The following is a 57,500-nucleotide window of genomic DNA, read 5'->3' on the forward strand; positions in this document are numbered from 1 at the left end:
CCCCCCCCCAAAAAAAAAAAAAAAAATAATAATACTAATAATAATAAAAAAAAAAATACAACGGGACCCTCTGCAATGCTAACTTTAAAAATAGCAAGTCATTCATAATACAATTTCAGGGTATGAAACTATAACTTATTACCCACATCTTGCAGAAAACCCCGATATCTCTTCAGTGGTCAAATTAAGAGAAATAACAATCTTTATAGAGCATGTCAGGAGTCTTTTCCCTCCAAGTTTTGTCCATTGTGTTCACACATTAATATAATAATAATTATAACAGAAAGTTCTTATATAGTGCATTTCAGACTTGAAAAGATTTTCAATGCGCTTTACAAATTATACCATAATACAATACATATATTGCAGTTCAAAGAGAAGTCAAGAGCTAAACTTGGAAGAAACAGACTCATGACATGCTTTACAAAAATCCACATTTCTCTGTGACTACTTAACCAAATTGAATAGTTTTCTGCAAAATAGAGGTACACTGTTAGATGTTCTATTTATAGACCCTGAAATAGCATTCAGACAGTTTAACGACATTGAAAGTTATCAATGCTGAAATCCGGTCGTATTTTGGAGGGGGGGCGATACATACTGGACAGTCAACCTTGCCAAAGAAAAATCTATTTAGACGGGACTGAAGAAATAGCTTCTCTTAGAGAAAATACATGTATGACTTATGAGATATTAAAATCAATAGAATATAAAGAGACAAGGACTTAAAAAGACCTTCAGCGTAGGCTATTATTTGACTTAGGCAAGGTTGACTGTAATTGAATTCCCCGATGAGACAGGCTGGTGCTTTCAGCTCATAAATAGCTGACCACTCTCAATATAATGCCCACAATATAGGGCATAATCTCTCTGATATGCAACAATGAAGTATCCCCCCATGCAGGCCGGCCCCCATGTTGCTGTAGTTCCCTCCCTCCCTGTTTATTTCACTCTCTACCCATCCATCTCTCTTTCTCCTTGCATGCATTGCTCTACCAACAAGAATACACTGTAAAATATTCACTAATGTGACTGTCGTATAGGAGCAGCTTGCCTTTAATCTAGTACATCTAAAATGTCACAATATAGAAGCAAAATAGTGTAAGTACAAGCATAATATACAGACTTCTTCAATATTTTCTCTAATAGACACACACAAACAGTATTTTATTGTAACAGCAAATTGTATATTGCAGTCAGCATACAATGTACTAATTAATAGTCATATATCAAGCAACATATCTGAAACAAAAAAGAAGGTAAGATTAGTGATCATTTCATCTGGTTTTTTTTTTTCTTCCAAGGCAAGGAAAAATAATTCATACAGAAAACAAAACAGAATACAATATGTGCCAAATAATACTGGAAATTACTGTTTAATTCCGAAGAATTTCCATAATCTGAATGATCATACACAGGTATCACTGCCATGGCATCTATTGGTTGTAATTATGTTACATTGCCATTGGTAGGATGAATGTCAATTCCATATTATATGGAGGCTTTTGATGCCCTACTTTGAACATTGCAAGTTTATCTACGATGTACATCATGGCTGTGGATTACTGTTCTATACCTTTTTGTGCCAGGGATATTTGACAGTGTCTACAATGCTATGGGGTTTTCTGTGCCAATCTGCTCTCAAAGCATACAAAGGGTTAATGTCTCTCATCATCAGTAAGACATGGGAAGAATTGTGATCATGTTCTGATTGTCATAATAGTGTTGTGTTTGTGAACCTTACTTTCTAATTCATCTCACTTAACCCTAAAAAGACTGGGCTATTTTGGTAGCTCGAAAGACTGGGGGGGGGGGGGGGGGCCTAAAGGGCCCCCCCTTAAGATCTCGGCCGTGGATTGCGCGATTGCCGCGGAAATTTGCACAATGGTAGTGTGCGATGTAATCTACAAGATCGTATATTTAAATTTTCCAAAATAGTCTTCTTTTATTTTATTTTGATTAATTATGCTAATTTATGCAAGAAATCAGATTTTTTTTATCTAAATCAGTAAATAAAGCTCCAAAAGTGCTCATTTTTGGTCTAGATATTCTTTGTAGCATTCTTAGCAAATGTACTTGAAAAAAAATTCGGTATCAAAATTAATTTCTTATTTATTTTATTGTTTTATGAATTTCTTATGTATTTCCTTGTTTTTTTCGACCTTTTGTTTTTGTTGTTTTTTTCAGCAAAATTTGTGGCACACCCTTTTTGAAGCATAATACTACTAAAACAAATTGATTTTAGCCATTGAGAGTAAAAATAAGCATATTTATATGAACCATGTGATAAAACTCAATTTGTATTGACTTTGTACACAAAATCACATTTTTGAGCCATTTTCGGTCTCACGTGCATGTACAAAAAGTTATGTAACTTCAGAACCGTACCCCCGGGCGTCACAAATTTGGTGTCAAAATGTGCGGGAAACTCGAAAGAAAAGTCATAGAGCATCGCAGCGAGAGCATTGCGCGTTGCTGAGTAATCGCGCGAAATGTCGAGGGGGGGCCTTTTAGGCCCCCCCCCAGTCTTTTTAGGGTTAATACACAACTGACCCAAGGGTCCAGCGCCCTGACCTTAACAAGCACACTTCTCCTTCTTGGCACTCCACTTGAGGCAAGCTACATTACACATCTTGAAATCCTGGAATTGCTGTCAGCCCCCTGGGCAACATCCTCCTAATCTTTGGTATTCATGATTAAGATAGGTACAATCTATTGAACAATTTGGGATTGTGATCATATTGACATTCAGAGCAGGTCAGCTAAAACATAATTCTTCCATTAACTTTTATAGACATGTATGGCAAACACCCTGGGAAGCTGATAAGTCTCACGCATTGAGTGTATAATTCTCTGGTTGATCTCCAAAAATTTCACACTGGAGAGGGGGAAAAATATTACTCAATATATTGAACATCAACACCTGATCAAGGCCTGTTCCTTTTTTGCTTACAATCCCAGAAGGAATACAATGTACAATGTTCTTTAATTTAGCTCTGTCGCAATTCTTTGTCAAAGAAATTGAATCCTTATACAGACTGGAATAAATCTACATATGTGTATACAGAAAATACTCACTAAAACACTGCACTTGCCAGCAATATTTTATGACAAAAAAATAATAATAATAAAATTAACACTCCACTTCGCTCCCTCACGTCTCACTCATATCTCCTGTTTAATGTTGGCAGCCTTGTAAACCTGTATTCTGGAAATCACATCTTTTGATTGTGAGAAGCACTCATAAATTTTTTTGATCACTGCTCACAAAATCAGATTTAGGATAACCGTAGGTTAGGTTGTATACCACTTAAACTGAATGCATGGGTGTATTCTACAAGAGAGGTTTCTTGTTCTGAGTAAAACTCTAAAAACTCTGTAAAAGAAAATGGGCAAGATAAAGGAAACAAATACCAATACGCACATTCATGTCAGTAACATAGAGTCAAAATATATGTGTCTAAATTCAAATGGCAGGAAGGAGTAAACAAATATGTGTAACATGTTATACAGCAATATCATTATGAATGCAGATTCAATATAGCTGACACAAACACAAATAAAATACAGTTTGAAACACTTGGAAATCTTTTGCTGAACAAGTTATAAAAATGTGACACTTGAAGATGTGATTCTAACATCTGGTTCCATTTGTGTGAGGTATGTAAGAACAGCTCTACCGACTTTGGCTACAATTTTAATGCATGCACATTGTTATGCATCTCATGTCTGAACTTTGGATTGCGCTCAACAATTATTGTATTACTGACTCAGATAGGCTTTTCTTTCCTTGCCGCACATTGTACTTACAGTCCATTGCATTTCTACCCAGGCAACTGGCATTGCTGAAATGAGTTTATGATATGTACCTCAAATACATGCATCCTGCGATGCTTTTCCAATGATTCAATTGCACAAAAGTAAAATCTTCATATCTTCCTAAAAACACCCAGTTCAAATAGTTAAGCCCATCTTTTCTTCTACTAATATCATCTCTGACTACACACCACGAAAAAAACCCGAACCAATACATTTCATTGTGTCAGAATTCATGTACAGAAACTATATATTTTGAAGCAAACACTCACCAAAATACTTCTACTTTCCAGCTATTATAGAATACTCTTTTATTTCATACCGTTGCAGAAGTAAACCAACAATTACTTGTTGACCGACAGACTATTATTGCTGAAAGGCAATACTGATTGATCAAAACTTAGGTTCATGAACGCAATTGAGATCGGCTATAGCAAAAGATACTACTTTACTCCAAGAGGCTATCTACCTCCAAACAAAGAGGATGCTTGAAATAAATTGCACATTGTGAGCACCCAACAGCAACTTGGCGATCCCTTTTTTTTTTTTCTCTCTCTCTCTCTCTCGTGACAACACAAGCAGCCTCATTTAGATACATAATATGTGAATAGCAACTCAGGGTTAACACCCAGACAAAAGTATAAGTATTAGATTTTTCAACCTGAAATCAATTCACACCATACTGCATACTACATAATTATGTATATCAATGAGACCACCCCCAACCCCCCCCCCCCCCCCAAAAAAAAGAGAAAAATATATATATATATATATATTACCAACTCAATGAATGATTGAACACAAGATTTCATAAACATTTGAATGTAACTACAAGGCAATTCCAATTATAGTCACATGTAAGTTGTAGACAGTCATAATGCAAAGTTATTTAAAGTGCAGCATTTTGTGGGTTTTTGTGTCACTATAACTTTTTTTAGAAGATGATATAGAACTTATTTTCACTCATACTATAATAACCTCTCTTTCAAATTGGACTGATGACGGAGAAGTAATACATTGAATGCAAGGAGTCAAGTGGCCAATTTCAGGAAAAGAACCAAGCTAATCAAACCACCATGAACTTTTGCTATGAAAAATCATGGGAATGGCATGCCAGCTGAAACGCATATTAAATATTTTCATAGCAGAAATTATAATCCTCTGTATCCCTGAGGAATAAGTGGTTTTTTTTTTCACAGGTTTGGGGAAAGTATTATATTGATATATTCTTCTACAATGTGAAAACGAAAGCAACAAGGTGAAGGTGTCACTTGAACTATTGATAAAAACAAGAGCTCTGCAGACTTGATGGTCACTTGAGCTTCAACTCAATTTCAAATCTGATGCCAGTACTTGGCTCAATTAGAGAGCTATAAAAAAGTATAAAGAGAAATAGATAAGAAAACTGCTGTACAGTCAGCAAATGTTTATGAATTTACTAAAAAGATACAAACATGATGATACATGTTGCAATATATCTTTAAGTCAAGCCAATCAAATATAAACTGTATCAGTATGGAAATACAACAGAGCAAATTTAAGAGAAAGTTCAAATATCTTAGACCTAATCATAAATACAATACGACCAATTCGCTAAACCTCAACAATCAAAATGAGTTTATATCATTTAAACAGTACAGAAACTAATAAATTACTGTAATATCTATAAAATATCCATTGAATTCTAACTTGAGTGCTAGATATTTGGGTTTTTTCCCCTTTTTAGATATATATTCCTATCATCCTCTAAAATGTTTATGTATGACTTATACAGTAACTTGAATATGAACTCTACAAAAGATCAAAACCTTTTGACTTTCAAATCATAAATCAAAATATGCCAACAACCTCTCACATTTTGGTAAATTCAGCATTTGTTTTTAAACTTGTTTGCACAAATGAAGTAAATTACCGGTATTTCAAGGACAGGAATGCAGTCCATCATAACCACATTTTGTCATGGAAACTACAACCCACTCGAGACCACATCACACAAATTAAATAAACAAATATTACACTTGAAATATGTATACTTTCATTCACGTTATCTTAAGTACGCACTTTTGAATATATGTAAGACTATGTTTATAGTGTTTATAATCTTTACCATAATTACAGTTACAATCACACTTTGGCATAATATTGTTGTTTGCCATTTCTACAGAAATGCTGGAATGCTATGACAAGGAATGGATCACTATCCAATGAGGAAAGGGGAGCAAACTGGAAATAATGGATGCAAATCTAAAGCAATTCTTTTGCAGAGCAAAGAAGCAGGCATGTTATTGCTTCTTTTCTCCTTCTGGGTTCAATACTTAAATCATTAAGTGCAGCACATTAATGGTTATTGGTCCACTCCAAAAAAAAAATCCTGTAATGAAATGCTATTATATCCCATCATTTTCTGGGCACTTGCATCTTTGTTATTACCCTAATATACAGTTTTGAATTTCATTTCAGCTAGCTTCATGATGGTCATATTGAATAATGCATGTCACATTTAAACAGTTTATTTTAGACAAAAAACACATGCATTTTGAATGCATGGTGACAGGTGCTAAAAGAGCCAAAGTCAAAATGTATTTGTCAGGACCGTATTCTATAAACAGACGCCATAATAAAATACACAGTGTCCACCTGTATATTCATGCAAATGTCGTTTAAAAGAGTTCTACTTGTAGACATGTGCGATTCCAGACTACACAAAAAACTAGAAATGTCGCTATGGCGACTGATGCCTCCGCCATAATGCATGATTCTCCCAATAGGCGTACAGTACAATGTCTTCACATGTGTGATCCATGACAGTTTCACATAACTGGCAAAATATTGATATGACAGGTTTGTCAGAAATGACTTCAATATTCACTTTCCTTGAACTGGGTTTGCTATAATTGTCGAAGAGTGCAGGTGCACATATTTGGGGAATTGAGAATTTTTACTTGAATTCTGACAGACCCTATAAGTTTATGCATTGAGTAATTTCCAAGGTATGAAGAAAGAGTTAATTACAGTACAAAATAGATTTTTTTTTTTTTTTTTTGGGGGGGGGGGGATGCATGGAAACCTGGCCTTTGACCCTTAACCTCTGACCTTTGACATTCTGGCTGGAAATTTCCTGGAGAATCTCCATTAGGTAATGCATGTATATATTAAGTTTGAAAACTAATAATGCAAGCATTTCATATATTAGTGTATGAGGGAAACAGTAAAATATTGAGGAGTTGACCTTGACCTTTGACCCCATGACTATTGACCTACGACCCCTAAATTCCCTAGATAATCTCTGCCAGTCAGTACATGTGTATGTACCAAGTTCTATGAAGATACATTGAACCATTTGTGAGAAAAGTGATATTACAACATTTTCACCTAACCTTCGACCTTTTGACCTTTGACCTTATGACATGAAACTCTCTCTGGAGAATCTATATGCAGTAGTACATGTCTGCACCAAGTTTCAAGAAAATACCTTAGGGCATTGCATAGATATTGGGGAAATAGCAACATTTTTAGCATTTGACCTTGACCTTTTGACCTTTGACCTCTTGCCAATGTCACTAAAATCTACTCAACTAATTGTCCCATCATACATCATCCTTGGACCAAGTTTGGTGAAAGCTGCTTCATCCAGTTTTGAGTTATCACGTAAACAGATAAATTTCAGGATTTGACCTTGATCTTTGACCTTTGACCTCAGTCCGATTTCACTAAAAAACTAATCAAGTAATTGTCCCATCATACATCATCCTCCGACAAAGTTTGGTGAAATTTGCTCGATCCAGTCTTGAGTTATCGCGTAAACAGATACAATTTCATGATTTGACCTTGACCTTTGACCTTTGACCTTTGGCGGATTTCACCCAAAATCTAATCAACTAATTGCCCCATCATACTTTATACTTGGACCAAGTTTGGTAGAATTCAAGTCAATATTACTCAAGTTATCGCGTAAACGAAAGCGGACGGACGTACGGACGTACGGACGTACGGACGTACGGACGTACAGACGTACGGACGTACGGACGGACGGACAACCCGAAAACATAATGCCTCCGGCACCACTTCGTGGCGGAGGCATAAAAAGAAAAAAAGGCAGACATAATCAAGAAATAAACATAAACAAGATATCGAGCAGTTCCCAAAAAATTATCAAGAAAAACAGGAAACTCCCACTGAAACAAGGGCTGGCAATGCTGAAAATTCAGATTCTTTCCTCCAAATTCAGAATGTTTTGGAGGTCTGACTTCTACTTTTTATGGCTTGGCTGACTCTTGATACATACAGTGAAGATTGGTATCATATCACTATTACGCATGTACATATGTATGTATGCATATGTGCGTGTGTATATGTTGGTACAGTGTATGTCTATTTGTACATATTAGTATGTATGTGTATCATCTATTCACATATGAATATCATGTACTGATAAAAATTCCAGAATATAGCACACTGAAATGAGAGAAATTTGAATATGCATTATGCATGTGTACATGTATATTATGTATACATGTACATACATGTGTGCATGTGTTGTGTCTTTATCACACTATGTTATTTTTAGGTGATGTACCCTGTGAGGTGAAATCTTTTACAGCTTTTCTGTCATTTTTTCCTCTATACCAGGGTGCTACGTAACTTTTTTTTTTCCTTACCACTTTTTTCCCTAACAGTCGAGCAAGCAGATTTTGGAATTGTTGCAGAACATTTGCCAGAACATGAATTTTACTCAACCGAAATGAAAGCATACAAACTTAAGAAAATGACAGAAAAAATAACTTGTTAGTCCAGGGCTTGATAAAAAAACTATCATCTAAATAAACAGCACACATGGAGTCATATGCTTAAAAACATTTGGGTAACAAACTCGCATTGATCAAGCGTTGGTGTTACACTGCACTGGGGCTTCTTCACGGAAGTATTGGAAAGTTGCTGAAATGAAATTAAAGCATGTTGCATCACTACACGGGTATCATTTTTGGGCTTCAGCATGGTTGCCTTTGTGAGTTTGAAGGGGGGAAAGTGAAAAAAGGTGGCTTCAAAACTTTTTTGCTTTGGGCGAGCATTTTTTTTCCTCATTGTTCCAAAACACTTGCCCGACTTTGATTTTCACTTTCCCCAAGCAATAGGGCAAGCGCTTATGTAGCACCTTGTCTATACAAGGAACCAGTATATCTCCTCAATATGAGAAAGTAATGAACAGACATACAGCTAGTCCTGAGATATGTCTCCTACAATGATCCCAAATGGGAATAACACACAACAGTGCAGAGACACTATACATCTCTATCTCATGTAACACAAAGTTACTTCAACTGTAATTTCATCTAAAAAAAAAAAAAAATACAAAAATTATAAAAAGAGAAATTACTCGCACAGCACATATAATAATTCTTCCCCCCTTATAATCTAGAAAATTCCAGGAAACATTCAGCAAAAGAAAATAATTGCATTTCCCTCATTCTACACGACATGAAAGATGATATCATCAGCTAATATCATGTCAAGTAAGGTTTGGCCAAAAAACTACCAGATAATCAGACTTTCAACTCTGATCTATCTGACCACATACTTTGTGAACACAAAAAGTTCAATCCTTTTTAATAGTCTCATGCACATAAAATCTGCCTTGCTTCATTAAAACAAACCTTGTCTCCAATAGATGCTTGCAGTCTCATGCAAACTTTGCTGATCCACATCACAAGAAAATAGATACATATCATCTCATATTCAAATTTTCCTCTGTGTTATCTTTTACTTCTACAATCATCCTATTCTCTTTCCTTCCTCTCTAGCGAATCTATGTGAGGCATAAAATGTAATGTGTCTTTGGTTCTTTTCTCGAGCAAAGCTATGTTCTCAAAACTTTCTGGCAAGAGAAAACCACAAAAAAGTCACACAATTTGAAATAAGATTAGGAGCAAAGGAGTAGGCCTGCTCACTTTGCTGTCACTGCTATTCATTCATCTTCATCATTTCTCTTCAGAATGAACATAGAGTCTTTAAAGTCGAAATAAATGTATTGGGTGTTAGACATTGCGAAAGAAAAGAGAGAAGACTTTCATACATGGAAAACAGTCATTATGCCTTTGTCATTCTCATCTTTGTTTTTCATGTTTTTGTGCACACAGTCTAGTCACTGATCGTGTCATCAATGAGGTATATTTCATTTTCCACCAGTTAAATGATAGCTGGAGGATATAAAGACTTTTTCTTTTCATCTTTTTAAATGTAGTCTTTATCCTTGTTTTTCCCCTTCTCTAACTATGTATACAATGCAGTAAATCACTGTTAAAACTCTCACTCTCTGATAATACTACACTGACCCTAATCCTGGCATCTCAAGGATATTTTTAGTACCAGGCAAAACAAGCTTTCATACTTCAAATTCTTTGTGAGGTGCCCTTAAAGGCCAATAATTAGTGTAGTATGAGCTTAGAGAACTGTAGTTACTGGTTGTTGTAAGTTTGTGCTCAGCTATGTAAACAGGGTATATCGATATACTGTTATATTTTGTTGTTCTATATTTTGCCTTTGGTTGTTTTTCTTTCCTCAGTCATTGGTCTACATTACCAAAGTGTTATAGTTTAAAAAATCATAAATCATGAAGTCGTAAATTCTGAATCAGTTTTTGAAATGAATCGCTGTCATAAATCAAGCACACTCATATTGTCGTAAAGATACAAAACTATTCTTTATGATCACATGAATTCTGATTAGCATTTCATAAACATTAATCAACATCAATCTTTTCTTCACCTTTCATCATTTTTTTACCCATCAGCAAAAATTAGAATCTTTTAGAATGAGATTTGTAAGTGATGCTAATTCCTACTGCTCTGTTTATAGCTCCCAAAATCTAGTACCAGCTAAGGAACACTATCACAGATCTCTCAATCAGCTATTTTCCTCACCAATGAAAATCATTCCTCTCGGTATTGCTTCGTTATTCCTCGGCTTTGGAAAGTTGGTGAAGATGTGCAGTCAGCAAAATGTTACTAGCAAATGTATCAAACTTTACAAATGTAAACTCCATCCATTGATATGCCTTCACTGTGAAAAGAATATACCATATGAAACATAAATTCCTACTTTGTAGAGAGGATATATATCCCAAAAAGTGAGGTGTTTTAATTACTACATGGTGAATAGCAAAGGATGCCAACAATGTACAAGGTTGTTAGAATCCACTCCTTGTTGCTTTTTCAAATGTAAACCATAAGAACCCCTGTCAGCCTAAAACTCTCCATCACTACTAAACGATGAGAATCTTGTTCAATGCACCCTGCTTGGAATCCTCTAGGGTCATCAAATGTTCGGTGACCCAGTCATTATATCATAATATACAGTGTTCCCTTGTTCAGTATCACATCATTTTGTACCCAGTATTGTGCAGACAGCCAGCTATACCTGCCCTGTTGACTGTTCAGCCTTTGAAGTCTTCGTCTTCCTAATCTTCCCTCCTTTACTTGTCCTTCTTGACGACCTCACCGTTCCAGCTTTCTGAGTCGGTGTGAATCAGCGACTTGACGATGTACGTGTAGACCTTTACATGGAGCGGAAAGAGGGCGTGCTGGTGGAAGAAGGCGCAGACGCGGTAGAAGGGGCCGTGGAACGGGTCGCTGACTGCCGGGCACACCATGTTGTTCAGGTTAGTCTGTGTCAACTGTTATGGAGTGTGCAAACGAAGGAAGACATAAAAGAACTCTATGAATCTTCTGGACTTGATAGCATATTTCAAAGACTGCTGAGCTTCTGATCCAGCATGCATTTTGCAGCTGTTTGCTTAAAACTTTGTGTTGGCATTTTATTGAGTACACTTAGCAAGTAGGAGCATTATCTGATGGCTTTGACAGTGAATTGTATTTTTGGCTATCATATGGTTAGATTTTCTTCTCTATGTATCTTTTAAAACTTGACTATGACAATTGCTTACAAACATTCTCTGGCATCCTCTGGAAGAAGACAAACTGTGATAAAAGCTACCAATAACATTGATGAATCGCAGCTTTCAGTGTGGTGAGGTATGATCACATTTCTCAGAGGCAACATTGAGATGAAAAATGACTTTCTCTCTGGTTTCCACATAGAATAACTTTATTGCTACTTTACATTCTCACTTCAGTGCCGATTGTGCATTAGCATAACATGGCCTGTATCAAGCAAATTTCTGCTATGAAATATAATATAAAAATGATACTCTGAAAAAACTAGAAATGTCGCTATGGCGACTGGTATGCCTCCGCCATAATGCATGATTCTCCTAATAGGTCTATAGTACATGTGGACAATGTGTGATGACAGTTTCACATAATTGGCAAAATATTGAAATGACATGTTTGTCACAAACGGAAGGACAGAAGGATGGAAGGACGGAAGGACGGATGGACGGAAGGACGGACGGACGGACGGACGGACGGAAGGACGGGCGGACCGATGGACAACCCGAAAACATAATGCCTCCACCACCACTACGTGGCGGAGGCATAAAAAAATACTACAACTGGCACTTTTGCACACGCTTGCCATGTTTTGCTTTTATTCTTTTGGTTCATATCTTATTTACATGATTCCATAACCACTGCAAATTACCAGTTTGATATTTCAGTTTACACATTGATTTAATGTATGACTTGTTCACTTGTGTTTCTTTTTGACATGTATGTTTTCCATAAAGTCCTCAAATGGGGGCCAGCACTGAAATGAGAGGTCAGCCGTAAAATCATAAGGTCATTACCTGGACTGCCTCTTCCACTTGGAGACAAGTGTAAGCAGAGATAAGTACTCAACACAGAGAACACGTGTGATGTCATTTTCAGAGTAAAACATACTCCATTGTTGATAAGGACAGTGATAAAATAGAATGCACAAACTGCCTCAAATCGAGCTCCAAGACCGAAGGTCAGATTGAAGCAAGCAATTACAATCATAGTTATTGATCCTCAACACTAGTGTTATCTCCAAACCACAGCATAGTAGTGCAGGAATTGCACAATGAAAATAAAATTGACTGCCCTTGGTTCAAGTCAAATGTCCGAAGCTGCAGCCATGAATGCTTTGTCTTGCAAATGATAACACCAACACCGCAACTGCATCAAAATTATGAGGTAAACCTGCTAACACCAACCGCTTTCAAGTTCAGGATCAGTACTGGTGCTAATGTTGAGATTGCACTAATACCAACACTAGCACTAAACTTGAAACACCCAATGTATGAAGGGATGGGATGTATTAAGGGTGTTTACAATCTTGGGATTATGAATAGGAAGTGACCCCGTAGAATGATAGGAGTAACAGCTGGATGGTCATACGTCGTTTTAAGTGTTGTAACAGTGGACATTGAAATTAGAAACACACCTTCCACATGATTGCCACTGACCTTTGATATAAAATCTACCCAAAGGGTTGAATGCAAACACTTCTACACAACATGCTGGAGTCTACTGGTTAATTATTGCAGTCCATAATGACAATGGCATCATGGCTGCTTCCAAGACAGGAAACCATTAAGCCATCTAGAGTAAATATGGAGGTAATGTGGGCATTTAATGATGTTTCAGTTCAAGCAAACCTCAGCCACTTGATACGGGTATAGTATAATGGTCCTAGAAATTGGTTTGATGGGTGACAGCAACTACCAGCAATGTTACGAAGCTTGCTTGGGTCTCCTCTAAAATAACATTTGCCAGGTTTGTGTGTGTGTGTGTGTGTGTGTGTGTGTGTGTGTGTGTGTGCACTTAATGCTCTCATACAACGAAAGGAAAAGTATGATTAATGTATCTGGATGTGAAAAGGCAAGCTATTGATTAAGATGACTCGACATGTTATAGCCAAGAGCACTGGCACATTTAATACAGTAGTTATGGGGTGGGGGGGGGGGGGGGGGGGGCACACTCACAACTCCAATGATCTGTAGGACGACGACGTGGTAGAGGAAGAGAAAGCCTAGGGTGAAAGTGCACCAGGAGAAGTCCCACATTCCCTCCGTCTTGTACACACCTGTAATTAGGATTGAGAAGGATAATAAGCCATCTGTGAATGGATTTATTTATAAAACAATCCATCTTTGAATGCAAAGAGGTCCATCATTACCTGGTGCTATCAATCACGCACTTGACATCTGGAATTGATGTTTTCCCAATATCAGGGCTGCCAACATTTGCACATGAAACTCGAGGAGGTTCCAAAGGGCACTCTGGCAGATACATACTGTCTTTCATGCCCCTAAGTAGATAAACTATTAGATTTCAAAACCAGGGAGGTTTTATATCCTTATGTTAAAGGAATGTTCAAAGAGAGTTTAAAATTTCTAGAGAACCTCCAGGAGAATCGAGGATATTTGGCAGTTCTGTCTGATCATGCACTGATGGACACATGATTTTATTTATCAGAATCTTTAACTTTAATATTCATTTATTCATTCCTTTATTCAAGATGATAGTCTGCTTGGTATGTTTTCAAGTGAAATCTTGAAATATACAATGGAGCACTGCTTCATTGTTGCATTTGCTTCACATACAGAAATTAGTACAATGATTTTCATTGCCACAGCAATGACTAAACTATCCAAACCTGAGGTTGTTGCCTCTATACAGAATAAGGAAAAGTAGAAATTACGCGGTGCGTAAAATATGTCCCCGCCGGAAGTAGCATTTAGTATCAAAATGTACTATATAGGTCAAAAGATCAAGGTCAAAGGTCAAAGAAGTCAAAGGTCAACATTCTGTGTAGAAGTTTTGAAGCCCTCACCTAGTGCCATCACATAAAGCAAACGGAATCGAAATCCGGTTAGAAATGGCGAAGGAGTAGCATTTTGTGGCCAATGTACAATATAGGTAAAAAATCAAGGTCAAAGGTCAAAGAAGTCAAAGGTCAAAATTCTGTGTAAAAGTTTTGAAGCCCTCACCTAGTGCCATCACATAAAGCAAACGGAATCGAAATCGGGTTAGAAATGGCGAAGGAGTAGCATTTTGTAGCAAAATGTACAATACAGGTCAAAAAATCAAGGTCAAAGGTCAAAGAAGTCAAAGGTCAAAATTCTGTGTAGAAGTGTTGAAGCCCTCACCTAGTGCCATCACATAAAGCAAATGGAATCGAAATCGGGTTAGAAATGGCGAAGGAGTAGCATTTTGTAGCAAAATGTACAATATAGGTCAAAAAATCAAGGTCAAAGGTCAAAGAAGTCAAAGGTCAAAATTCTGTGTAGAAGTTTTGAAGCCGTCACCTAGTGCCATCACATAAAGCAAACGGAATCGAAATCGGGTTAGAAATGGCGAAGGAGTAGCATTTTGTAGCAAAATGTACAATACAGGTCAAAAATCAAGGTCAAAAGGTCAAAGAAGTCAAAGGTCAAAATTCTGTGTAGAAGTTTTGAAGCCCTCACCTAGTGCCATCACATAAAGCAAACGGAATTGAAATCGGGTTAGAAATGGCGAAGGAGTAGCATTTTGTAGCAAAATGTACAATATAGGTCAAAGGTCAAGGTCAAAGGTCACAACTGAAATTCTGTGTACAAGTTTCAAAGCTCCCATGTAGTGCTATCATATAAAGCAAAGAGAATCAAAATTGGCTCATAAATGACAGAGAAGTAGCAAATTGAAGATTTTGATCACACACGGACGCACACACGGACGGACGGACACACGGACGGACACACGGACACACACACGTACGGAGCCCGTTTCATAGTCCCCTGCTCGAACTCGTTCCGCGGGGACAATAAATTACTATAATGAGATAGATTGGACAGGGCATTTGTTCAATATATCTGTTAGTTAATAAGAATACATTTTGTGTTCAAAATAAAAAATAACTTTACTTTTGTGATGACATATCTTTTCCAGTATTCCAGTATGTACATTGTAAATGCCACATAATAGCAAGGGTTATTTTCATGAAATTGCAAGACCACTGATATCCACAAAATTACTAACATGTAAAATGTTGCCTCTGGCAGCACAAATGAAACGTATCATCTCCAAGATTGCATTTTGTAAGCTTCGCTTCCTCAAAGGGAGAAACATGCATTTCTTATTCCATCACTGTACATACATCCCTTTATATCGCAAAATGAACCACTTGCAATACTAGATACTATCTCACAAGTCCAAATATAATGTATGCCAAATATTATGCCTACAACCATTGTATGAAATATGGCATGCACAGCATTATTTATGATAAGGAGACAGAAAATTACATTTCTACATGCTTTTTGAGAGGGAAATGAGAGGAATTACAAGACATGTTTGTTATGCAAGTACAAATACCTTTGAAAAGAAATCAGACAGCATTTAGTGAAGCTGTGGATTAAGATTTCCAAGAATGTTTTTCAAAGAAATGTAAGCAAATACAAAACATAATGCAATGTAAGTTGATATTTGATGTCACCAGCGCAAATTCCAATGAAAAGAAATCATACAGCATTTAGGGATGCACTATGGATTAAGATTTCAAGCAATTGCAAGCTCTACTGACCTCCAAGGCTCATGAGGTATGGCGGAATGACGATGTAAATGAGAAGGTGTTGAATCCAATATAATTCTGGCTCGAATGGTAGCTGTTGGAGAGAAAAAGACAGGGAAACTTTGTCAGAACTTGAACCCCCTTTGATTTATAAATCATTTCTGGCACTAACACTGTTCACTCACATTTTTCCAACTCGCCAGGACTGATATTTGGGCAAGAGCCCCATACTTTGGACAGACAAATGCCTACGATAGTCATATTACTTGCCCAAGTGTGAGTTTTGTACCATAAAGGTATAAATTTTCAAGGTACATTAATATTTGTGTATTTTGCGCCACAATACTTACTTCTGGCTAGTGCAAATTCTCAAACCCGCAAAAATATCTTCAAAATTTTCTCTGCACATTTTGAATGAAATGACAATTTGGTAGTTTAATGCAAATTCAAGAACCCACAAATAAGTTTTTGAGCCACTCAGTGGGAAAAATTAATCACGCAAAAATATTGTTGTTTACAGTAGTTGTCCCAGACAAGCAGACTTTGTGAGTTTGTAGCATACTGCAACATCTGCAATCTGAAAATCTTGTGGTAGCAACAATATTGTCATCATCATCATCATCATGATTAATACCTCCACCAAGGAAGGAAGTTATGTTTTCATCAGTGTTGGTTTGTTTGTTTGTTTGTTTGTTTGTTTGTTTGTCTGTGCACAAAATAACTGAAAAGTTGAGAACAGATTCGGATGAAACTTACAGGAAAGGTTGAAAATAACACATGGAACAGATGTTTAATTTTTTTTTTCAGAGATCCTATAATTTGTACGGATTTTATGAAGGATTTTCATTAATTGTCAGGTAGGGTCAATGAACTTGGGAGTTCAAGCTGTGCATTTTTTGAGGTTTGCATACACGTACTAAAGTGCGAGCTCTAGTTTCTGCTAAGGTGAGGCAAGCCGCACAGCTGGAAGACGATGACATAACAAAAGGCTTCTGCATTGGGAAATCGGGCAATTTTCAGCATGGATACCAGTCGTATGGGTGGAAAACACTGATCTCTATGGAAGAACAAGATCAGTGGTGGAAATGAGCTGCTTGGCAGAGGTCTGCGCTCTCAGAGTGCTTCTCTAGTTATCACTATTACTGTTCTTATTGCAATATACACGTAACATAGTCGTACAGGCATGTATTACATAATTGCATGGCAGCTCCTGGGTAGAAAACTATCAACTGTGTCAGCATGTGAGCCTTTCGGGTGTTGCCATGGCAACTAGCATTATCAGAGCAAGTTCATACAATGTAGTTGCATCTCTCTTTATGAGGTCGCATCTATAGGTCATGAAATGTTAAACGCATGTTATTTCTTGTATCAGTGCAAACCAGTCAGCCAACCAAAGTAAAGACCCATACAACAAAACCAAAGGATTTAAAGTTCATCCAATGCCATGCTCTCAAAGACCAGATAGAACACAATGAATGATCCTTGAGAGAGTGTACATGTACATGGTGTCTTCTTTTACCTCTGCAGAAAACTGTTTTTTTTTTTTTGTGGTGACAATTCCGTCTGCCCACGACAACTAGACAATATACAAAATGAACACAAAATGCAATTTTACTGCTGCATTCCCCCAATCCATGTACAAGTATACAGGCTGTACTGTGTTTAGGCTTCAATCCCCTTTAAGCTTCACATGATATATAACAATTAATGCTTCCAATTCTGTGTTCAAAGCAGACACTTCTGAGAGATTTATTGCTGACATTACATGCCTATACCGGGTGTCCCAAAAAAAGCGGAACGGTGGATTTTCAGTACCTTGCGGTCTAAAAGTTATATATCTTTTGACATCATTAGAAAGAGCATCTTCAGCAGAAGACTATGATACCAAAATCATCAAATTTGGTTCATTACTTTTTATTCTACGCCAATTTCTGAAAATGCAGTCATTGCCAAATTTTGCCGGATTTTTGCGACTTATGACATAATAATTTGAGTGCGACACGCGATCCATACGGTGAATATTGTGTAAGCTCGGTGATCCATGTCAACAAAAGATACAGCTTTCACATTAGGCACGGGCCAGGAAAAAACCGTGGGTGTGTCTGTCTGTGTGTGTGTGTGCGCGCTCCCAATATGAAAGCGTTATCTTTTGTTGACATGGATCAATGAGCTTACACAATTCACCGTATGGAACGCGCGTCGCGCCCAAATTATTATCTCATAAGTCGCAAAAAATTGAAAATGACTGCATTTACAGAAATTGGCGTAGAATAAAAAGTACTGAACCAAATTTAATGATTTTGGTATCATGGTCTTCTGCGGAAGATGCTCTTTCTAATAATGTCAAAAAATATATCACTTTTAGAACGCAAGGTACTGAAAATCCACCGTTCCGCTTTTTTTGGGACACCCGGCATAGTTCTGTTCCTTACCCATGATTAATGAGGCTATTGTCACCATTTGTTGTAGGAATCGATACTTCATCACGATATGAGAGCGATATGTCAGATGATATTTCACTGTGTAGATATAGTGAATGCATTCATTATCCATGGCACATGGGATCTTCTTTCATATCCAATTAATCTCATCGCTAATGAAGGGCCATTGTTCATGTTAGCAACCCATGTTACAGCTGTATGTAGGTTTTGAACATTTTCTCCTTTGCACAAGACAGGATGGCCTTTTCATGGATCACGGAAGTGTGTTAATTTATGTTTTATATGGTACATGTGTCTGCAATATCACACACATAACACGAACACCCAATTTGTATGCAAATGAGCTTTGATAGGCTTGACAAAAGACATCTGCTGTGACACGCATAGTTGTGCTTCAAATATTCAGTATTCTTCCAAATGCCTGCAAATCAAGTACCATTAAAGGGGACCTCACGATGATTTTCAGACTTTTACATTTGAACAAAATAAATTGGTTAAACTGAGTACAGAGTTTCAGAATTTATAGTGATTGGGATAAGGAATGAGAATGTTTTCAAAATTTGTAACAAATTTCAATGAACAAGGATGATGACATGGCAGCCTCGCCATAAGAATGCATGAGTTGCGGCTCAAGGAAGCAGAACAAAATACAGTACATGTACATGTAAGGTACACTGTACATGTGTATGTACCTTCAGAATATAGATTCTTCACAGGTGAACTTGTTATGCAGGCGGTACTGTAACGGAATTACACTACCTACAATTCTGAAATCTGTAAGGCTCTAAAGTCATCAACACTGTTTAGTGTAATTTGTTTTAGATTTTCAGTTTATTGGTTTCTCTGCTCTTTGAAAGGACAACAACAAATTCCACAAATCTATACATGTACATGGAGCTGTCGATTTATGTACTACAATGTACATGATGTGAAATTATGAAAATCGTCTGGAATACCCCTTTAAAAAGTATTTAGCCATGTGTCTACTGCTCATCAAAGGAATGTATATGATAGAGTACCCATGGATTTAATCAAAAATTGTCACTGATCGATCCTTACAACAATGTACAAAGCAAAGTACAATGTATGGACATTGTAAATTACATTGTATATGCACCAGTGTACAAACGTACATACAAGTACAAATAATGTGATGGGAATATCAGAGAGTACACTTGTACCATAAAGATGGATACACATGTGTACTAAAATTGCCTTAAATTATTAATGCAAGCATTTCCCAGTCTTTTAGAAATGGAGACTTACACCATTGTATCTTACTGGAAGATACCGGTACGCATAAACATGCTTTTAGAGCAACAGCATGGGGATCATTCTTTTTATTGTTCTTGCAAATTTTCCTCTTTTATTTATTTAATTTTTTTTTTTGGCGGGGCATTGGTTGGGCATACAATATTTGAGCACATACACTGTACATATACAACTGTACCACATTGTAAATAAAAAAAAAGCACTTCACAAGCACCAAGTGTTTTCAATGCATCATAGTACATGTATAAACATTAATAGTAGTCTGTTGAAATTGAAACAAGGAAAAGTCGAAATTACGCGGTGCGTATATACAATTGTATGTCCCCGCCGGAAGTAGCATTTTGTAGCAAAATGTCAATATAGGTAAAAAATCAAGGTCAAAGGTCAAAGAAGTCAAAGGTCAAAATTCTGTGTAGCAGTTTTGAAGCCCTCACCTAGAGCCATCACATAAAGCAAACGGAATCGAAATCGGGTTAGAAATGGCGAAGGAGTAGCATTTTGTAGCAAAATGTACAATATAGGTCAAAAATCAAGGTTAAAGGTCAAAGAAGTCAAAGGTCAAAATTCTGTGTACAAGTTTTGATGCCCTCACCTAGTGCCATCACATAAAGCAAACGGAATCGAAATCGGATTAGAAATGGCGAAGGAGTAGCATGTTGTAGCAAAATGTACAATATAGGTCAAAGGTCAAGGTCAAAGGTCACAACTGAAATTCTGTGAAGAAGTTTCAAAGCTCCCATGTAGTGCTATCATATAAAGCAAACAGAACCAAAATTGGCTCATAAATGACAGAGAAGTAGCAAATTGAACATTTTGATCACACACGGATGCACACACACACATACACACACACACACAGACACACACACGTACGGAGCCCGTTTCATAGTCCCCTGCTCGAACTCGCTCGGCGGGGACAATTAAGCAAGGCCTATGAGGGACACGTCACACTCAGCCTATAAAATACACATCACAGACTTCTCAGATGCCATGCTACCATTAAACCATCCCTCTCCACTATCAGCCAGGAGTGCAACATAATAAATGGAATTTCAATCATTTCATTATCACAACACTTCAAAAGTCTCTTCATAAGTCTTATCTCTATGATACCTGATGTATGTTGAAAAAAACCCAAAAGATTCATATTAATTCATGGCTACCATGAAAAAGGTTGATCTGGAAGGTTACCATAATGTCTTTTTATAGTAAAGCATCAAATATTTTTCACTGTTTGTGAACTGTGTCACGTGGGAATGAAACAGAATTTTTAATTTGACTATCAATGAAGAGCCGCTTCAACTGAAAAAAATAAATAAATAAATACAGTAATTGTAAATAAAAAATGACATGGCCTGCAGCATTTGAACTGAATACAATGTACTATCTTATGCACAGGCTAGTAGACCCCTATATTCTTACCATTCTTGTGACTGGGGAAGAGTCTAGGCAAAAACACCTAGTTTAGACTCCAGTTGACAAGCAGAATTCTATTCTCCCCATTGATGCCCTATTGATTAGCATTCTATTTTTGACTTGTCATACTTTCACTAAGTGTAGCACACACAACAGGTAATGCTCATTACACACACACAAACAACAAGCATCTCCTTGTTTGTACACAGTGTATATCCAATACCTCACAAGTTGCCGGTATGTCTATTATCATCACATGTATTATTCAAAGCTAAGCATCAGCTGAAGATATTATACATGTAGCATACTGTAAACACAGAAATTTTCGCAGTACATTTATTTTTGCGTGATTGGCGCTACTTTGGGCCAGCGCAAATTCTGAATCCCACAAAAATTTATTCACAATATTATCTGTTCCTTTTGTAGAGGATGAAAATTGTGCAGTGCAAATTCAAGAAAATGCAAATTATATGTTTTTGAGCTACCCAGTGCAAAAACTTAATTGCACAAAAATATTGACGTCTACCCTTTTCAAAACTTCCATAGGAATTTTGATGTAAAGAAACGCTAGATGTGCTTTTGCAGGTCACATATGGATGTTGTAAACATCAATATTACTATTCAATTTATTACTATTATTAGCAGCAGACAGATTACATTCTTTACAATTTGCAATATGAGAAGAGCCATTCTTCTTAAAATTGCAGTACAGCCTTCCTGGCCTATTGACAAGACACAGAGAATGTGTGACTGAAAAGACTGATACCACTATCTCAGTGAATTGAGGAAGTAAACTCATGGAAAACATATATTTTTCAGTATTAAAGGGTGTGTGTCATTTGCTTACAAGTTCTGCTTAGACGATACTACTGACAAAAATAACACTGGACAGCATGTTAGTCCCATTCACAATGTAGACTGACTGGCTTAGGCAGGCTGTTTAATGCAGCACTGCTATAAAACCAGAAACATTCGCAGCATGAAACTTCAGCAAATTGTCACTAGTGTTCTATGTATTGTGGGGGAAAAAAAAAAAGCCTTTTGTATACATTTTAATGGGAATCTTGGTACCTCGCAAAATTTTCATGCACACTACAGAAAAATTTCTGATTTTACAGTAAGCTACACACTGTAATGAATGAAGTCATAGAAACCACACACTGCGATTTTGTGCTGTTTATCTTTGTGTGTGAGTGTGTGTGTGACATTTACTAGTCATGTTTGGTGTGTGTGCTTTTTTAAAGGGAAAGGAAAACATTAATCTTTCATTTGTGTTCCTTGTCATTCATATATCTACCTGCTAGTATTGTTTCAAAAACATATTGTTTAAAGGAATAGATTACATGACCAATTCTAAACAATAGGCCTACAATCTAGGAGATTCCTAATTCTTGTTCCTCTCTCAAGTTGGTGAACTTACAAATATTCAATTTCCTTTTAATTTTGAGCAAATTTAATCAATCAAAATCAATTCTTAGTAATCTTGCTCCAATATTCATAACATTATACCATATGCAGTAAAATTCAAAGGTTGCATGTACAATTAGAGATTGTAGTTTCAGCAAGCAAAATTCTCAAAGGGTTTGATCCAAGGATTACAGAGAGTAATCTAAATGAGGCTAATTGTTTCTAATGAGAAAACAACGATAATCTGTACAGCAGTCACCAGCCACAGCTGAGCAAAGATCTGTGATGGGCACTTACCACTCTTGTGTTGAGTACAGGCAAGACTATGGCAAGCAGAGGGCAGCTGAGAGCAGAAATCTGCATTCTGAAGATGACTGTGACAAGCTTGCTGGGCGGCGCTGCTAGGAGGTAGATCTGGAAAGAGTTTTTGCCAACAAAGAAAGCTTCCATTTTCAATTTCATTTGATTAAAAAAAAAAGGAGTCGAACAATACGGCAATAATTGCCAACATCCATGAAATGTTTTATGGGAGAAGGGTGAAAACAGCAAACGGCACAATGCATCATATTGCTTGCAGACTCATGGTCCTGTTAAAAAGGACAATGGTAACTAGTAAAAGACATCAATGTTGCTCAAAGCACAGCTGTTATACGGACAGCAGTCTACATACCTCACTGAAATTTATATCACGGAATTTTGTTCAACCCTGATTCATACACTGTAGTAATGCCATGCACATACACTTGTACAACAACCAATCTACAGGACATGTTATCATGACCGCTCCAGTGTAGCCTACAGACCTATTTGGTTTTAAGACACTGTAGCTTTTGTCAGGCATAACTGATGGGGAGCTTTCAAAATAAAGATGATGATAATTCACTTGGTTATGCATTGTGTCAGGTGCATCACTATGTTAGTGCATACATGTACATGTAAATTGTCTAACTGTTAGGCATACTGAAGCCCCCCAGTTATGGCTGAAATATGAAGCATAAATTTTGATTTTGATTTTGATTTTGATTGCTTTTTTCCAACCCGGCTCGTTAGGGAAGCTCAACAGGGAAAGCCTGACACTTTGTTTTCTTGTGTTTTGTCTGTTTATTTTGTTTCTCTGTTATCACTTGTATTGTTTTGCAAATGCCGAATAAATAATAATAATAAAGGAAAGCACCCAAACCAAGCAGTTCAATACAATTTCCGAAATGCCAACTTCTTTCATATTGTTGTCATTATAGTGGGCACCTCCCCCTGCTCCTCCTCACCCCCCCCCCCCCCAAAAAAAAAAAAACACACACACAAAAAAAAACTGTCTACAGCAAATAACAAAACTCCCTTGTTTGGAATATCACTGATACCATGACCTTCGATCACTGGGATTAAAGGTACAGTGTACTGGTATCAAGGTATTAACAGGTACTGGTATGCTCAATGGATGCTATCAAGGCATTAACAGGTACCGGTATGCTCAATGGATGCTTTTGCAAAGTACACAAGTGAATAAATCTGTGTATCCAGATTTCCTCAGTACTTATTAACTCTAGAAATCTAATGGAGGGGAGCTACTAAAAAATGGCAATGTGGTACTGTGCATGCTAACCTCTGAAATGTGACTTGTTCACAAGTGTAGTACCTACAAGGAATACAATAGGTTTGGGTTCAGTCTATTTCCCCCTTTTTTTCACCTGTGACAAGGACTTCCTTTTCAACTCCAGGAAGTCATAAAAGTTCTATAATTGCAACTTGTACTGAGCCAAGAAGAAATAAAGGGCATCTCTTTGTAATGCTACACAAGACCATCACAGAGACCAGTTTTATCAAGACTCTTTGCCACATAACAATTTTCACTTAAAGAACAAGCAATGTGACAAGAGGCTGCATTTTGAAATGGACTTGCCAATGACTCTGTTTACAATCGATGGGGAAGTATTTGCCACCAGAACAACAGACAGATTGTTAATATTATGAAGGGTAATTGCATAATATTGTGTAACCGCTAGTACAATGTGGTATTCTGTTCAACAGTCCAGCAGAATGAGTGCACTTGGTGAATTACATTTTTTTTTTTTTTTTTTTTGGGGGGGGGGGGGGATTTACCTCTTTGAGAGTACATTGTATGCTGTATAGAAATAATGTACATGTACAGCATGTGTAAAGATGTGTGTTTGTTAAGGAAATGATGAAATTACTGTGCTCCCAAACCAGTTTAGTAACTAATAGTATAGTGCCTGCATAAATACTTTAACAGACACTTTTGATCAAAATGGTATATATTGACTTCATTTTAGTTGTCTGTTTTACATACACGTAGGATGGAGAATAAATATGAGACTGCCTTGTGCCCAGTGAATAACAACACAACATTTTATAGTGGTTGAGAAGTGGTCATTTAAAAGTGTATACAGTGTATGGGGAGGCCAGTAACTACTCTATAACCTCAGTCTATTGTCTTCTAAATATGACCGAAGTTGTTTGCACTTGGATAAAAATAGCGGTTACTTCATGGTAACAGTGAATGTGTACAGAATGCAGCCCCAGGAAATTCCATTAACTACAGGAAACTGAGTTGCAATGCAAAGGCCTCAGCCTATATTGACAATCCTTAGCTGAATCTACCAGAATGACTTCCAAAACATACAGTTTCGTATATCATTTCCACCTGAGTTACTTGCACTTCTAGAACTAAATGAAATATTTAACAGTAAAAGAAATCACAAAACAAAAATATAAAGTACTGTTTCACAGGAGTATTGGACAAATGACTGATAAACAGAAGTTTCATAAAAATTGGACTTGTTAGAATGTCAAGGACATGGTCATGTTTTGATACATGAAACACATAATCTTCATTAAATTCCCTGTTTTTAAGGAGGTAACAATGAACACCAAAATTATACCTTTCAGATGAGGTCATTGGTAGAGTTGACAAAACATAGCAATTGTGACTTTTATGGGTTATAGAGCTGAAGTTGCTGTAAATCATCCCTCAACAACATGACTTCTAGAATATTTTGCAAACAATCTAACTGGAGGATTGAAAACTGGGCCCCGTTTTATCAAAAGATAAAATCGATTATAAATTTCCTCAACACACAGGCTGCCATAGACTTATAATAGAAATCAACTATACGTTGTATAATCAGTAAATAACTCTTCATAAAACAGGGCCCTGGTGACATATAACTGCCTCATAATACTGTGAAAGTTGAAATTTTTGCGGTGTTGAAATTTTTGTGCATTTCACGCAACCAGAGACTAGTGCGAAAATAAAAGCACGCAAATATTTTTACACAGCGTGCCATAATGTTCCAGTAGTTGATGTCTTGATTCCATGGAATTAAAAACATGCGAAACTCATCTTACCTGGCCGAGCAGGAAAAATTAGTCACGTGAAAATATCCACTAAATTACAATACATGTACCTGTATGCCTGGAGAAGTGGTTACAGCTGACATCACTGCATGAGTGAAAACATTTCATTTCATAAACTTTCTAATATTTCATGAGTGATTTGTAATGAAACTGCTCTGTTTGATTGAATCACCAACCTCCACTTGAACATTTATCAAATTTTCACCTAAATCCCAATGGACCGTCACCTACAAGTGTATGGACATTATTACTGTACAACTACGACAAAACATGTTAACTGGATGATAATATTCTTCAGGGGTACAGTATTAGGACACAAAAATCCAATTCAATAGCTGTCAAAACCTGGAGGTGACATTACGATGTACAGAATTCATGGTCCATGTCTGTAGAACACTGTAGTATGGTAGAAAAGAAGTTAACAAAAATAATAATAAATTAAAATAAAACCATGTCTGCAATACACTGTAGTATGATAGAAAAGAAGTACAAAAAATGATAATGAAAACCAGTCAAAGAGTTACAAGTACAACTGTACTTTGCAAAGAAAACATCATTTAAGCTAATCAAGTTCCTCCAGATGACATATTTGTCATTTGGTGCTGTATATCAGTTTTCACAATTTAATGTTAGTGTTTCCTCATGGTCTGAAAAACAAAAACAAAAAAACCTTGAGCCCTTTGTTGCTCAAAAATGCTTTTCAGTTTTAAAATTCTGAATTGCTATTTAAGCTTTCATATGACTCCTATCAAAATTGGCATCACAATAGAGGATATAACAGTTCCAGATACTCCCTCAATTTTTAATTTTGCAGATTTCTGTGTGCTACTGCAAAGATTCAATCAACTTTTAAAACCAGTTTTGTGTAATCTTTCTCCATTGTTAATTGAGCAGTAAAATTCAGAGGTGCCAATTCAATAATGAAGAGATGATAAGTTCTACAGCAAAGTCCCCCCTGGACTTGATACGGGGACAGTTACAATCGTACCTATTATGCTCACCTGTACAATTGTCAGCATGTGACATGGGTTCAACAGAAAAATCACAGTTTTATTGGCAAGCTTGAATCCCACTTCAATTCCAAATGTCAGGCACAGGACCACCAGCAAAAAGCGCTTGCCGAAACATTCTGCCTGGCTCTTGCTCTCCGCGGTGTAGTCCGGTACCTCCTTGAGCCATCGCCATGACAACCAGACCTCAAGGGAGCACAGCAGGACAAAGATGGAGCTCTCCACCACGCGCTGCCTGCGGGTGAGGAAGTCAACGCAATCTTGGCCACCATTTCCAGCGATAGTTGGGTCCACGCCCCCGTAGAGCCAGTCAAGAGATGTCAGGCTCCACATGACTACCGACTCAGTTGAGTTCATTTGTGTTCAGTTCGGTGAGGGACGGTTCAAAATGCTCCTCTCCTTTCAACATCACACTTCGATGCTCTTTTTGTGTAGATTGTATGCGACAATTATCGTCAGGGTAGAAATGTCGTGCTCAAGGAAGAGATGACAGGTTTACAGCAGATCAAAGAGATGTAATGTCAACTGCTGTGTTTAAAACTCTGTGCCAATGTGAATCCATAACTTATAGTACGTATACATTTTCAATGTTCAAACATTTTCAAACATTGTTGTAACGGAGGCAAGGATAGTGAAAACTTATCCAAGAATATCCAAATATTCAGTTCAGAGCTGAATGCATTGCTGTCCAAACTGCCTCTGTGTTCAACCATTAAACTGTCAACAGTGTCTGATCCTTGAAAGCAGTTGCTCATTTAAAATACCAGCATATTGATGTAAAATGTCATCTTGAAATGTACCAGTCTTGAATTTCTTACAGATCACACGTTGATACAATGTTCAAACAGGGGCTTGCATGCTACCAGATAGACTGTGGAATTGCTCAGTCGCCATCAGGTGACACTCTGTCAGCATGCCATGTGCGGAGATGCTTCTGTGTGTGTACGGAGCATGACACATCGGTTTTCTTGCAGTTCCAAGATGACCTGCAGAGAAGGAGTCCATCTAAAGCTCACTTCCAGTCCTGTCAATCAAAGAGAAAAAGCAATCGGTATGACTATATATTCTACCATTAAAGAGGGATGTACTTTATTGGAAGAAGAAGAATCAATACATCATACAGCTTACAGGGGAGGTACAGTTTGGGCCGAGATGGGGTTTGAAATTTGATAATTTTTTTGAGATAATGACAAACTTTTTATAAAATATGAAAGAACATACAATTTCATATGATTATGACAAGATCAATGTTCCCCATTCAGATGACCTGCCCAGTTTCCAATGTCTATGATATAATAAATGACCTATTGCTTGGATATCCTTTAACTTGCTCTTTGTTCAAGAGGAGTTTCGATGCACTTTATAACCTAGACAAGTTTTGCCTGCGAATGTTATAAGACCAGCCAAGTCAAACTACAATAATTCCGCTGTAAAAGTGGATATTTTTGCGATGTGGAAATTTTCACATTTCACTCAATTGATCAGAAGGTTGTAGCGCAAAAATAAAAGCACACAAATATCATTGTATGCCATATATGTTCCGCAAATAATGTCCTGATTCTGCAGAATTAAAAACACATGAAATTTAGCTTACCCAGGTGAACGTGAAAAACTACTTGTGAACTCGAAAACATCCACTGTATTTGGCCAAGTATTTGGCGAAATATCTTTGCATTGAAAGCATTCAAAGCTCTGGCACCCTTTAATAAAATGTACCCATTCTGCTGACATGATGAACTTCTCAGCAGAGGGCCTCTGGCTTTGCGGTCATTCTGCACCTGGTCTCAATAAATCCACTAACATGCTTTCTGTGTGCAAATTCTCCCTTCAAATCCAACAAACACCATGGCGGACAACAAACTCAAGGAGCTTCAAACACAGCTCCTTGGGCAGACATGGCTGCTACATAGCACATGTGGTGGTGAGTCATCTGAACATGGCATCTTGTAGGAACTGCAAAGCTTTTACAGTATGACAGTTTTACCATCAAATGTGTGTTCAAAATGTTGTGTGCGTAGGATGCCACTAAGTAATATTTGTAATTGCTAGATTTTCTTCATGAGTTTGCTTGTGTCAAGGACAGATTTTTTTTTTTTTAAGTTCATCAATGGACTGTATCATCTTAAAAAAAAAACAATAAAAACCCACCTCAAAATCTTTAAACAAAATGCAGTAAACTATTTCTTTTTAACAAAGTAATATGAAGAAGTCATAGAAAAGCCATCCCCTCAACCCTTAACAGCAACAAAATAAACTAGAAATGTCACTACAGCGACTGGTTATACCCCTGCCAAACAACATTTCATAAGCTTTGGTCAAAACAACATTGATAAGCTTTGGTCAAAAAACTGAGGAAGTAGTTAAATCCGCAAGATCTTTCCTTGATCTTCTGCCATTAATATGCCGTTACCATGGCAACGTACTTTCGGGTACTGTCGAAAAATGCGTCTTCCACATCTACAACCAAAGGCACACATCTGTACCAAGTTTCATGGAAATTGGGCAAAAACTGAGGAAGTAGTTTGCAACACAAAATTTTCCATCATTTTGGCTCATACATGTAATATGTGAGCTGTTACCATGGCAACATACTTTTTGTCACTGTCAAGAAATGTGTCATGCTGACCTATATCCTAAGACAAACATTCAATATGAATTCCATGAGAATTGGAAGAACACTGATGAAGCAGTTTTGCCATGAAGCATTTTGCCCTATATTTTACCAATAACATGCCGTTACCATGGCAACGCACTTTTTGCCACTGCGGAAATATGTGTCTTGCACATTAACATATTCAGATGAACATCTGTACCTAATTTCATAAAAATTGATCAAAAACTGTGGGAGGAGTTCGCGACGCAAGATTTGTATTCATTTTTGCCCATAATATGCCGTTACCATGGCAACGTACTTTTGGGTACTGTCAAAAAATACGTCTGGCACATCTACAACCCAAGGCACACATCTGTGCCAAGTTTTATGGGAATCGGTTGAAAACTGAGGAAGTAGTTCGCGACGCAAGATTTGTACCCATTTTTGCCCATAATATGCCGTTACCATGGCAACGTACTTTTGGGTACTGTCAAAAACTACGTCTTGCACATCTACAACCCAAGGCACACATCTGTGCCAAGTTTTATGGGAATCGGTTGAAAACTGAGGAAGTAGTTCGCGACGCAAGATTTGCAACGGACCGACCGCCCGACCGCCCGCCCGACCGCCCGACCGCCCGACCGCCCGACCGACCGCCCGTCCGCTGATTTCTATATACCCCCTTCAAACTTCGTTTGGCGGGGGTATAAACATACTGTAAAACGAGGAATTTTCGCGTGCATTGTAATTTCGCAAATTTCGAGAGCGCCAAAATTTGCGAAATTACAATGCACGCGAAAGTTTTTGTCTACACTACATGCATTGAACACCAGTGGCAATTCGCGAAAATTTCATGCCACGAAAAGGGCTGTCGGCTCCAATTCGCGAAAATGTCATGCCGTGAATATATCATGTTTTACAGTAATGCCTCCGGCGACACTTCGTGGCGGAGGCATAAAAAGGTAATGAAGATTGCATGTAAGAGAGATGTAGAGTCATTTCCTATTTCTACTCTGGTTGTAAACTCATTAGTAGTTGTTTTTATAACACTAGTTGTTGTTGTTTGACTTTTTCTTTAAAAGGAACAAATTCCAAGGAAGAAAACTCCATCTTATAGATGATCTTACACATACAACTGTAGTCATTTTATGCATCTACATATAAACTCACAGGCACAAATTCTAGAACCACTTTCTTCTGAAACTGTTTGACACCGAAATAAAGGAGAGTCTTCCATTCCAACACTAAAATTGGACAATCAGATTGTTTGACTTTTTCAAAAATTTTGATGGACAAAAATCAACTGGAGCTTTTACAAAGAAAATAACAGAGTTAGGCTACTTCTTGGTGATACAAGTGTACATCTAGGTATCAGTTTTGGGTCATGAGTGATGCAAAATTAATAATATCTTTAATTTGGTCCCAGGGAAGTACATTAGTATCCTCTGACATATACTTTTGTGACCATTTCTTTATCCTGTTTTTTTTCTTTGTCCTTTTTTTGTTTTCTTTTTTTGTGTGTAATGATGAGTGTCTGCACTGGCCATATCGACATACAAACTTTGCACAGTTGCCAACCTGAATGTGTGTGCACGTTCAAGTGTATGACCCTGTAATAGCACATCTACATTGTCGTGCATGTGCACTCGTTTGTGAACATGCTTACATTTTTGTATGAAGTAGCCATTTGCATATCATGTCAAATCCCCTATGTACATGTACTTACAAATTATGTACATTGTACAGGGCAAGTCCAAGATACCGCGCGCGTTACGTATGGGACATTCAGAGACTTTTATGACCTGAAAAATAGTGTTAATGGCCTTTGATCAAATTGAACTTTTTCATGGTGATTGATATCTAGAAGAAGTATAATCATGTAAAAAATGGAGAAAAATGACCTTCACAATTATATTCTAGAAGAGAAAATATGTGCCTGTTACGTATGGGACCAGAAAAATTTTGTTTTTTTTGAACATTTTTTTCAACCTCAAAACTCTCTGAAAGTATTTTATTCTACAACTTGTAACTCACTGTGATGAAAGCCACAACACTCGAGATTATGAGAGGTAAGTTTCATGTCATGAGGCAAAAAGCTCTAATTACAGGTTCTAATTAAAGACAGACATGACGTGTTACGTATGGGACAGTTACGTATGGGACACTTTGTCCCCCATTCGTTTAGTGTGGGGAAAACCATGTTTATGGGTATTTTGCATAATTATTGAAGTAAAATCAGTTGAAACTACTCAAATACTGATCCAGATTGTCAAGGAAACGATATTCCCCAAATATTTACCATCATAATCATCTTGTAAAATGTTGAAAACTGAATCTGCATTTCTACAAAAACTATACCATCCTTTTAATGCTGATTTTCATTGTGTATTTTGCCAACACGTATTGTTTCAAGTGTCTATAACTCAAAAGTGGCTGCAAAGTTGGGATGCTTTCTTCAGGATGATTGACCATTTGTGTACTGAGAGACCCTCCCAGCTAGCTACTGTACATGCATTCACATGCAATACATTTGTATATGTATGTATTTCAGAGGATGTCCCATATGTAACGCATTTGTCCCATACGAAACATTATTTATTTTTCCCTAATAAAGAATATTTCTTTTACTATTTTTTCTTCTTTCTATGGTATTTAACTGTAAACTCTAAACAATAAATTAGAACTTTCCAAAAGGGCATTCAAATAACCTTAAAAATTTCAGAGAAAACCTAAAAAGATGACCTCAATTTGTTACGTATGGATGATGGGACATCTCATGATAGGACACCAGCTAATTTGCATAATCATTTGCATAATCCCTAAAATTTTTATACCAAGTTAAACTACTTGATGAACTTCTTCTGACCACATATTAATCAAATATCATTTGCTTTCCTTTGAATAAATATGAATTTTTATAAATGTCCCATACATAACGCTGTATTTCACATTCATGCAAATGAAGCCCATGAAAATTTGCATAGATTTACATAATATCCTTTTTTTCCTCCATGGAAATCAAAACTTCAACTCATAAGCTTCAAAATGATACCAAACATGTCAATATTGAGCAAAGATGAAATTTTCCCTTCTGAGGGGACCTTACAACTGTATCTTGGACTTGCCCTACACTGTTTGCGGGTATACTTGGCCACATCATGTGTGTGTACTCCATAAAGAGTGTGATTACAAAGTGAAGGTGCAAACATCAATCAGCTTGCATTCTATGCAAGAGTATTGATACTTGCAGAGACTCCAACTCTCCCGTTTTCGACGGGAGATCTCCCGCCGAAAGCCCATTTTTGCACAATCTCCCGTTCTCCCGTTTGAGATTTGATTTCTCCCGCCCTGGCTCTGTGTCTCCCGGTGGAAAGCATTTCTTACTTATTTCTATCGTATGTTGAAAAAATAAGCCTTAGATAGCACCAGAGAACATCTAGAATCCTAGGAACTTCGCGCTTCGCACACATCAACTTGGAGTCTCCCGTTTGCTAGGGGTTTCGGGCGGGAGAATCTCCAGATCAGAAGGTGCTTGGGGTTGGAGTCTCTGTACTTGTTTGTGTAGAATTACCCTTTTGCGATTATCTAGGTTATGCCATGCAATGCAGAGGATGTGTTATATTTGTTCGTGTCGGTGTATGGAAAATACCCTATTCAATAATGTGATTTTAAAATTGTATCTATAATACAAACATGTAATGCATGTGCCGAGTATAATACATTGTATCAATAGGGGGTACATAGGCTGTGTGTAGGCCTACACATGTACGTATTTAAACATATTTACAATGTATGTCCTGGTATTTTTAATAATGGGAGGGGGAAAAGTGCCAAGTGTGTGCAAGTTTGTACATGTACAGCGGACCCTTGTAATATTTGATCTGCATCAATATTGTAATATTTATTATATGAATCAACTATTTAAATATGCCCATCCCTTTATGCCTATATCTGTATTTTGTGAATTGAGTTGTAAAATCTATGGTAATCATGCTATCAATATGTATCATGTATGTGATTTTATAATGTTATCTATTTTGTAAGCAAATTGAATGTGATATTTATTATGATACAAATTTTGTATATTTTGTCACAGAAAACAACAGAAGTGTACAAGTGTACCTCAATTTGGCCATGGGCTGCAATGCATAGTTGTCTTTTAAACAATTTAAACAATGAATAATATTTGCTAAATTAAAAAATGGAATTTTTTGATCATCACAATAGGCCTATACATCATATTCATACATCATTACACATGAATCATGATCAATGCAGTTTGACTAAAAATCCCAATCACTTGATAATAGAGTAGACTGCATTGTCGTGATGTGTAGCAAGACCTTCCGTCAATCATGCCATGTTACTATAAAATCACATTCAATTTGATTTGAGCAGCGTCGATAATTCACATAAAATTAAAAACACAGTTATACCACTACCAGGTCGCAGTTATAGGTAGACTCAACGTTAAACAGATCTAGCTCTACACATCCATGAGGCAATTTAGGGTCTAGACCTTTGTTGGCTTTGAAACTGAGAGATCCTACTAGTACTGTACTACCGGTACTACTAACTAGTACTAGTAGTTAGTACTACTACTAGTACAACTTGTAAGACTCTAGATTTCTACCTCTAAACCAGATCTAACTGTTTAGACTCACTGTGGGACAAGTCTTGTTTTGCATTTGTTTCAAAGCAAATCAATTCAGCTTAACCATGTTAGAACTTTCTAAGTTATCCCATTATGGTATTCGCGGAAAAGCCTTGCAATGGTTTACGAGTTATTTATCTGACAGATTTCAATATGTACATGTGAACAGTTTTGATTCTTCTATGAAGAAAATAGAATGTGGTGTTCCGCAAGGAAGTTTGTTAGGCCCACTGTTATTTATAGTTTACATTAATGATTTTTATAGATCTTCAGATAAACTCTCTTTCATATTATTCGCGGATGATTCCAATCTTTTTTATTCCCACCCTGACCCTAATACTTTGATTAGTACAGTGAATGATGAATTGAAGAATGTCTCACAATGGATATATGCAAATAAATTGTCACTGAATATTGAGAAGACAAAGTATATGTTTTTCAGTAATTCTTTAGATAGATTACCAGGTAATGTTATATTTGACACTACTCCCCTAGAAGAGGTTTCGTCTATTAAATTCTTAGGTGTTTGTGTTGATAAGAAGTTATCATGGAAGTGTCACATAAACAATATTTGTAAAGTAATTGTACGTAACATAGGCATAATGAATAGATTGAAATATTATCTTCCTTCTTCGGCTTTGATTACGCTTTATTCAAGTTTGGTATTGCCGTACTTGAATTACGGAATTCTTGCTTGGGGGAATACATATTCGACATTGTTAGATAAACTTTTTCTTCTGCAAAAGATGGCGCTCAGAATCGTTTTTAACCTTCATATCCGAGCACATACTGACAAGCTTTTCCTTGAGCACAAAATTCTGAAAATAAAAGAGTTGTATTTGTTTCAACTTGGTCAATTTATGTTTAATTACAACTGCAATCATCTACCCAAAATATTTTATTCTTTATTTCACCGTAACAGCCACGTACATAACTATCCCACTAGACAATCTAAAGAATTTCATCTTCCCTTAGTTAGAACTGTACACACTCAAAATACATTTGTTTATACCGGACCCAGATTTTGGAATAGCTTAGATAATGATCTAAAAGAATCTGTGAAGTTAATTACATTTAGGTATAAACTCAAAAAATATTTGTTTTCTAAATATACCAGTTAATTCTGTTCAATGAAAAAACCCGTCATGTTTCACTTTTCCTTGAGATTTTGTAGTGTGTCCACAGACCTTTTCCATCCCTCTCCTTTTCCTTCTCTATTCTTCCCTGCTCCTTTTTCCTCGTTCTTCGTTGTCCAGTATCTGTCTGAGTGCATTTCCTCAAATTCTGTTGTTTCTGTGTATTGTGTTATTGTTGTTGTTGTTGTCGTCGTTATGTTTTTTTGTGGCCGATTGCATATCTTCCTTTCAGTTCAATTTTCCTGGCACACCTGGCCCCATAGTGTCTGTGCCACAAATGTGATATGTTATATAGTTTATACGTTTGCATCCTAAAATCCTAGTAAGTATTGTTCATAGTATCAACATCATTATATCAATGAGTAAAATGTACAATAGTATATAGAAGAATTTAAAATGAATATGTCTTATTGGTATAACAAATTGGTGCTGTTGTTGTTTTGTTCCAGTGTTCCACGTTTTACAAGCGTGGCTTTTTTAGTGGAACACTGTTTTCCATCATTGTGATTATTTACTATTTTTGTTGCCATGACAAAGTGCATTGTTTCTTTTTTACGCCATCATTCGTGTATAATTTATATTGTATTGAAAAAAAAATCCTTTATCGGACGAGTGTAAGAGAAATGAAAAAAAAATTGTATCACTTTGGATTATGTCAACTTTTTCTTTTCTTTTCTTTGTGATGATGGAAATAAATAAACTATTGAATTGAATTGAAAAAAAGAACTGTTGAATCACATTTACTCATATTCTAGTCCTGCATGTGAGGAGCATTAAAGTACGACGATACACCTCATTGGTGGACTGTACTGGAAAGGAAGAAGAAGAAGAAAAAAAAAAAGGGTTTGAAAGTTGAATTGCATAATACAAATGTTTATAATCATTTGTTTCCCTGATAATTCCTGCCTTACCACCGTTTTAATCCTGATGTACTCAATTGCATGCTTTTTGCCTTTGACAATACACTCGTCACATCAACTCATCTTGAGTTTTTTGGTAGAGTCTGGGTGGACTCTAAACCCGGGGCGTTCCTTGTTTGTACACAGTTACAAAATTTGTATAACACTACCAGGTCGCAGTTATATAGGTAGACTCTATCATTCTAACGTTAAAGGGGAATACTAAAGAAATAAAATTATATATGAAGTCAAAGAGTAGAACACATAGAACAATTTGTCGTTTACATCGTTTAGAATGGCCTTTTTGAAGTGTAGTTTAGAGGATATTGAAAATTTACACCTGTCGCCCCCCTGAAATCTAGGTCACAGCGTAAATTTCGAGGCTTTGCTGATGACGTCATGGGATGAAAGGAATCGCGCAAGGTCTCATCGAGCGCCGCAGGCCCCCGCGCACATAATGCATGCATTGTATCAAACAAGTATTTGCATACAAAGTTTTGGAAGTTTGTTTTTCGATAATGCACGACATCGTACGTTAAGGCCATGCAGTGATGATCAGGATGATTTCTTGGTGGAATTTGAATGTGGGAGCGATGATGAACTGAGTGATACAGTACACACTAGTGATGATAACGATGATGAAACTAGTGGTGAAGTTGGAGAGATAGATGTTGCTGACGAGCCGCACGGCGGGGCGCAGGAGGGAGACGCTATGGGCGAGCTAGTGGGGAAGGCCCAGGGCGGTCCGGTTGAAGCGGACGTGGAGATTGGCAGTACGACTGTACGAGCCCTTGCCACACGGCAGGCCAGGGGACAATGTTGGTGACGCAGGACCAATGCCAGGTAGACTTCAAAATTTAGATGGGTAAGAGTTTTTTTTTTAATTCTGAACTGAAAATGAACCGAGCTTAGTGCTGACGTGATCTCGTACTTCAGAGCAGCAGTAGGCCTAATTGAACACAGCCCAGTCGCTGTAAGTAGCGCAGCGTCTGGTCGGGCTACGTATTTATCTTATCACATCACACTCACTCCTAACTATACACAGCCCAGTCGCTGTACGTAGAACGTCGCGACAGGTATTTGCACAGCGTACTTACAGCATCTGGTCGGGCTAACTCACTCCGTACCCCGTTCACAGCTCATCAGCATTCTGTCTAGCTACGGAGAGCTACAAAAGGTACCCTCACAAATTCACTGAACGATCCATTCATTGCTTCACCGAGTCCATCAAAGTTTTATCACTATCGATGAAAATCGCAGTGCTCTGTATCGTTTATTTTATCACCAGATAGGCCGGCCGGCCCAGTCAAGACTTTGACTAGCCGATGCCCGCACATTGATTGCGTGGTATCTAGTATTAGCGATCCACATACGCCGAATGTTTCGCGAGTTTTTTTTATTATTATTATTTTCGCCAATTTCACGAACCTGGTGCTTTTTGCGAATTTAAAAACACTAGAAAAACTCTCTTTCCGTATATATTTCCCCCTTCCGTAGTGTACTCAACAACCATGAATTCAAGCACTCGCGAAATTATTGGCAAGTCCTGATTCGCGAAAAATAGACTCGCTAAATACATGTACACTGTATATGGCGTACACAGCTGTAGTACAGTGACTACCGAGGAACTGCTGATATAATACATTGTACGTACCAAAGAGGTACGCGGAGGCTACTGCACTGCGACATACGCGGCCGGTGCGATGGGCGCATGCATGTGACTGATCGACTACGAAGCACCATCGTACAGGCACTAGGCCTGACAACTTCTGTATTCGTGGCCTAAATAACACGTAACAGACTCTATTTAAACGACGAAATGTGTGATTTCACAGGAGACTTGAAGTGGAAAACAAATTTATTTCATTCTTTGTGACATTCTGATAAAAAATGTCTTGGGATTTCGGGGTATGAGCCTCGACATCACGCTCTCATTGAGAGCATACATAGGTAAGCTTAGGCTGTTGTGTGATACTTCCGGGTTTGTCCTTCATCACATGACGTCATGGACACGCCCCCCCAAAATAACAACGAATCTTCCGATTGAACATGATTCAGGACACAATTTTTCCAATCAGCCGTTCTCCAAAACGCAATTTTCTAAATGGATGAATTAAAGGCCGCTGTGTTTAACATGCTCTATGCTTAAATTGGGGGAATAATCCAACAAAATATGCGTTTCCTTTAGTATTCTGCTTTAAACAGATCTCGCTCTGGGAAGAGTTCCTATTGTACCCCCCCCCCCCCCCCGATAAATTGAAGAAAAAAAAATAAGAAGAAAATATATTTTGTTACAAAACACATTTACTGTAAAACGAGGAATTTTCGCGTGCACTTTAATTTCGCGAATTTCGCAAGCGCCAAGATTCGCGAAATTAAAATGCACGCGAAAGTCCTTGTTTACACTATTATGCATTGAACGTCAGTGGCACTTCGCAAAAATTTCATGCCACGAAAAAGGCTGCCGGTACCAATTCGCGAAAAATTCATGCCGCGAATATATCATGTTTTACAGTATATAGGTAGAAATAGTGGCAAGATTAATAAAATCCTACAAAAATGTAATAATAGTGATAATTTACTCACCAACTTCATTTCACGTAGGTGGGACTAACATTATGTATGCTGCTAGAGTGCTAGCGATTAATCCTAACTTTTGTGCACACTTTACAGCCAATTCGTTGTCGTGATCAAGTTAAAGCGATAATGCCACCTAATTTCCTGAATTAAGCTCCTGGTGGATAGTAGTTTAAAAAAGAAAGATGAATTCTGATGTTAAACCAGATCGAGTCGTATTGCTAGCGAAATGCAATGGATGGACACCGTTCCACTGTACTGTGCCTACTGCTGCATACTGTGTGCGCCTGCATGCACGCATTGTGCACGACCTACATCGCTCGTTTGAAGGTACTGTAATTAGCTCGCCCTTCACTCGCCACAAATATTAGACAACTCGGCTGTGACCATGTACAAGTTGACAGTCAGGATGTAAAAATGTTATTTCGATGGTTACGTGTGCATTAGAGCTAACAATTAGGGTTTAATAGTGTTAGGGTAACGTTGATCGCAGAGTCCTATGGTGATGCGGACCCGAAGTCCTAGGGTTAGGGTTAGGGTTAGTGTTAGGGTAACGTTGACCTCGGTGTCCTAGGGTGACGCGGATCCCGGTGTCCTAGGGTGACGCGGACCCCGGTGTCCTAGGGTGACGCGGACCCCAGTGTCCTAGGGTGACGCGGACCCGAAGTCCTAGGGTTAGGGTTAGGGTAACGTTGACCTCGGTGTCCTAGGGTGACGCGGACCCCGGTGTCCTAGGGTGACGCGGACCCCGGTGTCCTAGGGTGATGCGGACCATGTACAGTTTGCGCAGAATGTGTATAGACCCTATTACAATTTTTTTTTGCTGGTGGTAAACTAAATAAAGGTTATGGAAAGTCTTTCCATAAAAGGCATAACCTTTATTTAGTTTAATGTTGGTGAAAGGGAATAGTAATTTGTTGGATTAGGGCTAGGGTATAGCGATTTAGATGCTGCTGTCTCGTCAGACATCTTGTACCAGACTGAAATTGACTGAGGACGTGCGTGCGTACAGTACACACGTGTACTTTTAGACCAGACTACGTAAATGTCAAGTAGCACCATCTACGACGAGCATAGTTACAGTTTTGATGCATTGTTTATTTGCCACGAATCACCTCCGCCTCGCAACTCATCATGCAGCACGATCGTGAACGCACTGGGCTCAGATACTCATGATAGTGAGTTCGAGTCCCAGACCCGGCACTTAATTTCAGCAAAATGTTTTCTCTTTCTTATTATGTCATATTTATCTTTACAGGTTCATGCAGGAAGTCAACTGGAGATGGCAATCGTCAAACGGAGAGAAGGAGAAAGGGGAAAGAGAGGGAAGAGAGAGAGGGAAGAAAGAGAACAGAATAAGGGAGACATGAGAGCGGAGAGAAAACATTTTTTCGATGTTTTTTTTTTCTTTTAATAATGACTCCCCAAAAATTCCACGCCCCATTTTTACTCAACCCCCATCAAAATGTCGCCCTCTTTTAGACAGTTAGGTAGAGCTCAAAATATGCAATCTTATCGGGGGGGGGGGGGGGGGGGGGTACAAAAGGAACTCTAGGAAAGAGTTCCTTTTGTACCCCCCCCCCCCCCCCCCCCCCCGATAAGATTGCATATTTTGAGCTCTACCTAACTGTCTAAAAGAGGGCGACATTTTGATGGGGGTTGAGTAAAAATGGGGCGTGGAATTTTTGGGGAGTCATTAGAGCTAGGGAAAGAGTTCCTTTTGTAAAAGAGTTCCTTTTTTTTCTTTTAATAATGACTCCCCAAAAATTCCACGCCCCATTTTTACTCAACCCCCATCAAAATGTCGCCCTCTTTTAGACAGTTAGGTAGAGCTCAAAATATGCAATCTTATCGGGGGGGGGGGGGGGGGTGGTACAAAAGGAACTCTTTCCCTAGCTCTAAACATCCATGAGGCAATTTAGGGTCTAGACCTTTGTTGGCTTCGAAACTGAAAGATCCTACTAGTTATAACATTTACTACTACTACTAACTAGTATTAGTACTAGTTAGTATTACTACTAGTACTACTTAAGACTCTAGATTTCTACCTCTAAACCAGATCTAACTGTTTAGACTCATTGTGGGACAAGTCTTGTTTTGCATTTGTTTCAAAGCAAATCAATTCAGCTTAACCATGTTAGAACTGCACAGTTAACAATTTGGTCCATAACGTTGAATCACATTTACTCATATTCTAGTCCTGTATGTGAGGAGCATTAATCCACGCTATTAAAGGCAGCCCAGTTTGATTCTTGAAGGACAAAGCTGAATAGCACAACACGGATGTTCTTTGTTCTGAGCCTTTTCCACTGCCAATCGACAATCCCGATATACCGGTACCCTTTGCATTGACAATACACAATTTACCTAACGTTACACATTATTGAAATCATTCCATTTGAGACAGAAGTCACGATCATTCATATTCCGATCTCAAAAGAAAACCAGAGAGGGAACTCCAAAAGAGAAGGAATCATCGCAGAGAATGCTTACTCATCGAGTCACTTATAATGACAACAAAGAGGACTTACCTGGCCTGTGTGAAAGCAGTTCTTCTCTGCTTGCCGTGAGCCGTGGCGTTATCCAGCTCCAGCCAGCTACGCACGAGCGAGGGCCGGACGGACGGATCAGGGAGGTTTGGAGACGGAGAAGGATGGACTGGAGCTCGGAGGGCGGAGGAGGCAGCTGGCGCAGGCAGCACGCCAAACAAAGCATAGACCGCTACGCGCTACCTAGTAGTATTGCAGCTATACTGAATTATTATTCAGCTACTTAGACCGGGCTGCTGAGTGGAAATAAATGGTGATTATATAGCTGGCAACCATGTACTTTCGCACCTAAGAACAGCCAGGTGCCATCCAGGATTTGGCAAAGCTGCATACAGACTGCGAGCAGAAGCCGGATGAGTCGAGTGTGTGCACCAAAAAGACTAAGATTTGGTGTGCACTGCCTGTACTGTACCACCAAAGAGCGCGCGTGCGCCTCTACACACTCTTTGCTGGATGTCTACTTCTCTCTGTTTTGCGTTGTATGCGTAGTCCGCGCAAGGGCAAGTTCAGGCGCCATTTTAGGAAGCAAAGCAAGCGATAGCGGTGACCCATAAAAATGGAGAGGCATTTAATAAGGCCTATCTGCCTTCCTTTCATTTCTTCTTCTTCTTCTGATTAAGTCTGCCTCCTTCAATAGACTGAAGATTCTGAAGATCCTATTAGGGAGGCATACAGGGTAAAAGAGTACTTCGGACCTCATTACAACATTTAGAAGTATCATTTCCTCCTAAGAACGAAATATGAATAAAGAAATTCAATTTATTATCAAATCTGCTGTCCCTCAAAATTCGAGCTATAAAACCATGGTGTTAGATGAGAGTGCCCACAGCTTCAGAGCTCTCCCTCTCTCTCTCTCTCCCTCTCTCCCAACTCTTCTCCTGGTTAACAATGTAGGGCAATACATGAATATGCTATGATTTCCCCAGAACAACCGATAAAAATCATTGTATAATAATGTAGGCGGTCGATGAATTATCACCTTTTTATACAGTCTTTAACAGAAAAGCTGAACACTCATTTCTTCTTTTGGGGTTATCTTTATTCTTATTTAGGCCCCCTATTTATTTTTTGGTGGGGGTACCGTGGATGGGGTGACCTCTTGATTGTGTGAAATTTCACAGTGTGTTGGCACTTTTAAAATGTTATAAATTGTAGGTCCTTTTTTATGTGCTGAACATGTTGTTATCCTTGGGTTGCTGTGTATAGTTTCAACGACACGCATGCCAAATTTCACGCATTTTTTGTACATTCTGTTGAAAAAAAGTGAAAATAAAATTTGAATTTGAATTTGAATTAACATAATATGACCAAACGGACGAGTGGTATTACTTTTATCATGTATTGTTTAATAATGATGCACGGACATGGGCAGAACCATCCCCTCAGTGGCTGAATCATGTGCCGTCCTGGGGGGCGTTTCATCAACGAGTTCGTAGGAGTTTTCACCGACGAATTTGCTATCAGCCAATCAGACCAAGGATTTCATTAGCTTTTAACAGTTGTCAGTGTAAATCCTTGCGTCTGATTGGCTGATAGCAAATTCGTCGGTGAAAACCACCGACGAACTCGTTGATGAAACGCCCCCCCTGAAGTTATCAACATTCTTCTTTTTAGATCTTCTTAGTATAATCTTCTTAGTATCTACTAGTAACTGACCTGATCTCATCGAAACCCAGACCGGCTACACGCATGGACCTCAGATTATCATCTACAGCTCAGCTCAAACTTGGTCCTCGCACCAACAACCGTTATGGTGAATGCGCTTTCTCCGTTTGTTCCCCCCCCCCCCCCCACTTTTGAACAACCTCCCCACCATTGGCGTCACCGGGGGGGGGGGGGGGGGGGGGTGGTGCGTTGGGTGCGGACGCACCCCCATTCAGACCCCCCCCCCCCCCCCAAAAAAAAAAAAAAAAAAAAAAAAAAATCACCACTTCAGTCTGCGAGCGACCTCAACGCCGGACTCTAAATGATTATTCTTGTATTTTATTTTTCTTTTATTTTGCACCAGGGACAACAAAAATCGTGGGCAAAAACGATTCTCATCCTGGGCTCTGTCAGCACTGATTTTCTACATAGTAATATCTACGAGTATTCTACAGTGTTTACTATTTATCGACTAGTGTACATCCGTACGGTACGGAGCACGTACACGTTTGCATGTATACGTGTGCTTCTTAATATGTATAAAGGTCTACAGCACGTTATACTTCTGACCAATCCATATACGATAATGTGAGCCCAAGTGCAAGCCTTAGCCTCATTAAAAAAAAAAAATGGAGGGGCAAGTAAATAATTTTGCCCACCCCCCGCCCCCATAATTCTCGAGACGAGAACATTCTCTTGCTTTTTTGCCAAAAAAAAGAAGTTAACCCCCATAAAAACATTGGAAGGGCAAGCATAATTATTATCATTTTGCCCTCCCCCCCCTATTTAATTATTAGTGAGATGAGAAGAGTTTCTTGGCTTTTGACAGAAAAAAATTTGCCTCCTTAAAATGTTCGAGGGGCAAGCGCACCATCACATCAAAATCTTACTGCTACTTTAAACAAGTGGGACTGTTTCAAGAGTCGATAAAACACGCAAAAACATGCATCAAATTGTACCATTTACAACATCAATATGCAAAAACTTCTCACAATGGGAGGGGGACACCCCCACCCTCCCCTTTGCTCCTATTCCGCTCGCTCTTTCTTGGTCGCGTTCATGATACTCAGTGTAAATATTAAAACAGGAAATTTATTTGGATGATACTATTTTATAGGCAAATCGTTCAATAATATTTCTACATCAAAATATACTACTATCCCTCAAACAAGTGGGACTGTTTCAAGTCGATAAAACAGGCCAAATCTGCATCAAATTGCACCATTTACAACATCAAAATGCAAAAAGTTATAACCGTGGGAGAGGGGACAAGGGGGGGGGGGACAAAATGCAATTTCAGTTCTCATCGTGCTGGGGGACGACCCCCTCCCACACCCATGGGCATCACCAGGGGGGTGCGTTGGGTGCGAACACACCCCCCCCCCCCTTCAGACCCTAAAAATAAAAAAAAAAAGAACTTCAGTCTGCGGGCGACCTCAACGCCGGACCCTAATGACTATTATTTTTTGTCTATTTTTTTTTTTGAAATTTTGCATCGGGGACAAAAAAAAAGAAAGAAAAAAGAAAAATCGTAGGCAAAAAACAATTCGCACCCCTGGTTCTGGCAGCACTGATTTTATACATATCTATAGTACACCTGTACAAGAGTAATCTACAGTGTTTACTATAACTCAGATAGATTTTGGACATCCTTCCCATGCTTGGTCACTTCGACGCCACCTCGCTGGTCATACCTCCCCCAGTCATGAACATAAACCGACACCCTTGACTACCAGTGGCGGATCCAGGGGGAGGGGCGCACCGGACTTCCCGCCCCCTCTTAATTTCCAAAGCGAAAAAGTATAGCTACAAACGGCAGTTTTTGGACTGTAAAATGTCAAAATTTTCAAGCTCGCTCGCTCCGCTCGCTGGCATTTAGTCGTAATGCCATTCTCCTGAAGTTGCTGCCAGTAATTGCCGGCAGTTCCACCCGGTGCGCCCCCCCCCCCTTACTGCAAATATATATATATATATATATATATATATATATAGCTACAAACGGCAGTTTTTGGACTGTAAAATATCACAATTTTCAAGCTCGCTCGCTCCGCTCGCTCGCATTTAAATTCCCCTGATATTGCTGCCAGTAATTGCCAGCAGTTGCGTCCGGTGCCCCCCCCCCTTAATTTCGAAAGCAAAAAAGATATAGCTTCAAACGGCAGTTTTTTGACTGTAAACTGTCAACATTTTCAAGCTCGCTCGCATTTAATATTTATGCAATTCCCCTGATGTTACTGCCAGTGATTGTCTGCAATTGCGCCCGGTGAGCCTCCCCCCCCCTCTTAATTTCCAAAGCGAAAAAATATAGCTACAAACGTCAGTTTTTCTACGGTAAAATGTCAACATTTTCAAGCTCGCTCTCTTCGCTCGCTCGCATTTAATTGATATGCAATTCACCTGATGTTGCTTCCAGTAATTGCCAGCAGTTGCGCCCGGTGGCATGCGCTCCACCCCCCTTAATTTCCAAAGCGAAAAAATATGGCTAAGAACGGCAGTTTTTGGACTGTAAAATGTAAAATTTTCAAGCTCGCTCGCATTTAATCGTTATGCAATTCACCTGATGTTACTGCCAGTAATTGCCAGCAGTTGCGCCCGGTGCGCCCCTCCCTTAATTTCTAAAGCGAAAAAATATGGCTAAGAACGGCAGTTTTTGGACTGTAAAATGTAAAATTTTCAAGCTCGCTCTCTTCGCTCGCTCGCATTTAATCGTTATGCAATATTCACCTGATGTTGCTGCCAGTAATTGCCAGCAGTTCCGCCCAGTGCGCCCCCCCCCCCCTTTGATTTCCAAAGCAAAAAAAAAAATATGGCTAAGAACCTAAGAACGGCAGCTTTTGGACTGCAAAATGTAAAATTTTCAAGCTCGCTCTCTTCGCTCGCTCGCATTTAATCGTTATGCAATTCACCTGATGTTGCTGCCAGTAATTGCCAGCAGTTCCGCCCGGTGCGCCCCCCTCCCTTGATTTCCAAAGCGAAAAAATATGGCTAAGAACGGTAGCTTTTGGACTGTAAAATGTAAAATTTTCAAGCTCGCTCGCTCCGCTTGCTCGCATGTAATCGTTATGCTCTCCTGATATTGCTGCCACACTGCAAAAAATGCGGTGTTAAAAGTGTAACACCAACCGGGTGTCAAACTGTGGGTGTTAAATTTGGTGTTACATTGACACAATTTGACACCCTTCGGTGTTAATTTAACACCAACATTCTCTCATTCATTGGGTGTTAGATTCTCGGTGTTAAAATGACACCCAAGTGGTGTTATAGTTTTGTCATGAAAAGGGGGTTTTCACTAATAACACCGTATCGGTGTTAGTTGTCCACCAGAGAAGATCACGTGTTCGCAGTCCGATGATCTCATTGGTTACACATGCCAATGCCTGAAATTTGTTGCTGTGGCGCGGAGTCGTCAACGTCTGTCATCGCGATAGTCAGGTTTTCGATGTCGTCTGGGGCTAAAAATGACATTGAATCTATGATGGTGACTTTGCTAAGTCTTTCAGCAGGGATAAGTATCTTTTAAGGTAATTATTTCCTGTACCAGTTATTTTCTATCATAAACGATGTGCATGATTTTCACGGATTTCATCGCATATTATAGACAACTTTGTCTTTGCACGCACACAATACTATACTGTAGTATACTATGTAGCGCAGCATACTAGTAGCCTATAGTGTTTGCCATACATAATAGGCCATAACACCAACGCGCTGAAGCGGTGCATTGAGTCCGAATTTCGCTGAGGGTTCCTTTGTCCAATAATTGCATTTTAAAAATATCATCAAATTTTAAATATAAAAGGTTCCGTGGCATTTTGTATTGTTATTGATGTAGTTTTCTTACCTCTGAGCTGAGACTCTGGTGCGGATCTTTGTTAGCGCGCAAATCATTTGTAACCAATGAACCCGACCCGCTACTGACGTGCACGAAGACGAAGTTCGAACAATGTTTGTGTGTACATGTTCGTAGGTTTGTACATGTTCGTAGGTATACTGGTAGGCCCCTAGGCCTACTATAATTTTTGTAGGGTCTACTGTAACTGTTCTAGGTCCAAACTGTTAGGTTTAAATTAGTACTAGGTACTAGTAGCAAATATCGCTCTAAAAAGAGCGTAAATACCCGATTAAAGGGGCTGGGTGGGGGGTTCTCCCGACCCGATTTTTGTTTATCACAACATGGGTTACGTGATGTTTTCAGTATCTACACGTAGGAACGTAGGGGCCTATATAGGACGCTAGTGTTTGCGCGTGGATCTTACGTTAGAATCTGCTAACTAGTTTCTAATATGAGTACTACTATTTATGAGTTTGCTAACCGCTTACAAATTTACATTATATAAGAATATGCTCTTATAAAGTTGATGATGTCACATGCATGTGTAAAACCGGTATTTCCACCGAGTCCATGTTAAGACAGTGCACTAGATCTAATTGTAAGGTGCAAGTTCAAGGGTAGCGAGAAACAGAATCACAGCCCCTATTGATAACTGGCAGTTGTTCTCTGTCTGAGAACTGATCCTAAATTTCACAAATGAGTCAAAATGGAATACACGTATCGCTTTTTTCATGATTCAGGTGAGGGAATATACGTCTACTTTGATGGTAGTATTGAAATAATCTCTTGAAAAAAAAAATCCCTTCTGGAATATGCGTCTTCCCCATACTTATGTTATTGCCACACTTAATGATATTGGCCATAGTGCACTTGAGAATCTTGAAAATGACAGAATTGCAAAAAGACCTTTTATTATCTATCTAAAAAACCTTGAAAATGAGAGTAGATCAATTGCAAAATAGCATTTGATTTTTCCTTTTCTCCTCAAATAATATTTGCATAAATGTACACTGCATAAAGATGATGAATATCTGGAAGCAGGATATTATTGCCCCCCCCCCCCCCTGCTGGCTAATTAAAACGACCTTGAAATTATGAGCATATCTCAAGTAGGTATATATAATAGAATCACCGACTGAATTAATCTGAAGCCACCTGAACAAAACCCTTTGTTTTCTGCAGTTCTGATCAAGTCTTTCATGCACACAAGATAAATCTGTTTCATGCACTTGTATACAGTAAATACACTAGTGCAGTTATGTGGATGTTCAGTACTTTGAATCCTAAGCCAGTGCATCACACCTTGCGCACCAGTTTGACAGTTTGCGGACTTGTAGCCACTTGATAATTATGTATGTTCATGGTCCTTACACTTGCAGGTTGAACAGTACTTCTCACTCCTTCTCCCAGGCAACGATGCCAAGCTTTTTTGAGCAGTGGCCAGTTTTTGGTGGAAGGTCTTGTCAAGCTAGCAAGAGGAAAGCCTTCAGAAACCACAGTCAAGCTGTTGAGTTTGCTGGGAGAACACATGCGGAAAACTGATGTGGATTCATGAGACTTGGAGCAATCATCAAATAGTGTACCACCAGACCTGGTAGCAGTCAGGGTATGCACAAAACTATAGGTTTTGAAAGCCCCTTTTTTCTGTTCTAGATGTCTATCCATCCAATATCGTTTCTTGTGTATCATGCCGCAAGTTGAAAACAATCATCTGTGAATGAAACTTGGTAAGGCTATGTAAATCCAGGGGGCGTTCCACAAAACTTGTCATACAAAGAAATTGGTGACAACTGTTATAAGTAGCTGAAATCTTTGCATCTGACAATACATTTTATCAAACGTTTCCCTGGAGTCGATGAGGGTCATGAGGTCAATAATCAATGGTCAGGAGCCCTTCATTATGAAAAAAAAAATGCAGGAAATATCTTGTGACTTTGATTTTTCAAAGGCAGATGAATGGATTTCACCAAACTCAATTGTAATGTAAAAGTTCACAGTCACAAATCAATATGTAATGTAATTTTGTTATTTTGGAGATGCTGATGAAATAAAGAAGAGTTTTTTTTTCTTGTTTTTTTTTTAAATAGAAGCCACACAACAACCCATGGTTTCATCCTACATGAAGGATCATATGTTTTACTTAATGCTCCCTGATTATGCAGTGCAATTCACTGATAATTTCTCTTGATACCTGGATACTTTGTTAATGAGTTGTAGAATATATTGAATATATCATGCATTTCTTACAACACAGCATAGAATGTAAGTAACCTGCAAATCCTTCTTGTACTCTATCTGCTTCCACCTGTGAACCAGGGCGCAAGGATTGTGCAAGATTTCTGTGGCTTTGGCTATAGACTACCTTATCCGATTTCAAAAGGTAAGTCTACATGACTATAAGGTTTGTTCAAATATGATGCGACAAACCCCCTGACATTTTTAGTGTTCAGATATGGTGCGCTGAACCACGCCACTTTCATTATGTTAATGAATGCACATGACTCAAAAAAAAATAAGATAAAGATAAACTCATGACATTGTATCTTCACTTACTTTTGAGCTTGATTGCACCATAACTTCTTCCCACTGTGTGGCAAAATATATTCCTCTTGCCTCAGTGTTTTTGTTTTGTTTTGTTGCATTTTGATCTGTTTATTTGTTTGTTTTTTACCATCTCATATCGCATTGATTTGTGCACTAAAATGTTGCCGGAGTTTGTCTCATCATATCTGAACAAGCCTTTATGAGTCATTTTGGACAGGCAATTAGAACTCACAGTACTTTGGTATTCTGAAAATGAAATTGATTTTTACGAGTTTAATTGATTTTGCATTTTCTACTTTCTATGATCTGTTTTTGTATTAGAAAAGAAATTAGAGGTCAAGGGAAATTTTCTGGGTTTTTTTGTGTTGTTGGACTATGTAATTTTTAAAGATCACTTGCTTTTCAATGTTTCACAGGTTAACTTTTTTTTTTGGATGTTGTGAATATTTTTGCGCACTTGCCTTTGTCAGGGTTATGTCCTGATGTCGACGAGAACTTTACTCGTGAATGTTTCAAAGTTGATCCTTGAACTTTAAAGATTGTCTTCCCCATATGTAGGCTAAAATTTTGAAGTTGCTTTTTGATCAGTCACGAATAAGAGAAAAGTGATAAATTTCAAAGCTTCTTTAAGAAAAAATAGGTATAAGTGAGTTTTAATTGCGAAATTATAGTGATCTTTAAGTAAAATGGAATAAGATCCATTTATTATCCTCTGCCAAGAAGTGGTGCCTGAATTGTTATGGTTTTGAGTAGTCCATCCCTCCGTGTGTGTGATAGCTTGAAATCTGTTAAAATAATCATAAATGTGAATAAAATGTGTTAAGCCTATGTATGACTGAGTCTATCAAATTGCATTATGGAATCGAAATAAAGGTCACAGTCAAATTTGTCTAGTTTTTATTTGTAATAGATTCATACAATGTCTGTTTGTTTTTCATTGTTTCCTTACATTTTCAGCCTGATGCTAGTTTTGATCACCACTTGAAGAGGGAAAGCAGAAGATGATGCAGCTCTTGATGCAGCTTGCTTGCTTGAAGATCAGAAGATGCAGCTTGCTTGACAGAGGACGTCAGAAGGATAACATACATGTGTACCAATATTACTTCATTGTTGACCACTTGGTATTACCCTGCCCTGGTGATATCATTCAGAGTGCCTTCGACACATTGTTCAAAGCACATTAAATATGTGTTTTGTCTACGGTATGCAAAACCTCTCATCAACCTTTGGACATTTGGAATTACCCCGAGTTCGTGAACCGAGATCTAAACTTTCCAATAGATAATGAAGTGATGCATTCTTTAGGAGTTCCCACTGAAACTGCTTTTTGTTTTCACTGTTTGCCATACGAACATGGACTGAGTGATGAACAAACAATAAATTGCGCCCAGGGGGCCTGTGTACGGACATAATTTGATTCGTTCAATGGTTTTAGAAGACACTTGAAGAATCATCATTGTGACAATGAAACTAAAACAAGTCCAGTTCTATGGAGGAACCGAGATAGAGACTGATGATATACAGTTGATGAAGCAGTACTCTTCATTAGTCGAGGACAGTTTTTGATGAGAAGGTGATTACCTTTAGTCCAGGGGACATTGAACAACGACCTTGTAATATTTACATGTGCTAGTTTACATGTGTCAGTATGGAGTAATGCATTACCATGGTAACATCAAATTTTCATAAAGATTACAAATACAGAATGTGGATCAAGCTACTCAGTTTTAAATCAATTCTGTTGAAATTCGATTGTCCAGAAATCTGTTGCCATGGCAATTGCAGTTTTTAAACAAATCATACAAAATTGTGTGGATCACGCTGCTCTCTTAGTTTCTTTTTTTTTTAGCATTTAAATTTGAATTTGATACATATGGTCACTATGATAATATGTTATCGTGCAAGACACTTTTTGTGGGGGTCATAAATCCGTTTCCATGGCAACAGCATCTTCATACAAATCATCCACAAGTACGACGTGGATTCACCTAACTTCCTCAGATTTTGAGCATTTGACTTTAAATTTGGCACATGTGACCACTGTATTATGTACCTGTGCAAATTTTATTTTTCGTCATTGTCAAATAGTATGTTGTCAAGTTAATGGTATTTTGTAATGAGAATCGTATAAACTACAAGTGGATTGAGCTTTCTCTCTCAATTTTTAGCAATAACCTTGAGATATGACACCTATATATTGTGACAAGATAAATTCTAGATGTGCAAAACACTTTTCTCGTCAATGTTAAACAATGCGTTGCCATGCTAACTTATTTTTTTTTTAATACAAAGCAATCAAAGATATTGTGATTGACTCATAACTCCCTCATGTTTTAGGCATTTGACTTGAAATTTGGCACGTGACCACTGTAGTGCGCTAATGTGCAAATGTCATCTTTTGTATCGGTCAAAGAAAGTGTTATCATGGCAGTGACATTTTCAAATTAAAATCTTACGCAACAGTTGATTATGCAATCTCCCTCAGTTTCTGAGCATCTGGCCTGAAATATTGCACAGAGTGCTAATGTAATGGCAACCATCTTTTAAAATGAAAATCAAACAAAAAATACTGTGAATTGGGTGAGCTCCCTCAGTTTTCTAGCATTTGACTTGAGGTTTCGCTCATGTAACCAGTGTAATCTTAAAATGAGTCGCACACTGATCTCACTGTTGAGTAATCTTGCTATGGTAACAACTTTTGTTACATTGTACTTTTTTTTCAACAAAAGGCATACAAGAATATCGTGAATTGAGCTAACTCTCTAAGTTTTAGGTGGGGGTATCAATTACATCCAGCTCGAGTTGAAAATATTGGCCCAAGAAGGCCTTATGTGTGTCATTTGAATATCTAAATGATCCGAATTTCACATGCTTGTATCGTCACTTGCAATAGCATTGATCAAAAGAAAGAGTATAATTTTTTTTTAATGTTAACATTTTACAACAAGACTGGATGATCTATGTTGAATATTTGAATTATACAGCTGAGTAGGCAATTCAATTTGAACATTTGAATGATAGAGCCAAGAAGATATAATACTAGTATCAATTTCATTTGAAAATTCAACTTGATAGTGCCAAGAAGGCCAAAGGTATTCAGAGTGAGTATTTAAATTTGATATTTTAGCCTACAATAGCCATAATGTATCTCATTTGCATAGATAATCAAACAACCAACTGAAAGGGTCAAAGGTATTCCATTTTGATACTTATATTGTAGAGATGAGGCTTTCATTACATGTAATAGAATTATTGTATTTTGTTGTGACAGACAGAATTTATTAAATATTTTGATCAACCTAGTAGCACGTGACTGTCTTTCACCTACTTACATTACTGTGTTATTTTGTGCGATTGAATGTGGAGAGTGTGAAATGATGTCGAGGTATCGACACTTCAAATTGTTAATAAGTTGGCATCACTTGGAATTTATTTCTCACTCTGAAGTGTTGAATCAACACTTCTATGGTGTCAAATAAACACCAAATAATGCAAACTTATAACACTTTGAAGTGTTAGAATAACACCATGACAGGTGTTGGGGTATAGATTCTAACAACAAATAGTGTTGAAGTTACACCGTCATTGGTGTTAAAGGGTGTCAAAAGAACACCAAAGTGGTGTCAACTTATCAATAATCTAAGCAACACCAAAGCTGGTGTTGGTATATTTTAACACCACGGGTGTTGAACTTACACCATAACTGGTGTTGGGATGTCAAATGAACACCATTATGGTGTCAACTTCTTAACACTCTCTTAAGTGTTGAAAAAACACCGAGGCTGGTGTTGGTATATTTTTACACCCTTTAACACCCATGGGTGTTGGATATTTTAACACCAGAGACGGTGTTACTTCAACACCAGATGGTGTGGTCCTTTATTGAAGTTCGGCCGGTGTTAGATTCAACACCAGTGGTGTTAAATCTAACACCACTGTTTTTGCAGTGCAGTAATTGATAGGAGTTGCGCCTGATGCGCCCCCCCCCCCCTTAAATTCCAAAGCGAAAAAATATAGCAACAAACGGCAGGGGTTTTTTTACTGTAAAATGTCAAAATATTCAAGCTCGCTCGCATTATTTTAATTGTTATGCATTTCTCCTGATGTTGCTGCCAGTAATTGCCGGCAGTTGCGCCGGGTGCGCCCTCCCCCCTTTATTAATTTTCCAAAGCGAAAAAAAACTACCAAATGGTAGTTTTTTTACTGTAAAATGTCAAAATTTTCAAGCTCGCTCTCTTCGCTTACTCGCATTTAATCGTTATGCCATTCACCTGATGTTGCTGCCAGTAATTGCCAGCAGTTGTGCCCGGTGCTCCCCCCTTAATTTCCAAAGCAAAAAAATATGGTTACAAACGGCAGTTTTGGGACTGTAAAATGTCAGATTTTTAAAGCTCGCTCGCTCCGCTCGCTCACATGTAATCGTCAAGCCATTCTCCCGATATTGCTGCCAGTAATTTGTCGTTTCACACCGTCATTCCGTAATCCATTTATAGGGGGACAACCCCCTCCCACAACCTCCCCCCTTGCTTGTTCCGCTTGTTCGGGCTTGGTCGCGTTCATGACATCAGTGTAAGAATTATTACTAGAAGTTTATTTGAACTATACCATTTATAGGCAAATTGTTCAATAACAATTTACTTCAAAATGTACTGCTACCTTAAACAAGTGGGACTGTTTCAAGTCGATAAAACAAGCAAAAACATGCATCAAATTGCACCATTTACAACATCAATATGTAAAAACTTCTCACCGTGGGAGGAGGACACCACCTCCCACACCCTCCCCCTTGATCCTATTCCGCTTGCTCTTTCTTGGTCGCGTTCATAATACTCAGTGTAAATATTAAAACAGGAAATTTATTTGGATGATCGTATTTTATAGGCAAATTGTTCAAAAATATTTCTACATCAAAATATACTACTACCTTAAAAAAGTGGGACTGTTTCAACTTCAAGTCGATAAAACAAGCAAAATCTGCATCAAATTGCACCATTTACAACATCAAAATGCAAAAAGTTATCACCGTGGGAGGGGGACAACGCCCTCCCCCCCCCCCTTGCTCTCTCCGTTCGCTCGGGCTCGGTCGCTTCGCTCCCTCGCATACTAACAGCCCCCCCCCCCCCCCAAAAAAAAAGGAAAAAAAGATGAAATCCTAGCTACGCCGGTGCCCTTTCCCCGCTTGGTTTCCCTAAAAAACCATAAAACTCTGGGGATTGAGAGCTTCCTGAATTCCAAATGTCTGTCCAAAAAAATCTCGTTACATTTAGTGTTAAAACGCACCCCCCCCCCTTGAAAAAAAGCTGGTGACGCCCTTGTACTATATGCGGTTTGTCTAATGATACCCGTAAAAACGGTACGACAACAGATCTGACGACGTTTCGCGCATTGGGTCCACATTGGTATCCACAGAAACCTTGAAGATGTGTGAGGAGATGATCACTAACGGGTGGGGAGTGATGTCAGGCCCCTGGGAGCAACTTTTTTCACAGGGGTGCTGAACCCCTGACCCACCTGTTTGGTTGCCGGATCATATTAGTAGCGTTTCAGTAAATGGGGGGGGGGGGTGGCAGGGGAGGTGAAGGGACGGGATGGGGACATCGAAACCAGGTGAGAAAGCCCTCCACCACACAAGGAAACTTTTCCACTCTTAGTGAAATTCAACACACTTTATGTGGTAAATTTCGAAATTCTTCAATCCCCCCTTGGCCCCCCCCCCCCCCCAAAAAAAAAATAAAGTGAATACTCGTGGACTATGTTCATGGATGAATATATTGTTGAATGAGGTATCTGCTATCTCTTGATTCGTGTGTGTGTGTGTCCTCACTTTGTATAAGTCCATGCAAGGGGACCTACGGGGGAGGGTGTGGGAGGGGGTATCCCGCTCCCACACTGGAGAGATTTTGAATTTTCACACCTGAAATTCAGCGATCTGGTGCACACTTTTGGAGAAATTTCTTGAAAAGTAAAAAAATATATATATTAACAGAAATGTGAATGACCATTAAATCGGGTACAATCAACTCTCGTTCCGTGTGTGCGTCATCACTGTGATTAGGTATCCCCTCCCACCCTGGTGAAATTTTGAATTGTCATTCCTGAAATTCAGTGATCTGGCACACACTTGGTGAATTTTTTCAAAAAGTATGAAAATGAAATATTGACAGAAATGTGAATGACCAATACATTGGGTTACAATCAACTCTTGTTCCGTGTGTGCGTCATCACTGTGAAATAATTATGGAAGTTGATGAGGCGGGGATGGGAGGTGGCTACAATGAGATGGAGCTTTTGCATTTGTAGAATTTAATTACAACGATATGATGCACAATCTTGGTGGACTATCCCCATATTTGTATCAGAGAATCGTTTGTTGGTCTTTACTTTGTATAAGTCCATGGAAGGGGACCTATAAAGGGGGAAGGGTGTGGGAGGACATACCTTCCCACACAAGGGAGATTTTGGATTTTCAGACCTGAAATTCCGCGATCCGATGCACACTTTTGGTGAAATAAAAAAAAAAGTATGAAAGGTAAATATTCACAGAAATGTGAATATCCATTAAATCAGGGTATGATCAGCTCTTGTTCTGGGTGTGCGTCATCACTGTGTAATAACTGTATGGAAGTTGATGAGGCGAGGATGGGAGGGGTAGCCAGGCCCCTTCAACACGATAGAACTTTTGCATTTTTAGAGTTCAAATACAATGATCTGCATGATGCACACTCTTGGTGGAATATTTTGAAAGTTGTATCAGCGTTTGTGTGTGTGGATCTTCATTTTGTATAAGTTCATGGAAGGGGACATAAAGGGGGAGGGTGTGGGAGGACATACCTTCCCACACAAGGGAGATTTTGAGATTTCAGACCTCAAATTCAGCGATCTGGTGCACGCTCTTGGTGAAATTTTTAAAAAAAGTATGAAAAATAGATACTTTATTCACAGAAATGTGAATGATCATTAAATCGGGGTATAATCAGCTCTTGTTCTGCGTGTGCATCATCACTGTGTAATAAATGTATGGAAGTTGAGGAGGCGGGGTTGGGAGGGGTAGCCCCCTCTCACACGACGGAGCTTTTGCATTTTTTTAGAATTGAAATACAATGTACAATGATCTGATGCAAATTAGGTGGAATATCCTGGAATTTGTTTCAGACAAGCGTAGTATATAAGTCATCTAGATGGAGGAAGACCAAGCGGGGGAAGGATATGGGAGGATGTATCCCCTTCCTATGTGAGAGAGCTTTTGCATCTTTATGATTGTGATTCAAAGATGTGGAATTTCTGACGCACACTCTTGACTTAATATGTAATGTATAGCCATAATCAATGCAAGGGGTGGAGGCTAATACAGCAAGGGGGAGGGTTTTAGAAGGGGGTGTCCTCTAACCCCTCCCATTCAAGAGAGCCTTTGTATTTTAAGGATCATTAATGAAAATATGTTGGTTCTACACAATATAGTCTTTTTTAATGGTGGAGTATTTGAAAAACTGTCAAAGAAGCATAAGCATACTCAATGTATAGTAGGGGAATAAAGGTAAACTGAAAGAGAATATTATCCCCTTCCCATTAATTTTGGCACGTTTGGATTTGTTTGAATTAAAGTGACAGATCTGGTGCGCACTTTTTGATGAAATATTTAGAAAGTGTCGATCTCAAAAGTCTACTAAGTGTGGATGGAAGTTGGCCTAACGGGGGAGGGTGTATCCCTCCCACACTAGGGGCATTTTCCATTTTCAGAATTGAAATTAAACGATCTTGTGCACTTTTGGTGAAATATCTGGACAGTTTCTATAAAAAAAAAAAAAAAGCTAGACATTTTTCCGCATTGTGGGGGGGGGGGGGGATGGGGAGGGGGGCAAAGTTATGTGTT

The 57,500-nt window shown here is 38.4% G+C and overlaps 1 protein-coding gene across 1 annotated transcript; it reads right to left on the reverse strand.

Annotated features, from left to right (window-relative positions):
- Positions 1 to 8,846: 8,846 nt before the first annotated feature.
- LOC139728458 (transmembrane protein 164-like) lies at positions 8,847 to 41,638 on the reverse strand. The gene is made up of 6 exons (XM_071639397.1): positions 41,593 to 41,638; positions 27,194 to 28,226; positions 23,118 to 23,234; positions 16,297 to 16,378; positions 13,718 to 13,818; positions 8,847 to 11,485 (listed from the first exon to the last, which is right to left on the reverse strand). Exons 2-6 carry the CDS (start codon positions 27,557 to 27,559, stop codon positions 11,285 to 11,287), a joined length of 867 nt encoding a protein of 288 aa, XP_071495498.1. The 5' UTR covers positions 27,560 to 28,226; positions 41,593 to 41,638; the 3' UTR covers positions 8,847 to 11,284.
- Positions 41,639 to 57,500: the final 15,862 nt, after the last annotated feature.

Source organism: Diadema antillarum, unplaced genomic scaffold (genome assembly GCF_040938485.1).
Source record: "Diadema antillarum isolate AM-2024a unplaced genomic scaffold, OU_Dant_1.0 seq00000180_RagTag, whole genome shotgun sequence".
In the NCBI taxonomy this organism is placed as follows: domain Eukaryota; kingdom Metazoa; phylum Echinodermata; class Echinoidea; order Diadematoida; family Diadematidae; genus Diadema; species Diadema antillarum.

Excerpts from the sequence above, each read along its gene's own strand:
- LOC139728458 (XM_071639397.1), bottom strand. The coding sequence starts at position 27,559 with ATGAACTCAACTGAGTCGGTAGTCATGTGGAGCCTGACATCTCTTGAC. Across the intron at positions 16,379-23,117 it reads CTGTACTCAACACAAGAGTG|CTACCATTCGAGCCAGAATT; the intron begins GTAAGTGCCCAT and ends TCTCTCCAACAG. Across the intron at positions 11,486-13,717 it reads TCCTACAGATCATTGGAGTT|TTGACACAGACTAACCTGAA; the intron begins GTGAGTGTGCCC and ends ACTCCATAACAG.